Below are 72089 nucleotides of genomic sequence, written 5' to 3' on the forward strand. Positions count from 1 at the left end.
TGCTTGAGGTCCTTGCACCAGGAGTTTGATTACAACATGTTTGATTATGTAAAACAATTTAAAAATCCAACAAATGTATTTCACACTATTTTCCTGGTCTTGACCCAACAATTCTAGTTGCATCATAGTGTGAAATTCAGTGACCCATTTAAAGGCCATTTTCCCTTTGACTCTAGCACATTCAGAGGCCATGCTCTGTTACAGTGGTAAATCATTTTTTCTTGGTCACAGGCTCATATCTACCAGCAGAGCAGTCAGTGAAAATTCTTTCTGTGGAGATAGCATGGGCTTAGTGTTTCACACACTCACATTTATAACAGAGATGTCCCAAACTTTCTGGTTCCTCTGTGCACCTCACACCTCTTCTCATTATCTGGACCACAAGTCTGCCAATTTCAAATTTCCCCATCCAAGCAAATGGCCAAGGGTCAGAGAACTCCAAAGAGCTCAAGCAACAAGGAAACCAGAGAGCCGGGCCAGTCCTGTGTAGTAGTGAGGGACCTTAACAGAGAACCAAAGAAAATGACAGCCTCCTGCTACCCAGCTTGAGGACAAAGCTTACAGAAAGTGTGTGGGAAAGGGGTGCCAAGTCTGAGGCTCCAGTTTGCCCCAGGATCACAGAGGTCAGGGTGAGACCTGTGGAATGCGTCTAAACAGGACTGACACCAGGTCCCGTGAGGGAGAAGGTGAATGTTCTCAGGAAAACATTTATCTCTTGGACCCACAGGAGTGTGTCCTGTCCTGGAGGAGGACGGTCTGGTGGTTGGGCCAGCAGGCCTTGGGTGGATGAGCAAGGGGCCCTAAGTCCCAGCTCCTCTTCACTGTGCCCCATAAGCAGCAGAGCTGCCAGGGTGGGAGGCCACCCCTGATGTACCCTAGGTGCAGCCTTGCTTGTGGTGGTGCTGGTGGCCCCAGGGGAACTTGTGCATTTTGGCAGGGGTGGCCCTTTGGGAATGGCACTGTAAGGAGGGCCTTGGGTGATTCCAAACACACGGTTGCTCTTTGTCCTGTGTAACTTGGTCTCCATGGACATGCTCTGGCTGTTGGGGTCACAGATGTTCAGGCCCAAGCTTGCCTCATAGCTGTGTCTGGTGCTCGGTGTCCCTCTTTTTTAGATGCTCATTCCTCAAATGCAGGTATCAGATCTGGGGTCAAGTCTCTGTCCCCATGTTCCACTGAGGCCACTGCCAAGGGCACAGACATGCAGGTGCCATTTCTGTGGGTGGTGCTGGCCCCTGAGTTGAACTTGGGCATTTCCCTTGGGTGGGCCTTACTGACCAGCACTAAATGTAGGGGCACCAGTGGCTCTGTGCACAGGTTTGCTGTTTGTCTTTTGTCCCTTGGTCACTGGAGGTGCTGTGGTTAGAGGTGCTGCAGTTTTTCATGCTCCAGGCTTGCCACCTAACACTGTGGTGCTTGGGGACCCTCTCCTTTTGGAGCAGACACTCAGTGCTCCAAAGGCCAGTATCAGATCTGGAGGCAAGTCTGCACCCCCAGATCCCAGTGATGCCAGGGGAATGGACTGACATGTGCACATGGCCTTTCTGGAGTGATGTAGATTCCCTAAGTTGAACTTACTGATTTTTCTTTGGAGGACGAGGAGAGGGACCAAAGTTGGAATCACCCATAGTCAGGGTGTCATAGGCAGTTCTAAGCCAGACCCATGGTGCCCAAGGCCCAGAAAGACCTGCAGGGAAGAGAGAGAAAGCAAGTGCAGCCTCCTACCTGGGCCTAGAGTCACCATCTTTTGAGTCCAAAGTTGCTGGATCCAGCCTTTTCCACTTTGTATGTCATAGTTGTCATGTGCTTCACAGAAATTTTGCAGGAGCTTTGCTGGCAGAGGTAGACCTTGCATTAGATGAATGAAAACCAGGGTAGCAGGTTTTGAGCAGGATGTTGGGATGTTTAAAGCTGTTGACTTTCTAGAAGGAAACCTCAGTGCCATGGTCCCTGATGGGCATTGCAGAAGACACAGACCCATCTGGAGGACTGAAAATTTGATGAGTCATTTGTTTACTTTTGTATCAGAGATTGAACCCAGGGATTCTTCAGCACTCAGCCATGATCCCAGCCTTTTTAAGAATATGTTTATTTAGAGGCATGGTCGAGCTAAGTTGCTGAAGGCCTCACTAAATTGCTGAGGCTGTATTTGAATTCAAGATCCTCCTTCATTACCGTCCCCAGTGCTTGGATTGCAGGTGTGTTACTCCACCCACTGCTGGGCATTGCATTTTGGCAAGATATCTGCCGGCTAGTATTTTTGTTAGGGAATGGCCAGGAGGGAGAGTGGGTCATCAATGGATTGTTTGTTGTTGAAAAGGGCTGAGTGTTATAGTTTTAATTAATCTAAGAGCCGTTTTAAATAATAGTGACCTGAGCATTTAGTTTAACCACGTTGTCCATACCTCTCCCCACAGTGTTGCTATCGATCACTGAGGGTTTTCTATGGTCTGAGTTCTGCCACAAATTTTCTTGCTTACTGAGACTGGGATCAATCTTTCTATAATAACACACCCAGGACAGCAGGTCTTGACTGGTAACTAAAGCTTTTGTCAGTAGGGCTTTGAAATGTGATCCATAAATTTGTTATCAAGTGACTGGTTTTGTCTAGGAATTATTTTCTTCCAAATCATTCCAAAGAGGAATGCTATGGAAGAGGAACAGTCACTGGCCATACCTCTTCAGATATTCCAGCTCTTCAGCGCTTTTCCTCATTTCCTCTTCTTTGTAGAATCATCTGATAGAATGTGTTGGGAAAGTAGCAGGTTTAAAACTGAACCATGAGTACCATGAATGTATCAGCTGGAAGCTGTGGTGGGGTGCTCAGTGTTTCCCCAGCGACCTTGATTTTTTTATAGTAGGTACCCTGGGAATGGGGCGGCTCTCAATAACTGATAGGGATCAGTATTCGCATGAAGCAGCTGATGTGCTTCCTCAGCCTATTCTTTAAAAGAAGAAAGGATGTTCACAAGGTGCTAATGTCCCTAAAGCCAAAGGAGCACCTGCACTAGTCTTTGGGAAGCAATAGCCTTCTGGGGGAGGCTCCCTGTTACTCTAGTGGCCTGGTCCACATGGGCAGGATGGACGTCAACCTCAAGACGAGCTGGAAAACCCAGAGGTGATGACAAAAGAGAGCTGCTCCTTGACACTGCATTCCCTGCACCTATTGTGTTTAGCACTAGGGAGATTTTATTTTTCCCTGTGGAAGTGAGTTACTAGGTGGTGAATAAATACCTTAGTTCCTTCTCATGTGACTGAGGAGCAATTGTGAGTGTTTAAAAAGCAGATTCTGTGTATCAGTATATAATCAGTCACCACTCTAGGAAACCTTTTTCATAGGCTCTTTCTGGTTTGGTTGGGATGTTTTTCAGTCATGTGTTTAGTGATCAGTGGAGGAGGCCATGTTTTCTTCTTATAAAGGCTTCTGTGAAATGTTTTGGTTGGACTTCTTAATTTAAGACATTTCATTCACGTGTGAATAAATTCACATTTGAAGAAACTAATCAACCAGTCATTAAGGACATGGCATCTTTGTGATGGATAGAAGCAATTCAAGGACGAATAAGGATGGTGTCGTTTAGAAATGTGTTAGGATATGTTATTTGGGTCAATAAACACAATGCTAACATTTTAATAAATATTTTGTTAGGTCAGCTTAATTTCTACATTTTTGTGTTCTAGTAGACTTTATCTCATTTAAGTATTTGTTGATGAGGGGCCTATTTATCTTGAGAGACATCATATAGTGCTATGCTTCAAAATTTCCAGCTGTGTAAATCCAGATGCTTGGGTGAAGCTGCTGTGGTGTGAGGGAAGCCATTCCTGATAGGTCATGTACAAGTAAGGTAAAATCAGCACATGGGAAATCTAGGTTTGTCAGGGAGGCCATGTACGTATGGGCACATACACTGGATGACAACCTCAAAAGCAGATGCTGGAATGATCCCTGGTGAACGTGTTGGGAAGCTGTGGAGGCCCTGCAAGGCACAATGACTTCTTCAGGGTCACACACACAACCAGAAGGAGGGGATGGTTCTGAACCAAGCTCCGTGTCCCCAAACCAGGGAGCTGGCTATACCCAGGCCTGTCTGGGGATCTGATTCTGGGTGCGTTGGTGTAACCGTGTTCACTTGTGCGTGTGTCATGGGAAGAAGGAAATAGCTCACATCCCAGCATGCCTTGGGAACTATCTTGTGTGAGAAAGGGATGCAGGCTAGGAGTCCCCAAGGAAGTGACCTCAGAAAAGTGACCTTACTTCCTTGTGAGGTCACTTTCTTGGAAATGGATGACACTGACCTTGGGATCCTAGTAGTTAGGCAGCCTCTGTCCAGATACAGTACCAATCCGTTCACTGGTGTTGAGACAGCAAACCCAGAGGTATGAGTTCTTGTTGTCTATTGATCTGTGTAGGCTCAGATCTCAGCGAAGCGATTCAGTTATGAGAGCCTTGACACAGTCAGTGACTTAGTCCCCTGGCAGGGAGAAGAGGCAGCTGTCAAGGAAGGGGACGCCCTCCACCATCCGCAAGACTGAGGGTACAGGCGGCCCCTGCAGAGGCCTGTGGGGCAGGGGTGGAAGTGCATAGTGGCCACGGTCAGCAGTCCGCAGCAGTGTTTCACAGTGTTGATCCACATTGGAGGTGGCCAGCAAGCAGGGGCAGCGTCAGATGGGGGAGCAGAGGCCTGGATCTGCGGGGAAGACTAGATCACTGAGCCTCCTGGTCCGAAGGCAGTTTTGGAGTCAAGTTGTATGGTGGCAGCATGGAGACTCAGCCTCAGGCTCTAAGGACGGTCACAGGAAGTGGTGATGGGCAGTCCAGCCTTGGCCTTGGGCACCTGTGGAGGTGTGGGTGTTTGGAGTCCGGTTAGGGCAGTGGTGGCAAAGGCAACTGAGGAGTCTGGAGGTGGTGTGGAAGGCGAGGCGTCCAGGTAAGTGTCCTCATCCTTAGTGGTGGCGGGAGTCCAGTTACAGTGCAGTGGTGGTGGTGGCATTGCAGGTGGCCAAGTGGGGACTCCAGTGGCCACAGTGTGGAGCTCTGGTGGCAGTGACGGCAACGGCGTGGGGCAGCAGGGATCAGAGTCAGTGGCCAACTGGAGGCTGGGGTGGCCTCTGTGGTGGCTGCTCCAGGTCACTGGTCTTCCTGGTGGAGCCTGCCTGCTCAGGAAGCAGAACCCGGGAGGCTTCGGTACCCAGACAGCCTCTGAGGACCTTATGCTGCCCAGGCAGGCTGCGCCTGGCACTGGCCTTGAGCCCAGTGGGTGACTGCTCGCCCCACCCCTGGGTTCACCCTGCCCCGCCCTGGGTTGCGGCCTCTGCAGGGGGACTAGGCCAGCTTCCAGCTGGGGCAGCCTGGGGAGAGGACACCACCCTCCCCAGCCGCATCTCCTTGGGCTGTGGGGGCAGAGCGCGAGGTGGGGGCCTTGCAAATCCTCAGCCTCCAAGTGCTTCTCTGTGGCGGGAGGAGGGTGGAGGGGTGGGCGGCAGAGGGAGCCTGAAGGCGAGGAGCCTCGGTCTTGGTCTTCTGCCGCCCTCTGCTGCAGAAATGCGCTCTGAGGATGACGATTCCTAGGTCCTGCTCTCTGTCCCCACAGCCCCCGTAGGGTATGGCTAGGGAGGTGGACTTCCTCTCCCCAGGCCGCCCCACCTGGCGGATGGACTAGTGCCCCTGCAGAGGCCGTGTGGGGGATGGGGCGATCAGGCGCCCTCTGGGCCCAAGGCCACTACCAGGCGAGGCCCACGTGGGCAGCATAGGGTCCTGGGCAGCTGTCTGGGTACTGCTGCCTCCCGCGTCCTGCTTCCTGAGCCAGGGTGGCTCCGCCAGGAGCAAGACCGAGGGCCAGGAGCCCCCACCACGGAGGCCATCCCAGCTACTGGTCGCCACCTGGCTCTGAAGCCCCCTGCCCCACGCCCTCATCGCCGCAGCCAGACTGGGGCTCCTCGCCGCAGTCACCGGACTCCCACATGGCCGCCGGATGCCACCTTCGCTGCCACTGCAGCAGGACTCCCGTCACTGCTGCGGGATGAAGACGCTCTAGGGTGGACGCCTCTGTTGCCGCCACCCCTTTTCCGGACTCTACTGGTGCCACCGCCACTGCGGAGCAGCGGGACTCCCAAACCCCGGCTGGAGCAGACGCTGCCCACCCAGGCCCCAAGGTCAACCCGCTTCACCCCACACCTGGACCCTGACACCCTATTCCCGATGCCCGACGCCTATGCAGCTGTGCAGCTGAGTGTTCCTGCTGCCATGGCCAGACTCTGGGGCTCAGGGTGCTGTCACCAACTCCAACATGACCGCCAGATGAGACACTCAGTAGTAGATACCGACATTATTGCAACTGCATCGGGACTCCTGTCAGCACAGCAGGCTGAACACACTGGTGACTGGATGTCTCTGTTGCCACTACCACCACTTCAGGAATCTTCCACTGCCACCGTGACCATGCTGGAGCGTGTCCCAAACAGTGGCTGGACGGGACACTTCCACAGCCACCCCATGCTAATGCTCAACTCCCACCTCACAAGCCTGACGCCCTGCACCCAAAGCAGCTGCGCCTTGCTGCTGTTGCCACAAGAACCGGCCAGTCCATGATGCTGCTGCAGTGAGTCCACCTGAGGCTGCTGCTGAGCCACCCAAGACGGCCGGAGCTGGAAGTTGCGCATTCTCCATCAGAGTCGCCTCACCAGCGTCCACCCCCTGCCACCTGCCTTTCATCCCCCAGGACCAGCCACCAGCCCTTCTGGGCCCTGGAGGAGTTGTGGTGCTAACTCAGGGACCTCATCCAAGGAAAACAAGTGAGTAAATAAAGGCTGCAGTCCTCACCCCACGCAGGAGGCTGGGCTAAGTGGGTCCAGCCCCCTGGTAAGGGGGCCGGTCAGAGCCTGGGGGCTGCTGGCCTGGTCTGGATCTTGACCCTGTGGGCAAGCTGGAGAGGATCTCTGGCTGCTCTGGGAGCCCAGCCCTGGGAGCACCTTCTGATCCTTTCTCCTGAGCTTCCCACCCTGTCCCCTTCCCCCACACCCCCACTCCTCCCTGAATGGGCCTCTGGGATTAGTAGGGATTATGCTGTTAACTTGTTTCTGCTTCCAGAGACAGGGCTGTCTGGGCATTGGGCCTCTGGGCTCTGAGCTTCTGGGCAGCCATTGAGGCCCAGGTACACTGCAGCAATCTGGGGACAGTCAGACTGGCCAGATCCACCCACCTAGACTTGGGCAAAAGTCTTGAAACCTCTTGAAAAAATACCCTCCTAGATGTACCAAATTTAGCCTGACATTGACTTCTTCCAAGAGATTATCAAGAAAGGAAAAATATAAGTGAGCAAGTTTTTTCTTGCTAATGGGTAGAGTGAGAGGCAAAGGCTTCAGAGTTGGTAGAGCCGAATTCAAATCCCTCCCAACTGGGTGACCTTGACCAGGGTACAGAACTAGGTAGAATCTTGGTTTTGAATCTTGTAAAATAAGATGGTGAGCATGGTAAGCCAGGGTAATTTAAGGTGTTGAGCACCACCTCAATCTGGGAGCCAGGTAGGCATTTGGCATGATTTCCGTGAGAAATGTATGAGGATTAAAGTGACACACTTAGAAATGCACCTTTGGAACACAATTGACCTTTGAGGTAGGGAGTTGAAATTTACTGCATGTTTTCAGATGAAATGATAATATATGGAAGATCATCAGCCAAAGCATGAAATTATGGGTCAGGCTCATGAAATGATAAGCTGTTTTCAAATTTGTTTCAAGTTGCATTGAGATAAATCTGTGTAGTTTAAGCCTCCTGGGGTATCCCCCACACACACTCGGAACACTGTCCACAATTTTTTACTCCCTTTAACAGTGTCACCCAATATGTCAATATATGTATGTACACATACATAGATATACATTATGCAATAGTTTGTTCCTTTGGGCCTGTTTTGGGACCTTCTGAAAATAGAATCTCATATTCTCATGTACATTCTTTTGCAGATTACCCCTTAATTTTCACCACTTCTCCTGACCATGAGGAAGAAGGAAACACCAGAGAAATCTGAGGATCAGAAGGACACCAGCCATGGTCTACTGACTGGATGCTGACTACCCTGGGCATGTCCAAAGCTGGAGGAATCATCAGCCCTGCCTCAGCCACTTGGGGCCTGGCCAAGTAATGCAGAGTGAAAGATAAACTAACCAACAGGACAAATGGACTGTTCATCCTCTAAGATGAAGACTGTGATGTATTGCCACCCCTAACTTCTAGCCAATATCCATAGTCCTTTCCTTGGGACTGATAACAATCAAACACATAACTAATTATCTGAAAACTAGCACATGTACCAGTTCAAACCTGAAAGTGCATTAAGGGTTAGGATCCAAGCTCACCCTTCGGAGGATGGTTTTCTATTTCTAGAAGATTCAAAATCTTCGTTGACATAGTAGGGATGATGCTCTTAACTTGTTTATTGTTTTGATGTTTGTCTCCCTTTTACATTCAAACCATTGGGTCTACTCTAGAAGCAGCTGTTTCAAAAAAAGAGAGAGACAGCAACTAAGATTGTGACATTATATAAACTTTAAGCTAAGAAGATAATGATTTCTCTGATTTAAAGGATTAAATAATGAGCACCAAAGGGGTTCATGATGTAATCCCCAGAAGACCCCAAAATGATGCAGTCCCAAAAAGATCCCTACCTTAATTGTAACATATAAGATATTTTTTAAAAGCCTGCAGGATTTCTAGAGAGCTTATTGTGAGTTACTTTGTAAAGTGATTCTTCTTCCTATTATAGGTGTGAAAAATTATTTCAGGTAATGCAGCCGATGCCCGTCTACAGACCTCACTGTGAGTAAAAAGGGTCTAGAATAGTTCCTTTCTCCTAAAACTGGTTGGATCCCAAATCTGCTGCCTCAGAATCTGCAGTGCAACCACATCTCCTGTGACTGATATGCACTTCTGAGAAGTGCTGGCCAGGTGCTGCCTTGCTGGCTCCATCCTGTTAACCTGGTGTATTCCTGTGTGAAAGAAATATCTAAGTTGACACAATCAAAATGGAGTCACTGTGTCAACCCTAACAACAAAAACAATAAGTAAACCGAGCAGGGAGATTACAAAGGAAGCATTCTTCTGCATGTTTGCCTGGTAGTAACTGTCACAAAAGACTCTGCCAGAACTTAGGACATGCAAGAGGCCACCCCAACCTCATATGAAGAATACTTCTGCCGGGCATGTGCTCAGCAACCATCTGTCCAACCGCAGACTGATGCCATTCTTGTTATTAATCATTTGTGATCAAGGACTATTATTTCAAAGTGTTTGCTGTAATCCTCAGTTTTGTATTTAAAGACCGCCCTTCCCTCCACCTCTTTGAATCTGCCCATAGTTCACATGGCTCAAGAGTTCCCATTGCCAGGCTTTGCTGTTCTGAAATAAATAAATATCCTTATTCTTTGGACATTTTCTCTCTCTCTGAGTTTTTTAAAAAATATTTCTGCTGTAGATGGACATAATATCTTTATTTTTTTTATGTGGTGCTAAGAATGAGACCCAATTCTTCACACATTCTTGGCAATTTATCACTGAGCCATGACCCCTGCCTTCTCTCTCTGATTTATAAAAGTTTGATACCTGTTTTGAATGAAACTCTTCAATGTTCTCTAAAATTTAGGTGGAAGCTACTTTCCCAGAAGCCATCAGAGGCCCAGACAGAAGGGCATCATCTGGGGACACATCTGCATGGGGTCTCTCAGGGCAGCCTCACCCTCATGGGATGGCTGCAGGCACCATTCCAATGATACCGTCACAATGTGAACATAATTCAAGAGGTTTCTTTTTGTTTTTTCTTTTTCCTTTTGTTTTTTTTTTTACTTCTAGTCCTTCAAGCTGGGCAGGGTGACCACAGATGTGAACAGTAGTCCCTCATTCATTTCTCATGAACCAACAGCACCCCAGGGTACACAGGAGAGGACTTCCCCTATTTTAGGGTCTTTCAGATGTGGTTGCTCTCTGTTGCATACTCCAGTCACCTCTGGTGGCAAGGAAAGTGGAGCAGTTTAGCAAAGAGCTGGGATTAAAACAGGGCTCTGCAGAGGGACTAATGGGGCACTGTCACTGGCTCTTTGCGATACCAAATCCGTGGGTATTTGTCACCGCCTGCAGCAACAATTTGCGCGGGTCTTTATGGGTGGTGGACGGGAAATGAACTACTTTAGCTATCTTTCTTTAGTGGGTTGCTTTCTCACTTATTCGCTTGTTCCCTGGGCTATAGAGGAAGAAAGGCTTTTCTTAGGGAGAGAGAGAGAGAGACTTTTCATAGAGAGAAAGTTTTAGAGAAAGAGAGGCTTCTACGCTTATCAGAGATCTATTTCTTCTTAGGCTTCTGCAGCTTCTTCTTAAAGGTGCGTCCTGCATCCTGTGAACTAAAGGTGCGTGCTAGGAGTATGTGCTAAAGGTGCGCTGCTTCTCTCTGCTTGCCGCTGCCCCTACTCGGTGCTTCTCTTTCTGCTTGTCGCTTTTCTCACTTGCTGCTGCTCCTTACTGTCGCGCCCCACCTTCCGCCTACGGCCCGCTTATATCACCTCCAGGAGGCAGAGAGTAGGGCCACGCCTCTTATGCAAAGATTAGGCAAGAAGTTAGATGTCTGAGCAGGCACAATTAGGAGTGCTGGAGAACACATGCGCATGCATTGTGTGCGTGGACAATAAATCAACTGAGTGTGCTTACGTCAATTAACCTCCTCATTGCCGATGTGATCAGGCGCCGTTCTGGCACTGTCCGCATGGCACAGCCCCAACAGGGCCACCTAGGCAGTAATCAACTATTAACTTTCCATTACTCCTAAGACAATTGACAGAAGCCTAGGCGGTTGGCCAAGACCTAATCACTTGGACCAAGGAGATAATAAACCCACCAGGAAAGCCCATCCTACATATGGTAGTATTCATGTTAGGGTAACTAGGATCAAAATGCCAATGAACACATGGAAGAAATTTAGAACCTGGCTCTTGCTAGCCTCCCAGCCCAGCGAGTGTCCTTCTCACCAATCTATGTCTTAATCCTTTGGGAGTAGATGCATCCTCAGGGATTGCTCAGGGATTATGGCTAGTGGGTAGTCTCAAGGCAAGTAGCACCTAGTAGCCCCATTTCAGCATTCTCACTGAGTTTTGGGGTTCCTTCTTCTGGAATAATGCTTCTCAATTTTTTTTTTCTTTGCGGTGCTGGGGATTGAACCCAGGGCCTTGTGCTTGCAAGGCAAGCACTCTACGAACTGAGCTATCTCCCCAGCCCGCTTCTCAAAATTTAATGTGTAATGTGCCTGTGAATTAGATTGCAATCTTGCTAAAATTCTGATTCACAAGTTCTGGGTTGGGCCTTGAGATTCTGAAACTTAACTCCCAGTGAGGCAGCTTCTACTGGTCCTCTGGCCCCAGTATGAGTACTGAGGCTCTACCAAGTGCCAGGGAAGTTAGGGCTCTCAAATGTATTAACTATATAGTCTGAGCCTGAGTCAAGGCCTTAATTAGCCAAACCTAGACAGATGTTTACACTCCCAAGGCTACACACTGACTCCCCACTGAGTGTCAGTGATTTTAGCCAGATTAAGCTTGATTTAATGATCCCTCATTTCAGGTCTTTAGTGCACATTGTTGTGCTTGTTCCCCAGGCTCTGCCAGTGCACACTGATGAGGTGTGCAACTTTCTAATGTACAGACTACCTCCTGGTAGAATAGCCTTTGCTTCTGCATCTGGCCTATGTGGGGATCTAACTCTCTTTGTATGTGCTGGGGATTGAACCTGGGACCATGGGCATGCTACGTATGTACTCTATCTTGAAGCTATACCTCCAATCCCCAGGATCTAACTCTTAATATGAGAGAAGGCTCTGAAATCTGAGGAGGGTCAACATTTTTGATATTTTTGCCATCATGATTGGTGTCTCCATTTGTTCAGCAAGTATACTAAATTCCTTTTCTACCTGTCCCATTCTTTGCCCATTTTTCCTTCAGGATCTTAGAATTTTTCTCTTTGATTTGTACTTTGCTTGTTTTGGTTTGGTACTGGGGATGGAACCCTGAGGCACTCTCTACCACAGGGCTACGTCCCCAATCCTTTTAATTTTGACACAGGTTCTTACTAATTTTCTGGGGCTGGCCTTGAACTTGGGGTACTCCTGCCTCAGCTTTCTGAATCACTGGGACTGCAGGCATGTGCCACTGCCCCCAGCTTAGGAAGTTTAAAATAAACAAGGAATCATCTATTTGTGACACTTGCTGCTGATAGTTCCCCAGTGTGTTGTTCCTTGAACCTTTTCTGGTACTTTTTCCCTGCAAAGATAATTTCTTTTGAAATAGTCATTACTTCCTATCCTAGTTTCTGGTGGGAGCCAGAGACTTTTCCTACGCTGAAAATGTAGAGTAAGAGGTTTGTAATATATTCCAACATAGCCATAGATCATTTCATAATCAACTAAGTCCGTGCTTTCCTGTCAGTATGCCTGAAAAAATTGAAAAGTAAAGTTCTTACTATTGTAACTACCTGCCGTAAATGAACAATTCTAGCTTTAAGTTCATACTTCTTACAATGAGATGTGTAAGTTTCCTTATTCTTAGGAAATATAAAGGTCTTGCAGTTTTTCGTAGAGAATTATCTGAATCTTTTAGTTTCTGTCTCTTTAAGTAAACACAGTGTTTCCCGAGAGGATTGTGGCAATCGTGTTTAAAATTGATTCTTATTAAGTTATACATGACAAGAAAATTCATTTTGGTATATTTATACAAGCATGGAATATATCTTATTCTAGTTAGAATCCCATTGTAATGGATGTACATGGTGCTGGGATTCTCTGGGCTGTTTTCATGTATGTTCATGGGCAGTTATGTCAGATTCATTCCACTATCTTTCCTTTTCCTATCCCTCTACTCTTCCCTCCATTCCCCATTGTCTACTCCACTGAACTTCTATTCTTCCCCTAATCCCCACCTCTTATTGTGGGTTAGCTTCCATATACCAGAGATAACATTCAGCTTTTGATTTTTTGAGACTGGCTTATTACACTTAGCATGAGAGTCTCCAGATCAATCCATTTGCTGGCAAGTGTCCTCAAGCCATTCTTCATTATAGCTGAGTAGCATTCCATTGTGTATATATAACACATTTTCTTTTTCCATTCATCTACTGAAGGGCACCTGGGTTAATTTCATAGCTTAGCTGTTGGGAATTTACCTACTATAAACAGTGATGTGGCAATCTTATCTTACAAGATAACGCTCACCATAGGAATAATATTAAAGCAGAGGTAAAAGATCAGAGATTCCAATAACCAAAAGGAATTCATAACATACTTTAAAAGACAGAGATCAAAAAACACTAACTTGAGGCATCTGGGGTCCAGAAAACCAGGCAGGCAGCCTAAACTGGAGAATGAATCTGAACAGAGAGTCACTCAAGGTGCCAAGAAATGTGCAGAAAACCTAAAGACAGATAAGGACAGAGTATGCACCAAGAAAATAAGAAGCAGAAGTAGTCAGGATAGTGACAATATTTAGCAAAGAAATTTAAGAGGGTAAAATTATAATTAAGTTTAGTGATAAATTTTTAGTATAATTTTCAATACTAGCATAAAAGTAAATTCTGTAAATAATGATAGGAGTGTGCTTATGGGAAGAAAGCTCAGAATTTTCAGACTCTGATTTGTCTTTAGAACCCTGCATGGGATCCACAAGGGGCATTTCTGGCCAGTACCTGAGCCGTAACAATTTGCATCTGGTGCAGGTGGGCAAAGCATGTTTCCTCCATGTTGCAGAATAAAACCCTGCTTCCTGGAAAAAACAAAACACTAACACAAAGACAAAAGTGAAAATAATAAAGCACTAACATGCAGTCAAAATGATTCTTTGTGGCTTGTGATCTTACATGGGGAAACGCTCTGCCCATTCCCAGCCTCCACAATGCCAGACACATCGTCCCTCTCCATCCTTCACTTTCCTTGCACACCATACTTAAGCATTTCTGCACATGATTGTGCTAAAAATAATCCCCGACTCTGTCTGGGACATACGGATTAGAGGTCTTCCCATGATGGCTTCTTCTCTCACTGAGAACTTCCCGAACATGAATATCCAACCCCTCCCTCCACACACACAAATGCACAATCTCTGGGTCTCAGGGTCCTCTCTCTGATATCCCGTATTTCTGTCTGAAATTCCTTGTACCTGTATTTGTTTACTGCCTGCCCCAAGGAAGAATTTTATGGGTCTTATTTGCCACACAACCCCCAGCCTCCAATACCTACAAGGACACATGCCTGAATGAGTAAGAGCTTCTTAAATGTCTGACGCTTCCATGCTCAGATCAAGTAGTTTCACGGTCAACTAGCCGTGAGATCTACTAACTGAAGACTGACATCTTCCTGTCAGTTAAAAACCCTTAGAACATACAAATGCTTCCTCGCCCTGGAAGCCAGACAGAACAGAAGATTGTTGAAAATGGCTGGCTCAGTAGCCTGTGGAATGATCCCAAACACGATGTTTCTTTCCAGGCCTGAAAATCGATGGACGCTGTCCAACACAATGTCATCACTCAGAACACCCAATGCATCCCTGATCTGGACGAATGGATCCACTTCCCCGTTGAGCTGAGACATCTTTCTCTTCCTCATCGCCATTAGAATTTTATCTTTATTTTTTTCTACTTCGGTTGCTTTGGCGAAAAGCAGAGCAACATCCCTGGGAAAGTAACCATTCCTCCAGAGAAGCTGGCACTTCTCTGCCACGTAGACCACAGTCTCCTCCAAGCCCAAGTACTCAACAGTTTCTACATTGCCTGGAACACCCTGAGCCCAGGTAGGTTCGTGGAGCATCACCAGGGACTCAGCGGGGACATTAGGTGGAGGATTTTCTCTGACCTCGTGCATCACTGCTTGTAGGTATTGGGCTATTTCATCTGCATGGCGGACCACGCTGGTGAGCTCTGCTCTTGGAAACTGGTCTGAGAGAGCAGGGAGGCCACTGCAACTCAAGTGGTTGGTCTGAAAGTAGTCTAGAAAAATCCAGAGAATTCCTGGACCACCCTCTCTTCTCTGAGTGATGGTTTTGACCTTCCTATACCAGTCCCCATCTTCGGTGCGGAAATTCTGAGCTTCATCCACGATGATGTGTTGAATCTCTTCAAAGTCATGTTTCATGAAGGTTTTCCGGGTCACTGCCTTGCACATACTTTTATTGCTGAAAGTGTGAAAACAAAACAAAACAAAACAAAACAAAATCATCATATTTCTTCAATCAAACAAAGGAAGCCAACTCTATTCTTAGATTCTCATGGACTTGGCAAATGCAATAGAAACCTTACCACATAAACTTAAAGTCCCACCAAAGTGACCCAAGAAAAGAATGTGAATATAGTCAGACTGAGCACCTCACAAATTTCTTCAGGGGGTGGTTCTCACAGATGTAGAGAATGTCACCTGGTTGACAATCAAACACATTCCTGATCTTCTGCATGATCTTCAGAGCCACGATGGTCTTCCCTGACCCAGGTAAGCCGTGAACAAACAGCTCTCTGGTCTTGTGAAGGTTCTTTGAAAGCAACTCATACTGTTGATCCGTGAGCACGTTCCAAATCTCAGAGCCCAGCTCTTCACTTAAAGAGGATTTGAAGCCAAGCAGGACGATCACAAGGGACTGTAACAGAGATTCCAGGTGCTGGATGGTGGTAACATTGTAGGATTCAGGGTAAAATTGTGCTTCTGAATTCTGATGGCTCACTGACGTTCCAGCAGGATTCAGCAGGAAGAACAAGGGAGCAATGCCCACTCTGCCAGTGTAGCCCCCTGTGTCCACCAGCCTCTGCTTCAAGGAACGGGCAAGCTTCACAGAATAGCCCCTGCACCACACATCCCACCTCCTGAAGTCGGTGTAAAGGATGGGAGTGTTGTTCTGGGAAATCAGAAGGGCATCACAGACGACATTCTGATTCGCTTTCAGACCCAAATCCACAGCCCAGCTTTGAGAAAAAATCAAGATCCCTTGAGAGACAGGGCGCATTTCTCTATTAATTAGGTCTCTGAGTCCTTTATGTTGTGAGAAGAGTTCCTTGTAGATGCTTTCCGGAGTATACACCAGTCTGTCTGATAACACTGGACAAGGAAAGAACTCGAGTCAGTTAGAGAATCCCCAGACAAGGAATAATCACCAATGTGTGTACTAGATCCAGTTGACACTTGGGCCCCACCATGTGTCAATACTAGCTTATACATAGGGGACAAAAAAAATGATGTTGTCTCATTAGAGTCTCTCAATAGAGACTACAATATTTATGACCCAAAGTCATAAAAGCTACCGGAAAAGAGTCCACAAAATATTATGTGAGCACCAAGATTAGGGAGAGTTCAGGAAGGGGCACAATATGAAAGTCTTCATGAAGAGGATGACAGTTGAACAGACTCTCAAAGGGTGACTTGGAGGCAGCCAGCTGAAGGGTGGAGAGTGGTGAGATGGTCAAAATGGGGTGCATGAACAAAGCACAGGCCAAAGAAACAGCAAGGCCCACTGAAGTTCCCCTAAGGGGTTTGTAAGAGCCAAAGACGGGGAGGCAACGTGGGCAGGAAGGCCTTTGAGTGCCATCTTAACACCTGGCATAGGCCGGGTACTGTGTGGTTTCACTGAAGGACTTTCCACAAAGCAGAACTAGGCAAGAAGAGATCTGTGGTTGCCTGAGGTTGGGTTTGGGGAGAGTGTGACCACAAGGGGGAAGCATGGAGGAGCTTTATTTTGGGCGGAATGGAGCTGTTTTGTATCTGAGTGTGGTGGTGGTTACAAAAACCTACACATATTTTAAAACTTATAGAACTTTACAACAAACCATCTACTTCATGTATATAAACTTTTAAAAAATAACTTCTGAACAAGAGAGTCTACAGGGTGGGAGAAAATCTTTTCCACATGTACCTCAGATAAAACATTACTCCCTAGGACATACAAAGAACAACAACAAAAAGAAAAAAACACACCAAAAAACAAATAACCCAGTCAATAAATGGGCTAAGGAACTGAACAGACACTTCACAGAAGATGAACAATTGATCAACAAACGTATGAAAATATGTTCAACATCTCTAATAATTAGAGAAATGCGAGTCAAAACTATCCTGAGATTTTATCTGACTCCAATCAGAATGGCAATTATCAAGAATACAAGCACCAATAAATATTGGCGAGGATGTGGTGGAAAAAGGCACACTCAGACATTGCCAGTGGGAATGCAAATTGGTGCAGCCATCCTGGAAAGCAGTATGGAGATTCCTCAGAAAACCTGGAATGGAACCACCATTTGACTCAGTTATCCAACTCCTTGGTTTTTATCCAAAGGACTTAAAATCAACATAGAACAGTGATGCAGTCACATCAATGTTTATAACAGTTCAATTCACTATAGCTCAAACATGAAACCAACATGGGTACCCTTCAACTAATGAATGGATAGAGAAAATGTGGCATATATATGCACGATGGAATATTACTCAGCTTTAAAGAAGAATGAAATTCTGGCATTTGCTGGTAAATGGATGGAGTTAGAGACCATCATGCTAAGTGAAATAAGACATATCCAAAAAAACCAAAGGCCGAAAGTTTTCTCTGATGTGCGGGTGCTAATTCACAATAAGGGGGGCAGGGATAGGGAAGACTAGAGTTACTTTACATCAGGTAGAGAGGAGTGAAAGGAGGGGAAGGGGTATGGAGGAAGGAATGATAGTAGAGTGAAACGGACATTATTACCACATGTACATGTATGACTGCATGACAAATGTGATCATACAATATGTATAATCGGAAACATGAGAGATTATACTCCATTTATGTATGATCTATCAAAATGTATTAATCCATTCTAATTTTATGTACAACTAATAGAACAAACAAAAAATTTTAGAAGGCTTTTGGATATATATGTATGTATGTGTGTGTCTAAAATAATATATGTTATTACATATATAATTGGTAATTCTTAAAATTTGGGGTGGGGGTAACAGCCCTAATTTGAAATCTAACCAACATTATGAATCTTCTTTTTTTACTTCCAAGAAAAAAAAATCATTGCATATAAAATTTGAACTTCACATTTAAGGGAGAAAGAAGAGTCAAGGATGAGTCCAGATTTCTGCGGTTGGTGGTAGGAGGAGGACTTCCCTACCCATCATTTGGAACAATACTGTAAAAATCATATGTCATATATAATAATATGCATACTATACAGAAGAATTAGAGGATTGTCAGAATGAGAGAGATATTTTGTTACTGCTTAGTTGGGGATACCCACAGTACATCAAGCTGTCCAGAAAGCAAATGAAAACACCAGTAAAGTTTGTCTGGGCCCAGAGAAATGCTGTAGTTGTTTTCTGTGAAAGTGGATTAGCAGGGCCCTGGGGCACATGGCTGTAGTCCCAGCTACTCTGGAGGCTGAGGCAAGAAGATGGCTTGGGCCCAGCAGTTCAAGGTGAGCCTGGGTAACATATTGAGAACTTGCCTCAGAAAACAAACCAACAAAAACAAAAACAATCCAATTAAACTAAAGATATTGCTTACTACTGATGGGATTTAACATTGTTTTAGAATAATTAATCAATGTACGAAAGCAAGTTCAAAAAATGCATAAATATAGGAAGGTTAATTGAAAAATATCTTTGCTTTCTGCTTTTATCAGACTATTGAGTAAAATGTTTAGAAGTGGCATAGCAGAGACCTTATTTTTATCACAGAGTAATAGGCAGGAGTTCATCAGAGAAAATGAGATAAGTAACTTAAATGCATGCTACAGGCACCATATGGTCTGTCTCTGGAGAATGGAATAAGTCTTACAGAATCTGGGATTTTTAAGGCTTTGAGGCTCCTTATTGTTGTCTGAGTTTCATAATGTATACTTTAAAACTCAGAACATATCCTAGACATAAATAATTTACAATCATAAATTAGTATTAAAAAATCCTAGTCTAAACTGGGTACGGTTGTGCATGCCGTAATCCCAGTGCCTCAGGAGGCTGAGGCAGAAGCATCATGAGTTCAAAGCCAGCCTCAGCCACTTAGCCAGGCCCTGTGTGTAAATAAACTATCAAAAAGGCCTGGGGATGTGGCTCAGTCCATAAGAGCCCCTGCGTGCAATCCCTGATACAAAAAAAAAAAAAAAAAGAGAGAATCCTAGTCTAGGAATAAAATTTAATATGTAGTAACAATGTGCATACAACTTTGAAAACAATTGAGGGATATACCACATTTCATTCATTATAAATGTACTTCAATATCTCTGAAGTCAGGATACAACTTATTGTTTAATGGTCAATGTTTTCTTTCTCAGTGTTAAGTTTAAAAAAATACTGCAATGTTGTTTTAAATTTAATAGAACATGGAAAAGAAGATGAATAAATGATGAGATATTCCATGCTCAACTATGAGAAATTTTACTGTTGTGTAAACAACAATGCTTTCCAAATCAATGAACTGATTTCATATAATGACCATCAAAATAGTCTCATATTATCTTTTTCTCTTTGTGGTAGAACAAAATGATTCTAATCTACTAAAAGAGAAATACCCTGATGTGATAGTATGTTGCTGAAAGCTTAGTTGGAGCTACATTTTGGAGTCCAATTTGGCAATGTAAGTCTAAATTCATAAGCACTTGTTACCACTCGGAATCTATCCTACATTTGAGTTATCTGCAGAAAAGTGTATACTGCAGAGAGTGCTGTTTAAAACAGAAGAAAGGCCAGGAGTGCTGGCACTTGCCTATAATCCCAGAGACTCAGGAGGCTGAGGCTGGAAGATCATATTTTCAAGGATAGTCTCAGCAATTGAGTGAGACCCTTGGCAACTTAATGAGACCCTGATATTTGATCCTATGCACCACATAAAAATAAATAAATGTATTGTGTCCATCGACAACTTACTATATATATTTTTTAAAAAAGGACTGTTAAAATAGAACTTGCAAAGTTCTATTTTTAAATTTCACCTGGTGTATTCAGATAGGTTTCACTATATACTTATTAAGTTATACCTTTGCTCTTTGTTCTTTCTGTGTGCATAATATACTTAAAATTAAAACAGCTAAAATTAAGAAATTTGTGTGTGGGGGGGTGTTTACTGGGAATTGAACCCAGGGATACTTTGCTGTGAGCTACATCCCCAGCCCTTTTAATTTTTTTTATTTTGAGGCAAGGTGTCAATAAGTTGCTGAGGTTGGCCTCAAACTTGTGATCCTCTGCTTAAGTCTTCTGAGTTGTTGGGTACAATTAAGAAAATTTATGTTGAGGAATACTATGAAATATTTTATAATCAATGAAAGAATCAGGAAGATCCTTGAGTAAGGTCATGAGAAGATGAACATACACACTACTTGGAGGCAGCCGGGCTCCATGAGCTGACGTTCACCCATCCTCACTGATGAATAACACTCTGCTATGTGAATATGCTACAATATATTTATCCATTCTTGTGATCATAGATGTTTTGGTTGTTTCCTATTTAAAGCGATTAAAAATCGTGGATTTATGGGTATTCATGGGTAGATCTACAAATATATATATCCTCTGATGCACATGTATGGATTTTTCTCAATAAATTATTGAATTGTAGAATTTTATAAATAACTGAGTATACCAGGCAATGCTTGACTCATTTTCCAAAGACATCCGACCAACTTAAACTTCCAGCAGTGAAAAACAAATGATTGTTTCCTTACAAAATCTCCAATAGGTGATTTTACTTAAATAATGTAAATGGCATCTACTTGTGGTTTTAATTCACATTTTAGTCTTCATTAATGGATTGAGCATCTTTGTAAGTTTATTGTACATTTGTATTTCCTTTTCTTTCTTTCTTTCTTCTTTTTTTTTTTTTTTTTTTTTTGTGGTGCTGGGTATTGAACCCAGCGCCTTGTGCTTGCAAGGCAGGCGCTCTACCAACTGAGTTGTATCTCCTTTTCTAAGAAATGAATCTTTATATTTTCCATTTTTCTATTGGGTTGCTTTTTCTATTAAAATTTTATATAATTTCTCTATATATTCTTGATACCAATCCTTTGGCAGAGACTCAAAGGCAGGCAGGGACATGGGGAAGATTATAGTGGGGGGAAAAAGGAAGTATGCTCTGATCTGAGGTTGTGGTTATGGGTGAGCCAGAAGTGGGCTTGCTAGAAGCAGGATGTCTTCTGTGATTGGTCTGGAGAGCATTTTGACTTTCTCTAGTTGGCCCTGAGTTGGAAGTGGGGACAGAGACTAGGGAAGTCATTAGTTCTTGACCAAGTCCTAACTATTTGGGGCCAAATCATTGCAGAGGTTATGGGTCAGAGTTCTCTTTATACATGGTCTGGCCATTGTCCATGGGTATAATCAGTCTCTCAGTCCCTCTCCACTTCCCTTGATCATTTTCTTGCTTGCAAGATGATAACCAACTCATGAGCAGCTGGGAATTCAGAGGTTCACTCCTCAAGGATTGTTTGGTCATCTCCACAGCAAACTCTCTTACAAGATCTTGATCTTTGGTATCATGATCATCTGATGAGAGTGGCTGTGCAGAAGAATTTAAAATTCTGGAAAGAATCCAGTGGACCAGGAGGAAGAACTGGCGTGGCTGTAGAGGAGACTGGACTGAAGATGGATCATGCTGGAGAGAGGGTATCAGTTTGCTGGGCCTACAAAACAGTCTTCCTGGTCCACCAGATCCAGCTGTGGCATTTCACCCTGAGCTACTGCAGAAGGAAGAGTTCCACCGTGTCATCACCTGGCAGCAGGGAGCGTATGGGGAGTTTGTCATCAAGGATCCAGATACAGTGACCCACCTCTGGGGTCTCAGGAAATGCTAACCACAGATGAATTACGACAAGCTGAGCCAGGCCCTCAGATACTATTACAACAAGAGGATCCCTCATAAAACAAAAGGGAAAAGGTTTACTTACACATTTAATTTCAACAAATTGGTGATGCCCAACTACCCATTCATCAACATTCAATCAAGGGGTGTGGTTCCTCGCAGTGCAACAGCCTCTTCCACTTCCATTCCTCACCTCTGGACACCCACTCTGCACCTGGTGATGAGTGCCATGGCAGTTCTCTGCTAGCTCCCTAACTGCTGCTGGCCAGGAGTCAAGTAATGGCACTGTTAGAAAGGTGGAGCTGCAGGAGTTAGAGGATGTCTCAGCTGCGGACTGGCGCTGGGGCGTGGATCTCATGTCCTCCTGGAATGCTGTCAGTGGAGGAGGGATTGGCCACCAGAAACGCAAGCCTGGCATAATGCATCCTCTGTTCACTAGGCCAGGGATGTCCCCTGACCCTCACAGTCCCTTCGCTGTCTCTCCAGTCCCTGGCCAGGAGGTGTCCTCTATGTCCCCATTTCACCAGCGCTCTCCCTGGCTCCCACCATCTTTTCCCTCCCTGTGTCTGAACCCCTTCCCCAGCAGTAGTTGCTTCTCTTTCAACCCAGAAGAAACGAACCACTACCTTCATTCTCCAGTCTGTTGCGTGTTCAACTACCACCCGAGCCCTCGAATGTTCCTGGTTACCCAGGGCTCATGGTTCCGCCACTGCAATACTAAATACAGTTTGAGGAGTTCGCTCCATTTTCTACCAAGTCGCTGCCACGCCACTGGCAGGGCGGAAGAACAGGGGGAGAGTAGAGAGCAGCAGCAAGAAGTCCGCACCTGCACCTGTAGCTGCACCGTGGCTCCTATTCCCCGGAGAATTAAGGTGGAGCCCACAGCCGAGAAGGATCCCGAGAGCCTCAGGCAGTCAGCCAGGGAGAAGGAGGAGAACCCTTAAGAAGAGGGCACTGTGCCCAGCAGGAGCACGGAAGAAGGGAAAGGGGCCATCTTTGCTCGCCCTGCCGCCCCACCTGGCCCCCTGGCCCCACTAGCGCTGTGCGCGTCAAGAACCCCTAGAGGTGACTGAAGACGGTGAGGACAGGTCTGGCAAAGAGCCCAGTGCACCTTAGAAGAAAGAAGATGCCTTGATCCCCAGCAAGCTTGCATTACAGCGGCACTGAAATGATGACCCTGAAGCCCAGGAGCTAAGGAAGAAGGGCAAGTTCCTCTGGAATGGGTCAGGACCCGAGGCTTGGCAACAGTAGCCTCAGTTGCAGATGCATAGAACTCAAGTGGGCCGGGAGCTGCTTATATTATAATCAGACACATGCATGCATTTATGTAGCAAGATCTAGGGTGAGGGGGCACGAGTTAGGCTGGTGTGATCGTTGTGGGGCAAGACTTGTACTTTTCTGTTGGGGATGGAATGGGTGTCTTCTGTTGTAAACTGGGTCAGATGTGAACACAGTTTTTTTTTTTTTTTTTTTTTTTTTTTTTTTTTTTTTTTTTTTTTGCTGGTGAGTAGTAGGACACACAAAGGGTATGTGAATTGAAAGGGGAAGACTGTTTTGCATTTGAGGCTTACCCTTCCTGATAAGGGAACTCCTAAAGGGCCCAGGTTACTTTTTGGGCCCATGGTAGTTCAGGTTCCAGACTTCTTTCTTTTCTATTGTAATTATATATGAAAGCCATTAGTGAGTTTATTTTGCTCTGAGAGAGATAACTTAAAAGGGAAGTGTCATGACTGGGAGGTTGTGTAGTGAGAGACCATTGATACTAAGTATTTTGCCTGAAATGTTACTTTATAATTATTTCAAGGGAGGAATAAGATAATTTCAGTCTTAAGAGTGGGGAGGGATGTCCAGATGTCAGTCTTTCTTTTTTCCTTTTTTTCTCTCTCTTTTATCTAGTCGTTGTTTGCCATTTCTCCCTTCTTTTTAAAAAAATGCTTTCAGGACACATGAGCGTACTTGCAGTTAGGGTGGGGCTGAGGCGCAGGAGAGGGCCAGCTCTCAGGGGCAGGGTTGAGGCAGGAAACCTTGCTGCGAGCTCCTTGAACATTTTCCCTACTTCACACACTAAGAAGCCGTGAGGGCCTGGGATTGTGACTCAGTGGTAGAGTGCTTGCATGGCATGTGTGAGGCACTGGGTTTGATCCTTGGCACCACATAAAAATAAATAAAGGCATTGTGTCCATTGACAATAAATTTTTTTTTTTTTTTTTTTTTTTTTTTTCGGTACTGGGGTTCAAACTCAGGGCCTTGTGCTTGTGAGGCCAGCACTCTACCAACTGAGCTATCTCCCCAGCCTGACAATAAAAAAATTATTAAAAAAAAAAAAAAGAAGAAGAAGAAGCCATGAGGAGTTGCAAACTCTTGTTCAGGGAAGAAAGAAAAGGGCAGGAGGAAGTAACCCAATGTCTTTAAAAACAAAACTATGAAAACATGATCCTCATTGTTCTTTTCCATTGTGGGTTTGGGAAACTAAAGTGTGATTGTGAGCAAGTTCACTGAGAGGGCCTGACAACATTACTGAAGATGTCTTTCCATTGTGTCTGGTCCTCTCATCATTTTCTGAAGTCAAGCCTTAACCATGAACATGCTTCAAGAGTTATGGGTCTGTCCACATAAACCTGCAAAGGGCATGGACAACTTTTCAGATAATCCAGAAATGGAGACACACTTAAATTCCTAGCTGATATTTAGTCATTCCCTCTTGATGTTGTTGGAATGGGTAGCTTGTAGGCAGGATTGTGGGAGCTAAGGGCAGATCGTACCTGGAAACACAGAAAGTAGCTAGGGGAACAAGTGAATGTTTGTTATGAGCAAAGGAAGAGTTGGAAAAACACAGAAGGCAGCCCGAGACCACAAGGCCTGGCGTGAGTGAAGGTTGGTGTCTGTCCTGTGATGGTGCCATTCTTGCCATCCCATCTGCCTAGATTGTTCTCAATCTCCTGATCAACGATCTTGCTTGAGACTCCAGTTTACAGACTGGAATTGTCTCTTTGTGGGAAAGTCTATTCTGACAACTTCAAAGGAATGGGAAAGTATTGATCTTATGTGAAGCAAAAGACTAGGGCTGGGATGTGGCTCTTTAGTACTGCACTTGCCTAGCATGCACAGGGCTCTGGACTTGATTTCCAGCACCAAAATAAGAAGAAAAGAAAAAACTAGGGGCAGAGAGAAAGTAACAGCAGCCAACCATCTGTGTGTGTACACATACCTCCTTAGTGCACATGAACATAAACTGACTGTGGCTCAGATCTACCTAGCAGCCAAGCAGAGGGAACGAAATAATGCCACATCTATTGAGGGTAAGGGGTGGTGTCTAGGAATTGGAGAAAATTCTGACTCCATCTTGGTCTGAGAGACTTTACTAGGGAATCTTTGAGAGTTGTCTTTTAACAGTGGGATGTTTTTCCTTTCAAAAGCTGAAGTGTGTGCATGAGACAGGGACTCAGGAAAGGTTAGAACAGGTGAGAGAGACCTGAGATGGCCTGGGATGCCTTGAGTCTGGCATGGTATTTCTTGGCATGCACCTGAACTTGATCCAAATTCCATGAGTGACTCATCGTTGCCCAGGTAAGGAACTGAGAGAGTGGTCCCTAATGACTCAGGCTTTGTATGTATGTATGTAAGCATTATTCCTTGTTTTCAGGAAAGTTACAGAGATTAGGACATTAACGTAACTTTTTTTTTCAGAGATGCAAAGTGCAATGTTAGGAACTCCGTGTAGCTCTCAAGGAAGTCCACTGTCCAAAGTTACTGTAAGGTGGGCAGGAACAAGAGAAGGGAGCTGATGAAACCCTGGTTATCTAGCAAAAGAATTCCTCCCTGCCCAAGAACTGTGTGTCTGAGATCAATGCACACATACCTGTAGTGTGTCAGAATTAATTCCTAGATGTTGCTTCTACTTGAACAAAAAGTCACTGCTTTTACATTTGAAAAACCATACTCAAAAAATGTTGAACTCCATGAAAAATGTGTTTTGGCTATAAGAAGTTGTTTGGTGTTTAACTGTTTTTTTGATTGCCATTCCACCAGTAACTGTTGATTGATTTGCACTGCACACTGGGGTTGGGGGTTGAGGGGAGGGGTCTTACATAGAGCCGAACTTGGGCTTGCTCAGGAAGTGGACTAGGGAATGTGGAGATTGTTGATATTTCCTGGAGTAGAGGAGTGAGAGTTTTTCTCCTCCCCAACTCACTCCTAGCAGCATCTGTCACCAGTCTGGTACAAAGCCAGACCTTTCTCTTCCATGAGCATCTCATCACTGTCCAACGGCAGGTGGAAGAAAGGGAGACAAAAACAGGACCTACTTGGTCTCTTCTGTTTTTTACAAGTTTTGCCATGCCAAATTTTTAAAATTTTACAAACCTAAATCTTTTGTAATTTCATTTATCAAAAACTTATTTATATAAACAGATTGCTTTTATAGCTATAGAAAACAGTAGAGATCTCTTAAGGGCATCTGACTTGCTGAGTTCACCTTTTTTAACCTGAAGAATGGGTAGGGGTGAAATATAAACCATTCACCAAGTCCCTCCACCCTAATTATCAAGCTGCACTGCATTAAACCCAGCTCACTCACATAGGGAATTAGGCACCCTGGTGACCCATGGGCCAAGAAACTTTCAGAAGCATTAAAAAGTAGTTGAAGTTTATCATTCATCACCAAGTGGTTAGAGTCAGTTGGCTGTTTATCCCTCGTTATTTAGTTATTCCATAATTACATTTGTGCTTTTTTATTGTAAACATTAATGGAACATATATATTTCTGTGTTTTGAAAGAAAACTTTGATTCAGTCTTTCAATTTTTAGTCTCTTCTTGGGGCAGGAGAGAAGTTACCAGTTAATTTGTTTTGAAGTATTTAGGCATTCTCTGAGTTATAAAATTGCGATGCAGGGATTTGAGGATAAGACAATCACATGTGAAAGATGACTTCACTAGTTATCCACTTAAGCAGAATAAAGTGTGTATATGTACATAAAATGTAAGTAATCTTAACTCCACTGTGCTGTGCCTTTTAGATGTTTCACTTTCTATAGTCTTCAAATTTTTGCATATATATTTTATATATAATGTAATGATATAGAAATATATGTATAGTATACATTTTTTCCCAGGGGTATCTGATAACTCTGTATTTGTTATGGAATTTGAAAGAAAAAAGTATTTTTTTTACTTCAGAAATTAAAGTTAAATGTTAAAAAGTACTTAAAAAAAAGAATCCAGTGGACCAGCATCAAGAGTACTTTAACAGTGCTTCTAAGATACCCTGAAACTAAGTCCCTAGGGCCCAACCCAGACCAAAAGAACAAATCCCAAAAGCCATGAGGATCAATCTCACACAACCAAGATTCCCGTCCTGTGAGCTGATTACATAGCCTGCATTCATTGCTTGTTTCATTGCTTCAAGTTCATCAGGAAGTGCTAGTAATGACACAGATGCTGCCATGGCTAACCAAGAAAAACTCTAGATTAATGCCACTGTCCATCACTACTGTGCCAATGATTGCTCTCACTGCTTGTGCTAATTTGTATTCCATAGGGAAGAGATAGCACCATTAATGACTTCTGTCAGAGCTAAGGATAAGGTTTCTCACATACATTCTATTTGTATGACTCCCACTGATGAGATTCCTCTTCTGATTATTTATATAAACAAGGAGTCAGTAATTCCCCCTAGGCAGTATCCCCAGATAATCAAGGGTGGTTTTCTTCTGGGTATCACACTAGAGTTGAAATGTCCCACAGTGGTGATTTATAGAACAAGGGTTTCTTTATGTAAGTATGAACAGTTCTCACAATACTTTTCCTAAAGCACAGGGAATGTTAGTCCAAGGTTTAAATTTTCCAATTGATTTCATTCCTGGCTCAAGAGAAGGATAGAGCTTTAGAGACAATTGATATTTTGAAGTTTCAGGAGAGTTGTAGGTTAAAGGTCAAGAGTCCAGACAAGTGAAAGAGAAGGGAGGTGTCAACTGAGGAGAGATGAGAGGGATAAGATGGAGGCAGGGAGGCAACTGGAGGACGGAGGCGGGCGGGGGGGAAGGATTTACCAAAGATATGAGCCTTATTTGTTGTTGCTTAAGTGTGTGCGATTGCTTCCTATCTTTGGGAAAAGAATCTTGTAGTGAAGCAATTTTTGATTCAGAGTTTCATTTGAGGGCCTCCATATCAACCCCAAACTGCTGCCCAGTTGGCCTTACAAAATCTTACTTAACCTTTTACTTTTCTGAGGTGCTTCTCAAATGAGCAATTTTATTCAAATGCTCCCCCAAGTGGTCATTAAAGGACCAAACCACCCTTGAAGTTAAGCTATCACCAAGGTGCATGAAGTAGTAGTGGACATATAAGAGCAGTTTTTCCTAGTTGAGCAGAGGATCTAGACTTTGAACACCTTACAAGAGCCGACGGCCATCAGTGGGAATGTAATGCTTATGAGCTTTGTGTCTCATGTTATCAACCTCACGGTTGGCCATCTGAATCCAGACCTGACAATCTGTGACCCCAGCTGGCTGGATCAAAGCCAAGGCCTCAGGACAAAAACTGAAGATAGGAGGAGAACTTTAATCTGGTTTTATAAATGACCCACAGTCAAATTTATCCTAATGGACAGTTGAGGGAGAATTGCAAACTCACTGGTCTGCAAGGCCATCTTGAACATCCTTCTAGGGTCTATGCCTGTGTTCTGTCTTGTGATTCTTCTTATGACAAGCACTTTATTTTTATTTTGCAGACCTGGGTGTGGAACCCAGGGCCTTGCACATGCTAGGCAAGTGCTCTGTTGTTGAGCCATATCCCCATCCCATGACAAACGCTTCTAAATGGAGCATCACAAAAAGGCTAATTGCGCCGTGGATGCCAGGCAAATGGGAATCAGGAACAAAATCTGAGTGCCAATCTGAGGATAAACAGCCAAGTCGACACAAGGAGAGAAAAGTCCAGAACTCGTGCTGACTTACCACATCAGTGCAGACTCAACAAGCCACTTGTAGTAAGGTGCAAGAAGCCTCTGTAGGTGCCATCAGCAGACCTCGAGGAACTCAGAGCTTGTTTCTTCTCTGCTGGTTGAAAGCAGGACTGCCTTCAGGCCTCCTGTCTGCACCCTCCCCAGGCCTTCAGATGAAGGGACTAAGTGATTCTGGGTGACAGGTGCTGGAGCTCACCCAGCAAAAAGTCACTGTCCTGCCAAAAGTCACTGAGGGCACAAAATGTTTCATCATTTTGTCACAAGTAGGATGACTTAAAGTTTCCTGCAGGAAAACCCAGAATAACTCTGTAGACCCGGGTAATTGGCCATTTCCCAAGGTCATCAAAAAACTAAGAAAACCCCTGGTAGTCATTTCCACCTTAGCTCAGCTCTGGAAGGCCACGTTTAGGGTCCTCTGTTGGCATATTTAATGTAGGTAATATGCCCATCTGAACTTATAGCTTCCTGGGGCTATTTTGGAAATTCCTAAGCAATCCAAAAGTCTGGAAAAATATCCTCTTTGTATCTTTATTTAAACCTTGGAACATCACAGAGAAGATAAATAATCATTTTGGATTCCCTGAATTCATGGAACAATTTTCAGAAAGGCAATACCTTGATTAGAAGCATCATGTTTGATTCTTTCCTTTTTATTTTACCACATAATAACACAACCTTCCAAATCTTCCTTCAAAGTCTTGGAGGAGAAAGGATTCTTCAATTCTGTAAGTACTACATATTTCTGGCTGAAATTTAATTTGAATGTCTTACTTTTTTTTTTTTTTTTTTTCTTTTTTTAGTCCTAGGGATTGACCCTGTGGGATGGTTAACCACTGAGCCATGTGTCAGATGATTTATTATTTATTTTCATTTTTTATTAGAGATTTATGGTTATACATAGTAGTCAGTTTCCTCCCAACAAACTCATACACACTTGGAAATCAATTTCAGTTCCCTCTCTCTTTTCCCTCCTGAACTCCCTTCTCCTCTTCTATTTTTTATTTTGAGACAGGATCAGGGTGTCACTAAGTTGCCTAAGGCCTGGCTAAGTTGCTGAGGCCAGCTTTGAACTTGCAATCCTCCTGCCTCAGCCTCCTGGATGACTGGGATCACAGATTTGCACCACCACCAGGCTGGGAGCACACTCCCAAAAGCACATATTCCCTTTTGTCAACCCAAAACATTTTTAGAGACAGAAATGGCTTATATTTCAGAGATGAAATATTATTTACATCGTATTAATTTTCATGTCATTTTATTCTGATTTTTTTATTTACCTTTGAATAATGATTTTCTCAATTGTAATTTGTTTTTAACCAGAAAGCATCATGAGATTCAGAGGTCTGAAGAGACTCTTCAGACTAAACAATGCATTTCACATACTTGGGCAAGTTTTAGAGACTGGTTTCTTTTTCATGACCACTCAGCTTATATATTCTTATTTTCTCCATGCCTGGAATGTTTCTTAAAGAGTTAGCATATTTCAAGGATAAGGGGTATTGGGTTAATTTCTTATTTTTTCCCCTGGCAATCTTGGAAACCCTCACTGCTAGATTTATATAAGCACTTAGTAATATGTTGTAACTAGTCAATAGACACCCATAGGATTGGAGAAAAACTAAGACCCTCTAAAGATAGGATGCTTTTCAAAGGATGCTGCTTTTGTACTTCACCTTGGTATTCCCTACACTTCACAAGGAATAAACAACTTTTACAATTGTGTTACTTCACCAGCTTAGAAAGGCTGGGATCCCTACTGGGGGCACAGAATCGCCCGGGACTCTTCATTGAGCCTACCAGCTCGCTAGCAGTACAGAAGAGGAAATCAGTCCTTTGGGCCTCAAGTATCATAAGAAGACACCCCACCATCACTGTGATCAGATCAATCATATTCAGATGATCTACCCTTCCAACCTGGAGTACTTACTTAAGGGGAGAGAACTACACTCGTTCATCAGGGTTTAATTTCAACACTGTTGACATTTGGCTGGAAAATTCTTTGTTGTGGAGTGCTGTCCTATACTTTGGAGGGTGCTTAGCAATATGCTGGCCTTTACCCATTAGGTACCATGAACAGTCCCCTGAAGTTGTGACAACTAAAAATGACTCTAGACCTTATGTACCTTAAAGGGCAAAATGTCCTTCCCCTCCACCCTGTTGAGAACCTCTGCTCTAGCCAAACATTGAACACATGATATTATTATTATTATTATTATTTTTTTGTACCAGAGATTGAAACCAAGGGTGCTTATCTGCTTATCCACTGCTCATAGCCCCAGTACTTTTTAAATATTTTATTAGAGACAGTGTCTCCCTAATTTGCTTAGGGCCTCACTAAATTGTTGAACCTGGCTTTGAATTCCCAGTTCTCCTGCCTCACCCTCCCCGGCCTCTGGGATTACAGGCCTGTGCCACCACATCTGGCCATACTCATTTTAATAATGAGAACACCAGTGTTGCTCAACAGAAGTATAATGCAAGCACATACATGGTTTAAATTTTTCCAGTAACCATATTTTTTAAAGGTAGAAAATAAGCAGGCTCTTAATAATATTTTAAATTTAACCCAGCACTTCTAAAATATGATCATTTGAACATATAATCAGTATAAAAAGATGATGAAGGGGATATTTTCATTCTTCACACTAAATTTTTGAATCCAGTGTGTATGCGTACTTACACCACATCTCAATTTGCACTAGGCACACTGCAAGTGTGTTGAAATTCATAGGAGAGCTTGTCCTCAGTAAATGACATCTGAATGTGGATTTGTTTAACCATCTCTAATCATTACGTATGCCTATATATGTTCACTGTACTGAAATTGGAAGTGAGAAGGAAAGTTTCAAGGACACAATGGTCATATTAGAAGAAACCTCAGCCAGGTGCAGTGTTGCATGCTTGTAATCTCAGCAGCTTGGGAGGCTGAGGCAGGAGGACTCAAGTTCATAGCCAACCTTAGCAAAATCGAGACACTAAGTGACTCAGTGAGACCCTGTCTCTAAATAAAATACAAAACAGGGCTGGGGATGTGACTCAGTGGTAGAGTGTCCCTGAGTTCAATCCCCAGTACCTCCCCCCGCAAAAAAGAAGATACTTCAGATTATAATCTTTGCTACCTGTGCAATTTTAGTTACCAGTGCTGTGTGCATAGTGGACAAGTTCTTCTGTGAAATATCTTGTCCTTCTATATATTTAGAAGGAATTGATATATTTAAAAGTAGAAGTAGTAAAACAAAACCTTTTGCTGGGCGCAGTGGCGCACAACTGTGATTCCATCTTCTAGGGAAGCTGAGGCAAGAGAATCAAGATCAAAGGCAGCCTCAGCAACTTAGTGAGGCCCTAACTATTTGGTCCAAGACTTAACATCTGTGCAGCCACTTTAAATCCTTACTGTCATTTTGTAAAATAGGTTTCACTTTCTCTGTCCTAGAGAGATACTTGCAGAGAAAACAAAAGTTAAAAGATAGCTTCCCCTTCCTGTCACCTGTTAACCTATCTAACTGAAATATCTGTCCTGGCAGCCCACTGCAAGCTTTTACATAGGCAGCTTATGCGACCTTACGAAAGCAGTCCAAACCTGCCCTATCAAATACCCTAGAGTTAAGTTCTCCCTGCCTCTCTCACTTTTCTCTGAGTGATGGCCTTTGTCAGATCCTGACTGACAAATACAACTCCACGTGTGGATCACTTTGCCTGGTTTCTATGTTGCTCGTCTGCATCTCACTTCCCTTTCACTAACCAACTTAGCAAGGCCCTGTCTCAAAATAAAAAGATAAAATGGGCTTGGATGTGACTTAGTAGTTAAGGGCCTCTGGGTTCAATCCATCATACCAAAACAAACAAACAAAAAAACACAAAAAAATCTAAATAGCCTCTAAAAACTGACGGGAAATACTGTGTTTGGAATGGTTAAACCACCTCTAAACAATGTAAAAAAGATCTTTGAGTTTTCCGGTGGTGTCACTTAGTAGGTGCTTGCCTAGCATGCCCAGGGTCCTGGGTTAGACCCCTACACACACATCCCAAAAGAAACTAGAATGTAAGCTCCTTAGGTTACATGACAGATTCTCATCTGAGCTCCACTTACTGCTGTTTAATGTTTAACAGTCACTTCAGTGTGGACTCATTCCTGACCTGATTCTTCCCCTTCACTTTGACAGCTTAGTGAGCCATAGTTATGGGCTGAGGGTTTGAATGTCCTCACTCCCACCTTCACATGCAGAAGCCCTAATGCCCAGTGTGCAGATGGGGCCACTAAAGAGGTCAGCTGGGTTACACGAGGTCATAAGGGCAAGACCCTGATCTGACAGGGTGGTGTTCTTAGAAGAAGAGATGCCAGGGAACTTGCTCCCTCTTCCTGTGTGCACAGACAAAAGGGCCTGTGAACTCGCAAGGAGATGGTAGCAACCTGCAAACGAAGAGAAGCAGCTCAGGGAGAAACCCACCTTGATCTTGGGCTTCCCAGCCACCAGAAGTATGGGAAATGAATTTCTTTTTTTTTTTTTCTTTTTTTGCGATACTGGAGATTGAACCCAGGGTCTTGTGCTTGCGGGAAATGAATTTCTGAAGGTGAAGCCATGGTGTTTCCTTGCAGCCCGGAACACTAATACAGCTATTTAATTATTCTTCCAACTAGAAACACTGATACTTAGTGTTAACACAGGGCTGGGGGTGTAGCTTAGTGGCAGAGTGCATGCTTAGCCTTAGCCTTTGTGAAACCCAGTAAACCTCTCCTTGTAAGAAGTGTGAACTTAAAGCTAGAATTGGTTCATTTCTGGCAGCTAGTTACAATATCAAGAACTTGACTTTTAAATTTTTTTCAGGAAAGCTTAGACTTAGTTGATTATGAAGTGATTTACAGCTAGGTTGGAATATATTACAAATCTCTTACTCCAGAAGTTCAGCATAGGAAAATTCTCTGGCTCCCACCAGAATCTAGGGTTGGAAATAATGACTATTTCAAAAGAAATTATCTTATAGGGAAAAAAATACCAGAAAAAGTTCAAGAAACAACACACTGGTGAACTATCAGCAGCAAGTCTTATAAATAGTTAATTCCTTGTTTATTTCAGACTTCCTAAGCTGGGGGCAGTGGTGCATGCCTGCAGTCCCAGTGACTCAGAAAGCTGAGGCAGGAGTATCCTAAGTTCAAGGCCAGCCTGGGAAAATTAGTGAGACCCTGACTCAAAATGAAAAGGGCTGGGGATGTATCCCAGACGTAGAGTGCCTCAGGGTTCCATCCCCAGTACCAAAACAAAACAAATGAACAAACAAACAAAATGTTTCTTTAAAGGGAATAGAAAAATTCTAGGATCCTGAAAAGAAAAATGGGCAAAAAAATGGGACAGGTAAAAAGGTATTTAGAATAGTTCCTGAACAAATGGAGACACCAATCATGATGGCAGAAATATCAATTGACCAAATAATTATGATTAGTACTGTTTGACAGGGAGAACAGCACCTTCATATTTTGTTCAAGTTAGTACTGCTTCTGTGAAGAACAATCTAGCAGCAATTGTCAAAAATTTTAATGTACACATCCCTTTCCCTAGTAATTTCTCTTTTAGGAATTTATTCTGTATAGATACTTAAACATGGGCAAAATGACTTCTATAGAGAAGTATGGAATTTCACTTGATTTCTAGTAGCAGAAAACAGCAAGATAGTAACTATCTACCCAGAGGGTGTAATGGATTATTTATGGCATATCAATACTAAGAAGCCATAAAAGGGAGATCTCCCTATGTATTGATGTGAGATCATCTTTAAGATGTATTGTATAGTGAACAAAGCAATATACCCAATAATATGCATCTCATGCTTATAGAATTCATATAGGTTTGTGCTTATGAATGCATAAGTATCTTTGGAAGTATACCTAAGAGCTAGTAAGTGTTTGACTCTGGGAAAGTGTAATGGGTGCCAGAGGGAGAAAAAGACAGCTTTTGCTTTTCATGAGTTTGTGTTCTGTACCGTGTAGTGATATTTTTTTGTCCAGAGGGTGGATACTAGGGATTGAACTCAGGGCCAATTGGCCTCTGAGCTACATCCCCAGCCCTATTTTGTATTTTACTTAGAGACAGGGTCTCACTGAGTTGCTTAGTGCCTCACTTTCGCTGAGGCTGGCTTTGAACTCTCGATCCTCCTGCCTTAGCTTCCCAAGCTGATGGGATTTCAGGCAGGTGACACCATGCCCAGCCCATGTAGTGATTTTGCTGTGTGTGTTTTTACTTGTAATGGTTTTATGAATTCCTTTCTCAGTTTTCTATCAACCTGCATCCTGAGATAAACCCTTCAATATCATAATGTATAATGCCGTGTAGGGAATGAAGACTGGTAAAATTTGAAAAAAGTGGAAAATACAATAATATAATAATAAATATTTTCTCTATAAGATTTATAAATGCTCATTATTTTTCACATTTGCTTCAATTTTTTTTTAAAGAAAAGACATAAAATATTGCAGCTAAAAAGGAATTCCACTTTTTTCTTTCCCATCCAATTTCTTTCCTGTTCCCACAGGGGCAGTAACTAAAGACTTTGCTGGATTCCTTTCATATCATTTGTTAGCATTTTATGCACATATGTGTTGGCAACAGATCACACCAATACCATCAGAATGATCTGTAGATGGAGGATGAGTTTTTTGGAATTCAAGTGCCCGTGACATTTGGTTTCTAGGGTTACAATAAAAATTATAAAGATTGTTGGACTGCAAAGGCAGTGAAAAACAAATTGAGATCAAAAGTGAAACTATCCGGCTGAGAACATCCATGGAAGGAGAATGCCTTGGTGATGGTTTTGAAGGAGTCCCTCATCTCCTATAGTTGCAGGACAGATATGTCTGAGTACCAAGCCAAGGACCTAGTTGTAAATATTGATGAATTTAAGGTCAATTAAATGTAAAACCATACCAGGTCTCTAACTCCAAGAGAAGGACGCTGATGTGGAAGCAGTTGGACCTTGAGACATGGAATAAGGCAGTTGGGCAGATTCTGAGAACTTTAATTCCCTGAACATCTTTAGATAGGAAGCCACACTTGTGCCTAAAGGACTGGACTGCCATTGACTGAATGCCTCTATATTTAGGTCAGATATCTCATAACCTGATATTGATCCTCCTTAGAACTCAGAGCCTTTTATCATAATGAGTTATAGCCTGGAGATTGGGAGTATAGCTCAGTGGTAGAGTGCATGCATAGCATGCTCAAAGTTCCAGTTTCAATCCCCAAAACATACAAAGAAAGTTAGATCCCAGAATAGCCCAGATGCAGAAGCAAAGACCATTTAACAAGGAGGTAGTATACCTTAAAAAATTGCACACCTCACCATTGTGCACTAGCAGAGCCTGGGGAACAAGCATGGCAATGTGTATTAAAGACCTTAAATGAAGGGGGATTAAATCAAGCTTGAGCTGGCTAAAATCACTGTCATTCAGTTGGGAGTCAGTGTGTTGTCCTGGGAGTGTTAACATTTCCAGGTTTGGCTGAGGCCTGCACTCAGGCTCAGACTGTATAGTTAATGCATTTGAAAGCCCTAGCTTCCTTGGCACTTTGTAGATCCTCAGTACTCTAAATGTGGCCTGTGGACCCAAAGCAGCTGCGTCTCTGGGAGATATGTTAAATTTCAGAATCTCATGACCCAAACCAGAACTTGTGAATCAGAATTTTACAAGATTGCCATATAATTCACAGGCACATTACACATTAAAATTTGAGAAGCATTGTTCCAGAAGAAGGAACCCCAAACTCAGTGAGAATGCTGAAATGGGGCTACTAGGTGCTACTTACCTTGAGACTACCCACTAGCCATAATCCCTGAGCATTTTCAGAGGATGCATCTACTCCCAAAGGATTAAGACATGGATTGGTGAGAAGGACACTCGCTGGGCTGGGAGGCTAGCAAGAGCCAGGTTCTAAATTTCTTCCATGTGTTCATTGGCATTTTGATCCTAGTTACCCTAACATGAATACTACCATATGTAGGATGGGCTTTCCTGGTGGGTTTTGTTATCTCCTGGGTCCAAGTGATTGACCTTGGCCAACCGCCTAGTCTTCTTAGGATCAATTGTCTTAGGAGTAATGGAAAGTTAGTAGTTGATTTCTGCCTAGTGTGACCAAGATAGATAAGAAGTCCCTCTGCAGAGCCCTCTTTTAATCCCATCTTCATGCTAAACTGCTCCGCTTTCTTTGCACGAGAGCTGACTGGAGTATGCAACAGAGAGTAACCCCACCTGAAAGACCCTAAAATAGGGAAGTCCTTTCCTGTGTGCATGTGGGTGCTGTTACTACATGAGACCTGGAGGGAGGACCGTTTACCTCTCTCTGGTCACTCTGCTTAGATTGAGGATCTGGAAGTAAAAAAAAAATTAAAACCTCTCGAATTATGTTCACATTGTGACGGTGTCATTGGAACGGTGCCTGCAGCCAATCCATGATGGTGAGGCGGCCCTGAAAGGACCCATGAGGTGGGTCCCCAGACGGTGCCCTTCTGTCTGGGCCTCTGATGTTGCTGGGAAGTTGTTTAAGCTTCCACCTAAATTTGTACAGAACGTTGAAGAGTTTTATTCAAAATGGTATCAATCTTTTTAAAAAAAAATCAGAGGGCATGGGTTGTGACTCAGTGGTAGAGAAATTGCCTAGCATGTGTGAGGCAATGGGTTCAATCTTCAGCACCACATAAAAATATAAATAAAGGTATATGTCTATCTACAGCAAAAAATATATATATATATATTTTAAATCAGAGAAAGAGTCCCCAAAGAATAAGGATATGTATTTGGGAACAGCAAGTATGATCACCCACCGCCCGCGGGGACAATCACTACGCATACGCTCTTCTTGATCACAGGAACCAAAAGGAAGTTTATTCCGCAAGTCTCAGACTTATATCGAGAACATAAGCCTATCAGAGAGTAGACTACCAGGAAAGTCAGCCTATCAAGGAACAGTCTCCAGGCAGATACCAGGATCGCCTCATGTACAACAGCCAACCACAGTTACTTCCTAAGACTTGTTTATGAGTGCAGCTATGTCTGGCAAGCTGCCAGGCGCCATCCTAGAGATCAGGCCATGGTGCGGCTCTGGGGCCCTCAGAGCCCGCCCCTGACAAGCAAGGCACAGCAATAGGAACTTATGAGCCATGTGAACTATGGGCAGATTCAAAGAGGTGGAGGGAAGGAGGTCTTTAAATACAAAACTGAGGATTACAGCAAACACTTTGAAATAATAGTCCTTGATCACAAATGATTAATAACAAGAATGGCATCAGTCTGCGGTTGGACAGATGGTTGCTGAGCACATGTCCTGGCAGAAGTACTCTTCGTATGAGGTTGTGGTGGCCTCTTTCATGTCCTAGGTTCTGGCAGAGTCTTTTGTGGTAGTTACTACCAGGCAAACATGCAGAAGAATGCTTCCCTTGTAATCTCCCTGCTGGGTTTACTTTTTTTGTTGTTAGGGCTGACACAGTGACTCCATTTTGATTGTCAACTTAGATATTTCTTTCACACAGGAATACACCAGGTTAACAGGATGGAGCCAGCAAGGCAGCACCTGGCCAGCACTTCTCAGGAGTGCATATCAGTCACCTGGGAGATGTGGTTGCACTGCAGATTCTGAGGCAGCAGATTTGGGATCCAACCAGTTTTAGGAGAAAGGAACTATTCTAGACCCTTTTTACTCTCAGTGAGGTCTGCAGAACAGCAACTGCTGCATTACCTGAAGTAATTTCCACACCTATAATAGGAAGAAGAACTGCTTTACAAAATGACATTCATCAACCAATGGGGGACAAACTGCAGGAGGTCTAGTTCAGGTGTGCTGGAGGACGCAGGGCTGTGGGGGCTAGCAATGATGCTTTCTGTGTGTTCCAAGGCTGTCACTGAGGGCAGCCTAACATTCCAAGCCGCGGGCTTATGTTTCATCATCTGTAGCACAGCTCTGCCTCTCCTCTGAATGATGACTCTGAGTCCTCACACTGACCTTGCAAGCTTGTTCACAGCTGGTCCTGTGCACTGAAACCTTTCATGCCTCTGAACTATGGGGAGTACTATTGGGTTTGGGAAAGGATTTAGGCTGTGCCTGTGAATGATCTCAGGAAAGAGGATGGATGTATGAGGGTCCTCAGAGCTCAATGCAGGACTGGCAGTTGGGTGGGAACTCACAGAAGGGGACTGGTCAAAGAGGTCTGTGTGTGCTGCCACCTCATGGCATCTTGAATATGACTCTATCTGGGACTGTCTTCTCCTCCCATCCCTTTCTCCATAAATTCAGTCCAGTTCTCTTCTCTGGCTCCTACAGTTAGAATACACATCACAGTGTCTAGTGTTCATGCAGGAATCCAAGAGCCTAAGGAACCTGTGGAGACTCAGAACACAACCCCTAGCCTCAGGACTTCCCAAACAGAATTGTGGACTGCTCCTGCCTTGGACTCCCCTGATAAAGCCTAGTTCTGGATTCTGGTTACTGATAGCTGGTTCTGGTCCCTACAGTAGGACATCTGCCCCAACCCACCTTTCCAAGCATCCTAATCCACTCTGCCCCAGTTGTTCCCCAGGCCCTCACAGCTTGTAGTTTCAGGGAAGCTACTATTGTAATTGTGGCTAATACGTTCAGAGTCCTAACCTGGAGAGGAAAGCTCTGGAAGCTACTGACCTCATGAAAGACATTTTCCCCTCCTCCCATTCTCCCAGTTTCTGTCCAAATCAGAACCAGACCAGACCCTGGTGGATGGGGAGAAGCTGGAGCTTTGGGGAAGGTCAGGGAGCTGGGACAATCTCCTGAGCATTTAATCTTCTTTCTCCCAAATTCAACACACCCAACCATTGAAATCTTGGGAGCAAAAAGGCAATTTTATCCCTGGGACATTAGAGGGTGCTCCTAATGTTATTGGCAAAGGTTCACTACCTAGGGACACAGAGGTCAATACTATGGCATTAGTTTTGGCAAAAAGAGCAAGCTTTATTGGGAAGTCAATCAGCAAGAAGTCAGAGCAGTAAGCTCAGATCTGCCTCTGGGATCAATTGAGATCAGTGGAATTTATAGAAATGGAGAAGGTATTTGTTGATTGGATGGCAAGAAGGGGAAGTTTTAGGGTGCTTTGGCACAGGTGTAGATAGTCCTCATGGCTCTTCACAGGTTGTATGTTTCTTTTCCAGGTAGTTATCAAGTTCTGTGGGGTGGCAGGGAGGATAAACTTTAAATGTCAAAAAAGTTGTAGACTGCAGGAGCTGGCTTTTCTGCATATGCCCATTTTGAAAAGCTGGTTTTAAATTGTCTTTAAGTGGATTCTGGAAAAAATAATGTAAGCATGTTGTTACTTAAGAAATGTATGTTAGGGTTTGTTCTGCCCTTAGAAGATTTCACTTCCATCCTATGGCCCTGGTGACACCTGGGGCAAGATTCTACACAGTGCAGGCAACACCAAGCCAACAGTCTCACTGGACCCAATAGGACAGCCTCCCTGGTCCCCTCCAGGTACATAGAAGAGATTTTCCCTTTTTCAAGGAGTTAAATCAATTCAATAATCTAGTGTTAAGATAAATTGAGCAAAGATTCTGTGTAAAGAGCTCCATAGGGTCCCTGTCCTGCCTGGGACTTGTGACCTTGCAGGGACCCCAACTTTTCCTGGGGTGGCAGCAGGAACACCACCACCCCTCTGCAGGAAGTGGTGCCCATGGCCGTTCTGGGACCACAGGACTCATTCCTCAGCCCAGCTTGCATTCCACCTGGAATGAAGTCAGTTTGATTCCATTGGATTCAGCAGAGAGGACAGGATTCCAGTTAAGATTTGGCTGGGGCAAACCTAAAAAAGAGTGGGTGATGGGATTTGGGTTTGGAGAAGAAACTGTTAAGAAGAAACTGCCTTGGTTTCTCTTCTCCTCCTCAATCCTGGCCATGGAGACCTGTGACTAAATTCACCTTCCAGAAGAATCTTCTGACCACACTGTCCTCCTGATCTGTCCTTGCTCATCATCCCCTCTGATTCCCAAAGTGTCCAGGTCTCCCCAGTTGCTCTGCAAATGTCCTCAGCAGCCACCAGCTTCCAGGTCATAAGCTGGACAATACATCTGTTTCCTTCCCCACTCCTACTCTCCTGCACCCTCTTCCTTCTCTCAAACTTTCTAGAACTTTGTGAGAAGGGAAGTGCCTTGGAAACACGTTACCCTTCCAGGTGTTTCCACGTTTGTTTGGCATGTGAGGGGGAGTGAGGGAAGACATGATTTCTTTCTGAATATTAACTCAAGTCTAAAGGTAAAAATCCTTGGGTTGGTTCTGTCCAAGAAAAGAGTTGGACATGCTCAGAGCCACAGCTGATCACATAGCACACACACCCACACACCCACACCACTGTTGGTTAATGCAATGTTTATTTTATCTTATTTTTTCTGTTTAAATGGCTAAATAGGAAGTGATCCAATGAGAAGGCAGGAAGTAGGTTAAAGGGACATATGGCCTTTCTAGGGTCAGGTGGTTTCCCACAGGGAGAGAAGGATGGTATCAGTATCAGGACACTCATCTGCCAGGACCATTTTCCTCCTCCAGTGTGCACAGTGAGGCCAGAGGCTGCAGGCCCTGGTCAGGAGGTCCTGGTCTACAGAAATCTCCCTTCAGTGTCCTCCAGAAGCACCATGTGAGATGGAGACTGGGCCCTGTGGCATTGTGGTTGGCCAGACTCTCGTGCAAAAACTTTTACTAGAGGACTGAGAGTTATGGAAGCCAGGAGTCAGCACAGAGCCTTATCAGTGCTTCTTCACTTTCTTCTTCAAGCCCAAGCAACATCTTCACTTCTTAGGCCAAAACATTTGTGCCACTTTCCATTTTTTACCTTTTCCTCATAACAAGTTAAAAATTGTTCACATGAACAAGTTTATGATGTTTCTTAAGAACAATGCTCATCATTTGAGAAAGTGGAGTGCAACTCTTCAAAACAAGATTGTTTGCAGAAGGAATGAGACAGCCTTTAGCAACATGCCTAAGAACCTTCAGTATCCAGAGGGGGTGGTAGGAGAATCTTGTTCTTTGGCTCTCACAGTCCTCACACTGAGATCCGAGAGAGTCCTGATGTTTTTCTTGTCCTCTTGAGTGAGTCTCTTCTGCTGAAGGAAGTTAGTTAGCTCATATGATTGACTTGCTTTTGAAGATACAGGAAAAGGAAACTGATAGAACTTTCTCTCTGCACCCTCCCAGAGAATGAACGTGGTTAGTTAGAGAATTGGCCTCCCAAAGATATCCACATCCCTAATCCCCAGCACCTGTGAATATGGACTTAACAATTAAGATTGTTAATCAGCTGATTTCAAAATAAAAGGCTTATGCTGGTGGCCACTTTACCCACAAGGATGCTTTCCATGTGGAAGAGGGAGGCAGAGAGTTGGCATCAAAGGGAGCGAATGTGGGCAGGGGCCTCACTGGCAGGTGCTGGCTTTTAAATTGGAAGGGACTACAGTACAGTTCTTATGGATGAAAACATTTTTACAGCCTTTGTGTTGTTCCATGTAAATAAAGGGGTGGGTGTGCTTTAAGTTAGGACAACACCATCAATATTAAGAAGAAAGCTGTTTCTCACTTTATTTTTATTTTAAAAGTAATAAGTTACTTAGAACATTTGGGGTTCACTGCAAAATTGAGTTGAAAGTATAGAGAAGCTCCCCCATATTGACACCCTTCAACAGAGGGATATATTTCTTATAATTGATGAATCTGCACTGACACCTTGTTATTCAAGGTCCATAGTTCACACTAGGGTTCATTCTGGTGGTGTAGCCTATGAATTTTGTCAAATGTATAATGACACAGATTCACTATTCTACTATCATACAGAATAGTTTTTCACTGCTCCTAACAATCCTCTGAGCCATGTCTCTCCAAGATCATTGTTTTGGTATTTAATGGGTGTGACACACACAGGAAGTGCATTGGTTAAAGTCAGTTTCCTTACTGAGAATTCAAAACTTTCTTCAGTTGTTGCAGAGCCTATGTTTTGTTTTTGCGTGAGAACCTCAGAGTAAAAGGAAGCATGTGGAAGCAAAACAATGAGAAAACCAAGTAAAGGGAGAACCCATTTCCAGTCCAATTTCTTGTGCCTCTTGATAAGCTTCCCTTTCATTCATAGACTCCCAACCATTGTCATTTCAAATTTGATGCAATCTTGGAATCATTTTCTTCTCTCACAAGTAGTTCATAAATTAAAACCTTAGTCACCTTTAATTCAGTCATATCTAATTATGTTCAATTACTTTGACTTTATGAAACTTATTTTTAAAATGTGTACTTCACCGATGAGTGAATCTCTTAATACTTGGTGAAATACAAGTAGAATCACCTTATAAAGTATCTTCTATGAATGCTTATATTATATATTTTGGGTTTCTATTTTTATCTTACTAAAAAAGAGTTGCTTAAAGTTTAGTTCTATTTCAAAGTAAATATCCGTTAAGTCCCTACCATTGCTTCTGTGTTCACTGTTAGCTCACTAAACCTTTACAAGACTAACAGGTGGGTCTGTATTGTTTACAGTGAAAGAAAGTGAGTCTCAAAAAAAATCAAGTGAACAGATTACCAAGGTTTCACAGTGGCCAAAATAGTTTGATTCCAAAAACCAGGCTCTTTGGATTACACCGAAATGTTTGGAACTTACAGACCAAGAGTTCCCAGGGAAACCTCTAAGTTATGTATTAACTGAAGACACTTCCTGCTATGACTTGGACAGTATGCTTTTGTGCTTACAATGGGGTTACAACCTGATGAGCTCGTCCTATGTTGGAAACATTGTAAGTTGAAAATGCATTTACTACACCTAAACTTGCAGACATCCACAGCTGCACAGGACACTGTGCTTGGCTGTTTATTCTCCTGGCTGCATGGCCATGTGGGAGCTGCAGCTACAGCTCTTGCCTGGCATCACCAGGGAGTATGTACTGCTAGCCTGATTAAAACATCAAAATTCAAAATGCCAAGCAAGAACCAGGCACAGTGGCTCACGCCTATAATTCTAGCGGCTTGGGAGGCTGTAGGAGGAGTACTGAAAGTTCAAAGCCAGCCTCAGCAACTTAGCAATTCAGCAAGACTCTGTCTCTAAAATTTTTTAAAAATGTTTTAAAAGGACTGGGGATGTGGCACAGTGATAAAATGCCCCTGCGTTCAATCCCCGGTAACAAATAAGAGAAAAAAAAAAAAAAAAAAAAAGAGGAAAGGAAACTGTGATATACATTGTTTATGTTGATTGATTAATAAATAATGTTCTGAATTCACCTGCCAGTGAGGTCTCTGCCACATTCCCTCCCTTTGATGTCAACTCTCTGCCTCCCTCTTCCACATGGAAAGCATCCTTGTGGGTAAAGTGGCCACCAGCATAAGCTCTTTATTTTGAAATCAGCTGATTAACAATCTTAATTGTTAAGTCCATATTCCAGGTGCTGGGGATTAGGGATGTGGATATCTTTGGGAGGCCAATTCTCTAACTAACCACGTTCATTCTCTGGGAGGGTGCAGAGAGAAAGTTCTATCAGTTTCCTTTTCCTGTATCTTCAAAAGCAAATCAATCATATGAGCTAACTAACTTCCTTCAGCAGAAGAGACTCACTCAAGAGGCTCAAGAGGACAAGAAAAACATCAGGACTCTCTCGGATCTCAGTGTGAGGACTGTGAGAGCCAAAGAACAAGATTCTCCTACCACCCCCTCTGGATACTGAAGGTTCTTAGGCATGTTGCTAAAGGCTGTCTCATTCCTTCTGCAAACAATCTTGTTTTGAAGAGTTGCACTCCACTTTCTCAAATGATGAGCATTGTTCTTAAGAAACATCATAAACTTGTTCATGTGAACAATTTTTAACTTGTTATGAGGAAAAGGTAAAAAATGGAAAGTGGCACAAATGTTTTGGCCTAAGAAGTGAAGATGTTGCTTGGGCTTGAAGAAGAAAGTGAAGAAGCACTGATAAGGCTCTGTGCTGACTCCTGGCTTCCATAACTCTCAGTCCTCTAGTAAAAGTTTTTGCACGAGAGTCTGGCCAACCACAATGCCACAGGGCCCAGTCTCCATCTCACATGGTGCTTCTGGAGGACACTGAAGGGAGATTTCTGTAGACCAGGACCTCCTGACCAGGGCCTGCAGCCTCTGGCCTCACTGTGCACACTGGAGGAGGAAAATGGTCCTGGCAGATGAGTGTCCTGATACTGATACCATCCTTCTCTCCCTGTGGGAAACCACCTGACCCTAGAAAGGCCATATGTCCCTTTAACCTACTTCCTGCCTTCTCATTGGATCACTTCCTATTTAGCCATTTAAACAGAAAAATAAGATAAAGTAAACATTGCATTAACCAACAGTGGTGTGGGTGTGTGGGTGTGTGTGCTATGTGATCAGCTGTGGCTCTGAGCATGTCCAACTCTTTTCTTGGACAGAACCAACCCAAGGATTTTTACCTTTAGACTTGAGTTAATATTCAGAAAGAAATCATGTCTTCCCTCACTCTCCCTCACATGCCAAACAAACGTGGAAACACCTGGAAGGGTAACGTGTTTCCAAGGCACTTCCCTTCTCACAAAGTTCTAGAAAGTTTGAGAGAAGGAAGAGGGTGCAGGAGAGTAGGAGTGGGGAAGGAAACAGATGTATTGTCCAGCTTATGACCTGGAAGTTGGTGGCTGCTGAGGACATTTGCAGAGCAACTGGGGAGACCTGGACACTTTGGGAATCAGAGGGGATGATGAGCAGGAAGGACCTAGCTCATACAGCAGTGACAACGAAGGATCCAGATACATGGATAAATCTAAAAAGCAAAATGTTAAAGCACAGGATCACATTCTACAGAGTACATACATGGTACCATTAACATATGGTTTAAATGCATATAAATGTGTGAAATGAAGTTGTGTATTGATAAGGAACAGGTACACATATAATAAAAGCACATAGACTGCTTGAGAATAGAAACTTCAAATTCAGAATACTGTAATGATTATGGTGAACAGAGGACAGGAGAGATGAGGCTATGAGACCAGCTGGGTGTACACAGATGTATTGTTAAGATTTTCTTGTTTTAACTGAATAGGGAATACATGGGTCTACAAGCCGCACAGCACCCAACAGTCCTCTGAACACAGGCTGTGAACCGGCTGAGAAGTTAAAAGTCCAGAGAAATAAGAAATAATACCAAAGACACAAAAATAGATGAAAAGGCAGTGGCTGGTAGGTGACCAGTTCTGGTAGAAACTGGATCTAACAAAGGAAAGAAAGCCAGTGTGTTTATTTTATAGGTAGGAACATCAAAGGGTTTCAATGTGAAGAACTTCTAGAGATAAACAGACAAGTCTGGGGAGATAGCTTAGTTGGTAGAGTGCTAGGCTCTGGGTTCAATCCCCAGCACTGCAAAAAAAAAAAAAAAAAAAAAAAAACTGCAGCGATAAACAGACAAAAAGGGGCGAAACAACATGGTTGGGCCTTACCAGGTTATGTATGCCCATCTCTGGGCAGCTTGGATTTAAAATCATGGCTTTTTGAACTAGTAAATTTCAGTACAAGCACAAAATTTCCCCTATCAACAGGAGTCATCTTGCAAATGGGCGTTCCCTCGGTGCTCTGCACGGTTCCAGAAGGAACACATATCATGCAAGGTTTCCCATAGTTCAGAGCAACAATTTATAAACTACTCATGACACATAGGCGATTAATTTATTGTTTTTGTACTTTCTGTACACCTTGGCTATTTGATAATGCATTTAAAAGTTGAACCCCAGTCCCCTGGGATGATTATAGAAGGTTGGGGTTCAATTTTCAAATGTATCACTCCCCTCTGCCCTGAGTTTCTAGTAACTGGCCAGAACTCTTGACTCCACCAGATGTATGGAAGTGACTACCAGGGAAAGAAGCAGGGCTGCACTGCTTTGGGCAGGAATTTGCATGTGCTTGAGCAGCCAGGTATCCTCACCAGAGACCTGAAGGGTCCTACAAAGAGCCTTTTAAACACAACTCCCTTTCGATGAGTTCAAAGCTTCACATTCTCTTTAGCCCCACAAGATCTGGTTGAGCCTGATCCTTTGGAGGGTCTTTCTGGGCCAGGTTCCATAGACCACCTTTTCCTCAACCAGGTCCACTGGAACTCTAAGGGGTATAGGGGGAAAGAGTATCCCTGGGGATGGCTCCAGGGATCCTAGGAACTCTGGGCACTGGAGTTGGAGAGATAAGATGAAGAATCATCTACTAACCAGAATTTTAAGAAGGGCGAGGGAGGGCAAGAAGAGGAAAACTTGGAGTCAGAACTGGACTGAATGCTCCGGAAGTCACCAAGTGCTACTTAAATCTTCGCAAGCTCTGCTCGAATCAGCTCCCAGGTAGCCCACTCCAAGTTGCCTTGGCCCCCTGAGCTGTAGCAGTTCCCACTTTGGATCCTTGGTTCCCAGCATGAGCCACCACCTGGCAGTAGCGTTAGCCATATTCACCTGCAAGTCAGGCTTGGGGTAGCCAGATCCTTCAGGAGTACCCAATGAAGTAGGACCGAAGAGACTGAAGAGCTGAGGAATTTTCAGGAAGCAAGTTTATTGACTGCAGGGACCAGAGGGGCTCTCACCTAAAAATTCTCCCCTGGACCATGAGTATAGAAATTCTTTGAACTTTATATCCAGTGGGGGTGGGGGTGGGGGCCAGGAGGTTCACATGACAAGTGCTTTTCCTGCCATCCTCTAGACAGAAGTTTCACACGTTTGGTTTTTTGTTTTTGTTTTTCCTGCAAACCTAGCATTTACAAAAAGAGGAAACCACTAACCTGCAGATTTTTGCTGATAGCTGATTTCCTGTGTAAAAAGCTCTCTGATAAGAAGAGGTACTTAAATGCCAAAAATATGGTGGGGGTTTCTGCTTAATTATGGTAAACATCTTCTGGTGTTGGAGGGGTCTCTGGTCTGCTTCACCAGTACATGTTTGGAAATAGATGCAAGAGGAACAAATTGAACTGAGTTCTGCACAAGATTGTGTTTTCAAGTCTGTACTGGGCGACCCATTCAAATGACAGTTTCTCTTTCTGGTCACCAAATGCCATTGACCTAGCATGCTGGTGTTGACCCAAGCGGTCACACTTGCACCCAGGCAGGCCTCAGTTGGAGTCCTTAGTAGCAGGCATTGTCCTTTTGCAAATTATAAAGAACCTGCAAAAGAAAGGAGGCAGAATCAACCTTCTCTGGTTATCTGGGAAGCTGGTGTGAAAGAGAAGGCTCTATTTTTTGCTTTCTGATCTGTCCAGTGCCTCCAACTACCTGCTCTGTTGTTAACTCATTTGGCTGGGAGCTGAAGCCACTGGAGTGGCAATTCTTGCAGGAATTGGGGGTACTTGGAGGTGGTGAGGGGAAAGGCCTGTGGAGGGCACTTAAGCCTAGGGCCCCCGGGGAAGGGCTAGAGGGGGTCCAGGGAGGGCTGGAGGTCGTGGGGTGACACCTAGGTTTCCTTCTCTGTGTGGGGATAAGAACTGCAAATCTAAAGAAAAAGAAGAAAAGGCAACCCACTCTCTCCCTCCTTGCAATCCACCCCATTCACCCATAGTCATCCAATATCAGATCGTCTTTGCAGGAGTGGGTTTCCCAGTCTCAGTAAACGGAGCTGCTGGGGTGTCCTTCTGTCTGCCTCTTGCACGATGCCCCGCCCTGTAACACATCACCAAACACCATATCATCAAACTGGGCAGATATAAGCACCTGAGTCTGCAGGGTCAAGGTCTCTGCTCTAGACTTGGGGGGTTGTGTCGCTAACTCTGGGACAGAGTCGCGCTGCAGAGGAGAAACACTGGTGGTGAATCCTCCGCGATCCCTTACACAGGTACTTACAAGGCGCCAGGTCTGTACGCGTTGCCCAGCTGGGCTGTGGTGAAGGCAGGGCGCGGTGACTGCGGCTCCGCAGGTCTGGGCGCTACCCACAGAACTCTTTTCTGCTCGGGGAATTTAATTTGTTACCCACTTAGTGCCACCTTTCAGGGACAGCGGGCTGTGGAGGACGAGGGAGCTGGGAGGCTGGGAATGTGGGAGAGGCGTGAGCAGCACAGGCTAAGGCTTCCTAAAGCATGCCTGGTAAGTTTTCCCACAGTTCAGGAGCACCAAGGACTTGAAACAACCAAATCTTGTACCGAGGACCCTGCGGATGAAGTCAAGAGAGGTTGTGGCCTGAGGGACGAATAAGGTAGTGTTCAGTCTATGACAAGAGGCTGTGTTCCCCAGCCTTGCCCATAAGCCCCTGTCTTGGAGCACAGTAACAGCATCAGCCGGGATGGGCAGGTCCCAGGGTAGCCCACGAAGCCCTGGGTCCTCTATAAAGTAGCTGCTAGAGCTCTGCAGAGGTTGGCAGTGGAGAGTCCTTTTATTTCCCTTTTGCACCTGACTGTCTTAAGAGCCAGAAGAGAATTCTTCCAGACTAGTACAGTAGGGAGTTAGGGGTTGCTTGAACGCAGGGCTCGTCGGGGCAGTAGCTCGTCGGAGTTTTCCTGCGCAAGGGGTTGGGGTGGGGTGGAGGCTGAGTGTGGCTGTCCAGAGCCATGCCTCTAGGAGGAGATGGGGCGGGGCCAAAGCTTCCTGTACTTCGCCCTACCAGAAGGGGGCAAAGCTGGGAAGTCTTGGTGGGGAAAAAGAAACTGATCTCTCATCTGTCTGTCACGGGTAGAGGTAAGAATTCTTGCTGCCAGCTATCAGGTGAGCAACTTAGTGTGACAGCACCCTCAAGTCAGAGTATTCATTCCGGTGTATTCACAAGACTGGGGACTCTTCTATTTAAATAAGACGAGTCATCCTAAGTTTTACTAATTCCTTCTAAATCAAAGAAGAGGGAAATGTCATGATCCATTCCTGGCCTGATTATGAAAATCTACAGGTGTTTATACCTATCAGAAAATAGAAATTAATTTCAGTATTATTGCCATGGTAACAGGACATTAAGTAAGCAACCATTCATAATGAGTATCCCTTTGGTAGACTAATGGACACGTTCACAGAACAGAAGGATAGACTCTTGAGACCTGGTGTCTTAAAGGGGTAGATTGTTGGGGGACTGGGAATCTACCTGGGTAATTCCACAAAGCACAGTAATTCCTGCTTTTTTGTGTGGTAAAGGAAAATAGAACACCTCGTGTTGGGATCACTTTCTCTGGAGGTCAGGACAGCCTGTTCCAGGCCACACACAGGGTTTCCACTGAGAGGGGACTTGGCAGTTCTGAGAAATATAAGTTTAAAATGTGCCAGGGATAGAGCAGGAGGATCATTATCAAAAGAATAATGCCAAGGAAAAGGTCTGAACATATTTAATACAGATAAAACTCTTCCTCAAATATTTTCAACTTGAAGTTTGTTGAATCCAGAAACTAGAAATGGAGGGGCCTTGGTATTTGCTGTTCATATATCTTCCTTAGTGAAGTGTATGTTCCAATCTTTTATTCTTTTTTAAATTGCATTGTTTGCTTTATTATTACTTGTGGGGGGCAAGAAAATAGGGTTATTCAAAGCCAACTTTGTAGAAAGATAGAGACTTTTTGTCCCAAATCATTATCCTCAGAGAACTCAAGGTGAGGACAGCTTTTTATAAGACAGGGCAAAGTGAAAAAAAGGCATAAATATACATGTCCAGATTCAGTCAGCAGAGAACCTGTCAGTCTCAACTTCCTTGGCATCTGTCCCCAGCAGGAGGAAGATTTTATTCTCAGCATGAGAAAGTTCAGAAGTCAAAACAATGTGAAGCTTTAATTTCAAAAAGGGCTGTTTCGAATCCCTTAGAGAAACAAGTTATCACAAAGTTGCTCTTAATTTTAGAGGTAGTCCATTTCAAATCCCCCTGTTTAGTTCATCCCATGGTCTCCAGGGACCCCAGGCTACATGAAATGTGTCTGGCTGCCCATCATCAGATGTGTGTGCATACCCCTTCAAGGAACTGGAACACAGGAGTCAAATGCTTATTCTGGAAGGAGGCAGTCTGCAATATTTAATAGCTCCCCCTAGAGGAAGGGTTTTCATGTTAGTTCCTGTAAGAACACTCTTTCAGCACTCCCCACTCCCTGTGTTTATTTTTGGTGGAGTTTGACAAGTGACTTCCTGTGAATTTCCTGCCCCCTATCTTTGAATGATTTCCTCTGAAAACATTCCTGATTAGTTACCCTGCATGCTTCTGCCTCACTACAGGAGCTTTGACCTGTTTTTCAATCTGAGTGGTCCTGAATTGTTCTCTCCCAAGACAAGAGATGTCTCTCAAGAAGGATCCAAGTAGCTCCCAGAGAGAAAGAGGAACTTAACTCAGGACTAGCGGGAAAGAGAATTTCACATGTCCCAGTTAAAGGCATAGACAGATATATTTAGGAAAGTAGATGAATATTCAAGAGAGAATGGGGACAATCTAAGAGGGAGAGATAGCATGTTTTCTTATTTTACTTTTTGAGTGTTCTCTATATAATTTAGATGACAAGTTCTTTTTCTCCAATCAGGGGCTTGTTTTCATTATTTTAACAGAGTCTTTTAAAGAAAAAAAATTTTTTTCTGGTTTTGGGTATTGAACCCAGGGCTTCACTCATGCTAGTGAAGTACTCTACCACTGACCAACAATGACAGCCTTTGTTTTTTGTTTTGTTTTGTTTCGTTCTGTTTTAATTTTGATACTGGGTTTTGCAAAGTTGCCCGGGCTGACTTTGAACTTGTGCTCCCCCTGCCTCAGTCTCCCAAGTAGCTAGGATTGCAGGTGTGCCCTCTGTACCTGGATGAAAAAGAAGTTCTTAAAGTTCAACGTTTCTTTTTTTCTTCTATGCATTTAGTGTCATCTCTAAGAAATGTTTGCCTCACCCAAGGGTGTACTTTCCTCTAGAAGTGTTTTAGTTGAGGGACTGAATATACATCCAGACAGAACTCTGACCTACCACCTCTGCAGCCACCAACCCAGGAGGCTAAACCATAACTGCTGGAGCTGTTGGTCAAAAGTGTCAGGACTTGGCCAATAACTGACAGTTTCCCTAATTTCTGCCCTCCCTTCCAACTCAGGGTCAATCAAGGAAGCCAAATACATTTCTCAACCTAATCACAGAGGATGCTCCATCTCTAGTTCCCTTGCCTCAGCTTGCTCCTTAATGACACCTCAAATCAGACCACACCGAGCTTTCTTTTTGGTCCCTAAGAAGACTTCCCACTGCCCTCCCTGTCATCAACCCTCTGCCATATCCAAACAATGGTGACTCATTCCCTTCCTATAGTAAACCCTGAATAAACGTTCTTACCTTTTTTCATTTGGATGGTTTTCATTAATGTCCACAGTTTTTCTGGAGTTCCACCAAGACATCATCTACACTCCTTGTTGTCAATCCCAGGCTTCCACCAGGTATGGTACCTACACAGGTCTCTTGTATCTTGCTACAAGTGGCTTGTTGAGTCTGCACTGATGTGGTAAGTCAGCACGAGTTCTGGACTTTTCTCTCCTTGTGTTGACTTGGCTGTTTATCCTCAGATTGGCACTCAGATTTTGTTCCTGATTCCCATTTGCCTGGCATCCACGGAGCAATTGGCCTTTTTGTGATGCTCTATTTAGAAGCGTTTGTCATGGGATGGGGATATGGCTCAACCACAGAGCACTTGCCTAGCATGTGCAAGGCCCTGGGTTCCACACCCAGGCCTGCAAAATAAAAATAAAGCGCTTGTCATAAGAAGAATCACAAGACAGAACACAGGCATAGACCCTAGAAGGATGTTCAAGATGGCCTTGCAGACCAGTGAGTTTGCAATTCTCCCTCAACTGTCCATTAGGACAAATTTGGCAGTGGGTCATTTATAAAACCAGATTAAAGTTCTCCTCCTATCTTCAGTTTTTGTCCTGAGGCCTTGGCTTTGATCCAGCCAGCTGGGGTCACAGATTGTCAGGTCTGGATTCAGATGGCCAACCGTGAGGTCAATAACATGAGACACAAAGCTCATAAGCATTACATTCTCTCTGATGCTATCGGCTCTTGTAAGGTGTTCAAAGTCTAGATCCTCTGCTCAACTAGGAAAAACTGCTCTTATATGTCCACTACTACTTCATGCACCTTGGTAATAGCTTAACTTCAAGGGTGGTTTGGTCCTTTAATGACCACTTGGGGGAGCATTTGAATAAAATTGCTCATTTGAGAAGCACCTTAGAAAAGTAAAAGGTTAAGTAAGATTTTGTAAGGCCAACTGGGCAGCAGTTTGGGGTTGATATGGAGGCCCTCAAATGAAACTCTGAATCAAAAATTGCTTCACTACAAGATTCTTTTCCCAAAGACAGGAAGCATTCGCACACACTTAAGCAACAACAAATAAGGCTCATTTCTCTAGTAAATCTGCCCCTCCCCGCCGTCCTCCAGTTGCCTCCCTGCCTCCATCTTATCCCTCTCATCTCTCCTCAGTTGACACCTCCCTTCTCTTTCACTTGTCTGGACTCTTGACCTTTAACCTACAACTCTCCTGAAACTTCAAAATATCAGTTGTCTCTAAAGCTCTATCCTTCTCTTGAGCCAGGAATGAAATCAATTGCAAAATTTAAACCTTGGACTAACATTCCCTGTGCTTTAGGAAAAGTATTGTGAGAACTGTTCATACTTACATAAAGAAACCCCTGTTCTATAAATCACCACTGTGGGACATTTCAACTCTAGTGTGAGATCCAGAAGAAGACCACCCTTGATTATCTGGGGACACTGCCTAGGGGGAATTACTGACTCCTTGTTTATATAAATAATCAGAAGAGGAATCTCATCAGTGGGAGTCATACAAATAGAATGTATGTGAGAAACTTAATCCTTAGCTCTGACAGAAGTCATTAATGGTGCTATCTCTTCCCTATGGAATACAAATTAGCACAAGCAGTGAGAGCAATCATTGGCACAGTAGTGATGGACAGTGGCATTAATCTAGAGTTCTTCTTGGTTAGCCATGGCAGCATCTGTGTCATTACTAGCACTTCCTGATGAACTTGAAGCATTGAAACAAGCAAGGTGAAGCAGGCTATGTAATCAGCTCACAGGACGGGAATCTTGGTTGTGTGAGATTGATCCTCATGGCTTTTGGGATTTGTTCTTTTGGTCTGGGTTGGACTCTAGGGATTCCTAGTTGCAGGGCATCTTAGAAGCACTGTTAAAGTACTCTTGATGCTGGTCCACTGGATTCTTTCCAAAGTTTTAAATTCTTCTGCATAGCCCCTCTCATCAAATGATCATGATACCAAAGATCAAGATCTTGCAAGAGAGTTTGCTGTGGAGATGACCAAACAATCCTTGAGGAGTGAACATCTGGATTTCCAGTTGCCCATGAGTTGGTTATCATCTTGCAAGCAAGAAAATGACCAAGGGAAGTGGAGAGGGACTGAGAGACTGATTATACCCATGGACAATGGCCAGACCATGTATAAAAAGAGAACTCTGACCCATAACCTCTGCAATGATTGGCCCCAAATGATCAGGACTTGGTCAATAACTAATGGCTTCCCTAGTCCCTGCCCCCACTTCCAACTTAGGACCAACCAGAGAAAGTCAAAATGCTCTCCAGACCAGTCACAGAAGATGTCCTGCTTCTAGCAAGCCCACTTCTGGCTCACCCATAACCACAACCTCAGATCAGAGCATACTTCCTTTTCCCCACTATAAATCTTCCACTTCTAACTGGTATCATTTTCCTCTTGACTGAAACACTTTCTTTAACATTTCTTATATTAACAGTTCTCTGATAATGAATTCTTTCAGTTTTTTGACATCTAAGAAAGTTTTAAAAATTTCACCTTCATTGTAAATTGATTTTTAAAATGAAGTTGAAATTTACATAACATAAAATTAGTCATTTTAGAGTGATTAATTCAGTGGCACTGAGCACCCACAAGGTTGTGCAAGCACCACTTTTATCAAGCTTCAAAACATTTTCATCACTCTCCTGTGACTCCCCACTAAGCCATTCCTTCACATTCCCACATTTCCTTGGCTCCCGGAGACCTTCCAACCCCCCTTTGGTTTTAATGACTGTCCATTCTGGGCATTTCATATCAATGGAATCAGTGTGACCTTCTGTGACTGGTTTCTTTTGCTCAGCGTATTATTTTCCAGGATCATCCACATTAAATCGTGTATCAGCACTTCATTTCTTTCTACAGTTGACTAGTACTCTATTACATGGATATAGCACAGTCTGTTCATGTGTGCATCTGTGGGTAGACATCTGAGTCGTTTCCACCTTTTGGCTGTCATGAAGAAAGCTACTATGAACTTGTTGAGTCTCAAGGACTTGTCTGAGTACCATTTCAGCTTTGTTGGTTACATATTCACGGGTGGAATTGCTGGGTCATATAGTAATTCTGCTTGACATTTCAAAGAACCTCCAATCTGTTTTCCAAAGAGACTGCACATTTTTACACTACAACCATCAGTGTATGAGGGTTCTAATTTCTCTACATCCTCACTTGTTACTTTCAGATTTAAAAACAAATTATGCCCATCCAAGTGGATATAAAGTGGTATGTGACTATGGTTTCTGTTTTGCATTTCCCTGATGCTTAGTTGAGTAACATTTCATGTGCTTACTGTCTATTTGTGTATCTTCTTCAGAGAAATATGTGTTCAAGTACTTTGGTCTCTTAAGAAGCTGAGTTGTTTGTTTCTTTGCTATTGGGTCACATTCATTTTTGAAAGATATTTTTGATGGGCATAGAACTCTCCTCTCTCCATGGTCCTTTTTTACTGGTGCATGATTGAGGTACATACTGATGGTATTTGTTGTTACATATTTGTACATGGGTGTAGAACTCTTAGGTTGACAGGGTTTGTTTTTTTCTTTTTTTCTTTCTTTCTTTTTTTTTTTTTTTTTTTACTTTTAGTGGTTTAAAATGTTGATTCCCTATCTTCTTTCTTGCCTTCTTTTTGAACAAAACCCAATATGATCCAACACAATCACTCCCTAAATAAAAAAAAAACAACAACAAACTAATGTCAACTTTTGTTCCTCCATATGTAATGTGTCTTTTTCCTCTTGATGCTTTTAAGATTTTCTCTTTATCACCTGTTGTGAGCAATTGAATTACGATGTGTCTTGGTATAGTGTTCTTTATCTTTTTAGTACTTGGAGTTTGTGGAGCATCTTAGGATTTTTGTTTTTATTAATAGGTTATAGTTATACTTAACAGTGAGTTTCATTTTGACATATGCCTAAATGCATATAACACAATTTCCTTCCTCTCCACACGCCCAGCACTTCCCCATTTCCTCCCCTCCTCCCTCCCTCTGATGTCCTTTCTACACTCTGTTGGACCTCCTTCTATCTATTTATTTATTTTTAATTGGTACACTATAATTGTATCTAAAGTGGAATCATTGTGATGGTTCATATATGCACATAGCACAGTTGGGTCGACTTCACTCCCCAGTTCTCTCCTGGAACATCTGAGATCTTGATCTTGATTTTTCATTGTGTTCATCAAACTTGGAAGATTTCTGGCCACTATTTCATCAGCAATATTTTAGTCATTCGAGACAGGAGAGTAATCATCTCTGATACTCTTTTTTGACTGGGAGTGGAGGCTTCGCAAATGTAGTTGGGAAAGTCACAGTTCCTTAAGACAGCAAGAAGGAGTGGCCCCTGCCCTCACGGTGGCCTTCTTCTCTCTAACCAAACTCTTGCCTCCTTCCCTTCTTCTTTTGGCATTTGTTTCTTTATTTCTAAACAATGTGCTTATATTCTCTTTACCTCCTCCTCCCCACCCCCAGTTTTGAATATCATCTGAGTCCTTTTGGGCTCCTATCACAAGACACCATAAACTGGGTGGTTTATAAAAAGACAAAAGTTTATTTCTCACAATGCTGGAGGTTGGGAGGTCTAAGATGAAGGTATCTGTTAAGGGTCCTCTTTGGTTCAAAGATGGCACATTTTCACTGTTTCCTCATATGGCAGAAGGGGTGAACAAGCTCCCTTTGACCTATTTTTTTTTATAATGTTCAAACTTATTTTTTATTTATATATTTTTATTTGTTCTAATAAGTTATACACGATGGTGAAATGCATTTTGACACATCGTACATAAATGGAGTATAACTTCTCATTCATCTGCTTGTACATGATGGAGAGTTACACAGGTCATGTAATCATATATGCACATAGGGTAGTAATGTCCAATTCATTCTACTATCCTTCCTACCTCCATGATCCCTCCCTCCCTTCTCTCCCTTCAGTCTAGTTCAAAATACCTCTATTCTTCCCCTGCCCTTATTGTGAATTAGCTCTGCAAATCAGAGGAAATATTTGGCCTTTGGTTCTTTGGAATTGGTTTATTTTGCTTAGCATAATATTCTCCAGTTCCATCCATTTACTGGCAAATGCCATAATTTCCTTCTTCTTTAAACTGAGTAATGTTGCATCATGTATATGTACCACATTTTCTGTATCCATTCATCTGTTGAAGTGCATCCAGGTTGGTTTCATAGTTTATCTATTGTGAATTGAGCTGCTATCAGTATTGATGTGACTGTGTCACTGTAGTATGCAGATTTTAAGTCCTTTGGGTATGAACCTAGGAGTGGGATAACTGTGTCAAATGATGGTTCCATTCTAAGTTTTCCGAGGAATCTCCATACTGCTTTCCAGTGGTTGCACCGATTTGCAGTCCCACCAGCAATATATGTTGAACCTTTTTCCCCACATCTCACCAACATTTACTGTTGCTTGTATTCCTGATCATTGTCATTCTAACAATGAGTGAGATGGAATCTCAGGATAGTTTTGACTTGTAGTTGTTAGAGATATTGAACATTTTTTCATATATTTGTTCTGTGAAGTGTCTTTGACCTCTTTAAATTTTGTTGTCTATTTGTGTCAGAGGGGTCCAGAATGACATCAAGGTTGTCTTTCTCTCTCCCTTCTTTCCTTCCTTCCTGCCTTTCCTTTCCTTCCCTTCCCCTTTTCCTGATTTTCTTTCTTTCTTCCCTTTCCCTTTCCCTTTCCCCTTCCCCTTCCCCCTTTCCTTTCCTTTCTTTTCCTTTCCCTTTCCTTTCCCTTCCTTTCCCTTCCTTTCCCTTCCCTTCCTTTCCTTTCCTTCCTTCTTTCTTTATTTCTTTCTTTCATCTGTCCTTCCATCCTTCTTCTCTCTTTCCCTCTCTTTTCTCTCCCTTTCTTCCTTCCTCCTTTCTTTCCTTTCTCTCTCTCTCTCTCTCTCTCTCTCTCTCTCTCTCTCTCTCTCTCTCTCTCTCTCTCTCTCTCTCTTTCTCTCCCTCCCTCCCTCCCTGCCTCCTTCTCTCTCTTTCTTTCTTCTTTTATTTTCGGTACTACAGATTGAACTAAGGGATACTTGACCAGAAGCTGCATCCACAGTCCTTTTTTTTCTTTTTATTTTGAGATGGATCTTGCTATATTGCCCAGGCTGTCCTCAAACTTGTGATTCTCTGGCCTCAACCTCCCAAGTAACTGGGATTACAGGTATGTGCCACTGAGCCCAGAAGTCCAAAGGTTTTAAAATTTTCCTGATCCAAATTACTATCCCTTAGATCTCTTTTATAAGGTCCCTGCTCTCATGACCTAATCACCTCCAAAAATACCCACCTCCTAATACCATCACCCTGGGGGCTAACACTAAATTTTCAACACTGAATTTTAGAAGGAGATGAATATTCTGATGTGGCAGAGATTACCTATTTCTGGAAAAAAAGGATATAGCTGTCCAACACTTTGATTCCTCCGTTTTCTTTCCCCACTTCCTATCAATACAATTGCATCATCATTTCTCATTGGAACAGTATTCAGAGTTTATATTATTATGACTGTCATTTTGTTGACAGCTACACTATATAATACCTTATGGCTATGTTGTCTCCTTGATGACTTTGATTTTAACTTTAGACTTGTCTTATATTTGTGTTTGCATATTTTCCTAAGTCTAGATTGCTAATTCATCTCCAAACTCTCCACTTCCTCAGTTTAATCCATTCAGTATCCTGTCAACTGTAGTCTCTGGTGCTATCCATTGAAGCTGCTGCCCAGTTACTCCAGTTTTGACTGCTGATCCTCTAGGCCTGTCATTCTGGAATGGACCTTCACAAACATCTGGGAAATTGTGTTTGTTTTTCTTCTGGGTTGAATCCAGTTTCACTGCATCCAGGTTTTTGAGAGAGGAAATGTGGGAGCAGAGTCAAGACAGTGTCCAGAGAGACTGAGATCCAAAATCTCAGCTTACAGTGCTACCTCTTATGATAGAGGGTTTCATGATTAGGTGTGAGTGGCTTTAACTGTGCCTTTTTTCTCAGCTGCCACAGGCTGGTCCAAGCCTGGCAGTACTGCGTATCCCTCACACCGGCTCTTTAGCCCTGCTCTGTGGTTGTAAAGATGCATGCTCTCAGTCAGTGTGCCCTCTGCTGAGGTTCCTTGTTTTCAGGTCGGTTAGGCTATAGGAAACGTCTAAAGCCACTCAGACTGTGCCCTCATTGTTCCAAACAACCCCTGATTTTCTTCCAAATTCAGCCAGCATCTCTAAGTTGCAGGCATTGTGTTTTGGAGTTCTCCACCACCCTGGTCAGATTTGCACTGCACTCGGCAATTCTTCTGCCTGTCTATTGGTCTTTACATCGCTGGATGTTTCTTAATGAGTATCATTTTTCGATGGTTTGTGAGGAGAGAGGGAAGCACAGATATCTTTCTTGGGGTTCTTAAAATGAAGTCACCTAATCTAATAGGAAAAATAGCAATAGCAAGAAAAATAATTCTAATTTATTTATAGCTCTGCAAACCAACAACTTTTCTCTTTTAAAGAAAAGTCCAGATGAAAATTCATCAGAAAAGGTTAATCTTAACATGGTAACACAATGTGTGTCATTTTTCTTTAATTCCAGCTTTCAATTTTTATTTCGAGATTCAAAATTTCTTCTTTTTCCTTTTTCTTTTCTGTGTGTGTGTGTGTGTGTGTGTATGTGTAGCACTGGGTTTTGAACCCAGAAGTGATCTCTCACTGAGCTACATGTTCAGCCCTTTTTATTTTGAGTCAGAATCTTGCTAAGTTGCCAAGGCTGGCCTCAAATTTGGCAATCCTCCTGCCTCAACCCCCTGAGTAGCTGGGATTACAGGCATGTGCCACTGTGTCTGGCAAATTTCTTTTTATATTGAGTATATATCACTGCTGGGAAAAATATTAAAATAAAAGCAATATAGGGAACACTGAATGTGCTTTCAGAAAACAATTGTGTGTGCATGTAATCCCAGCTACTTGGAAGATTGAGGCAGGAGGATTGAAAGTTCAAGGCCACCCTGGGCATTTAAGCCTGGTCCTATTTCAAAAAAGGGGAGGTTGAGGATATAGCTCAATGGTAGAGCACACCTGGGTTCAATCCTCAGCATGATTAAAGAGAGAGGGGGAAGAATGTAATTGTACTTGCATAGTTAAAAATATATTACATGGAACACCCATGTGCCCATCTGGATTAAGAAATAGGTTTCTAGAACCTAAGAAGCTTCCTGTATGTTCTTTCTCTATTTCTCTGTCCCTCCTTAATTTCAGCCTTTCTCTTTCACTAGTGATGACCACTATTTTGAATGTTTATGCCTATTATTCCCTTACTTTTCTTTATAATATACTATCTATGTAGGTACCCTAAGTTACATTAATTTTGCATATTTTTGAACTTCATATAAACAGAAGCATGCTACATGTAGTCTGTGATTGCATACTTTTTCAACATTGTGTTCTTAGCGCTCATTCAAAACGGTGCCTGTAATAACAGTGCAGGGTCATGCAGTTTTCCAAACCTAGTTCAAATGTACTATGGTTTATTTCTAAATAGCAATGATCACTGCATTCTTGTTCACATCTCCAGGATATAGGCTATTTTGTTTTCTGTTTTAATGCCACAAAAAGTATCGGTTTAGTTTCCTCTTACAAATTTTTTTTTGTTTTAATTAGTTGTACATGACAGTAGAATGTACATACACATTTTGAGAGATCATACATAAATGGAATATAATCTTTCATTTTTCTGATTATACGTATCGTAGGATCACATGGGTCATGCAGTCATACGTGTACATGCAGTAACAACGTCTATTTTTTTTAAACCTCTATTTCAGAACATATAATAGGCCAGGAAGTTAATTTTCCCAGACACACAAAGCAAATGCTGGGAGAGGAGTGTAAACGCAGGTTTCTCCCTCCACAGCTCACGCGATTTACTACTATGTTGTACTACTTCTCTTTAGTGATTAGTTCGTAGCACAGCTGCATGAAGTTATTGGATATTGAAGCCAGTCAAGTCAGGAGATGCCCCTTTTGATCTGATTCCATGCATATCAAGCACCCTTCTGAACTCTGGCTTCAGGGGTCTGCTACCTCCAGGAAGAGGGCAGCGTATCAGGTTGAAATAGAGGCTCCGGCTGCCGATGCTGCATCTCTCCCCAGCAGAAACCAAGTACCTGCATGTCTCACATACTACAGTCTGTTTTGAATTTGGGGTAGTAAATCATCTTTCCTTAGATCCATTAGCTTTGGGGTTCTAAAAAGATACTTATGATCCTATAAAGCCAAGGCTGGAATTGGGACTCAGATAAAATCTTCAAGGATTCGCCATCCCTGTGGCAGTTGTCAGTGTGGACACCTGGTTTTTCTTGGCAACACCCTAACATCAAACTGAGCTCATTTGTTCAATGTTTGCATTGTGTACCCCTAAGTTACTATCTACTGGATCTCAGATCCTCTTCTTCCACTCTGGTCATGTACTCTTTTTATTTTGCTTGTATCAGTGCTTGTTGGTTTACAGACATACTACAGAGCAAGCTAAATACGGACCAAGGTGCATTTTGGTGCTGAGGTCCTGTTCTGGTCTTGCCTATACCTCTTCTAGTTGAAACTGCCTTTCAATGGTGCCTGCTGACAGAAACAGAAACAGAGACAGAGAAAGAGATAGTGAAAAAGAGAAAAAGAGAGAGAGACTCTACCTCATAGGAACAATGATAAATTCCCAATTTGATCAAATTTGATCCTTCCCCAAGTTGGATTTAAAAAATTGCCCAAGTCTCAATAAGAAGAGAAAGACAAAGAACCAAGAAAAAGGATACCCCTCAGCACACTCCAGAGATACTTTTTTAAAATTAGATCTTGCAGTTTACATAGTAGTTGGGTTCATCCCAACAGAATCATACATGCCTAGTTTGAGGCATGATCCTCCCACTTTTTCCTCCTTCCTCCCTCCCACTCACTCCTGTTCTCCTTTCTCAACTTTACTAGACTTCCTCTTGCTCATCTATTTATTTATTTATTTTTGATTGATTCTTGTTACTTACACATAAAGGTGAAATTGTGGTATATTCATATATGCACATAACATGATTTTTGAAGAATTCGTTCTGCATTGTCTCCCCCTTTCTGTCCCTCTGCTCTTCCTCTGGATCTCCTTCAATACAACTGATACTCCCTCTATCTTTATATTATCCTATCCTTCCCTCTTTTCCTTTATTTTACTCTCGCTTCCACATATGAGAGGAAATATTTGACCTTTGACTTCTGGGTCTATTTATTTTGCTTAGCATGATGGTATCCATTTCCATCTGCTTACCAGCAAATGCCATAATTTCATTCATCTTTATGTCTGAGTAGAACTCCATTGGCTATGTATACCACAGTTTCTTAATCCATTCATTTACTGATGGGCATCTGGGTTGATTCCATAATTTAGCACTAGTGAATGGTGCTGCTATAAACATTCAGGTAGCTGTATTGCTATACTACGCTGGTTTTAGTTCTTTTGGAAAATTACCAAGGTGCGTGATAGCTGGATCATATGGTGGCTCATTTCTAGTTTTTTGAGGAATCTCCATACTGCTTTCCAGAGTAGTTTTACTGGTCTGCAATCCCACTAACAATGTACAAGTGCACTTTTCCCCCACATACTCGCCAGCATTTAGTATTGTTTGTATTTTTGATAATTGCCATTCAGACTAGAGGGAATTGAAATCTTAGTGTGGTTTTGATTTGCATTTCCCCACATGCTAGAGATGTTAAACACTTTTTCACATTTTTGTTGGCCATTTGTGTTTCTTCTTTTGAGAAGTTTCCATTTAGTCCCTTTGTCTATTCATTGACTGGGTTATTTGTTTTTATGGTGTTAGGTTTTCCGAGTTCTTGCTATATGCTGGAGATGAATCCCCTATTGGAGGAGTCACTGCCAAGATTTTCTCCCGTTCTGTAGCCTCTCACCCCAGAGATACTTCTGACCAGGGGAGCTTTCTAGTTACATCGTAACTGCAATCCATTAGCCTTGTTGTAAATTGTTCTATTTTTCTCAGGTAACCGGACAGAGAGCCCCTGCCACTCAGAGAAATTGGCAAAAATCATTACTCACAGCATTTCTGTGGTGGCAATGGCAACCAGCAGACTTAGCTCCTCCATCTGCCCTCCATCCTTCATTCATGAGTGAATGTGGCCTCAAGCTATGTGGGAATAAGTGACATGACCAACCTCAGCAGGGTAGACTTACCCCACTGATTTTCCTGCTTTTTCTGTCCTTGTCCTGTTCTAATGGGTCTATCTTTTAGGAGAACATTTCAGGGTTGTCATTCAAGGGCTGAGAAGATGAGTCTCCAGATTGATTTGGAAACAAACTTTGCTGAGTTTGTTATAGATGCAGGAAAAGTCATCCTTGGGACTAGGCAAAGAATGGAAATGAACCCTCTACTACGGAAAAAACAGAATGAAGACATCTTGCAAGCAGTATGTGCTCTGCTGAATTCCGGAGGGGGAGTGATCAAGGCTAAGATTGAGAATGAAGACTACAATCACGAGGATGATGGAGTGGGGTTGGACCTGCCACCGATTTTTCAAAGCTATTTAGATGAGATGCAACAGGGAAACCTCTTTTTAATATTTGTGAAATCATGGAACACAGAAGTTTCAGATGTACGAGTTGCCACCTTGTGCTTTAATTTGTGCTACAGATACGAAACATCTACTGATGTCATGGATCCTCAGGAAGCACTGGTATTCCTCAAAGAGAAAACTCAGCCTCTCGTGACTATTTTTTTTTTTTTTTTGGGTGCTGGGGAATCGAACCCAGGGCCTTGTGCTTGCAAGGCAAGCACTCTACTGACTGAGCTATCTCCCCAGCCCCATCTCGTGACTATTTTTGATTCCAATTTGTTAAGTCCACAGGAATCTCAGGTTGGTGTACACTCTGAAGACAACATAGAGGACTCGGCTGCTGCTTTGTTTGATAGAGTGCAGCTGCAGTACCTGGAAAAACTCAACTTGACAGAGTCCATGCATGTCGAATTTCAAATGTTCCCAGCTGATCTGTCCCAGTGTGTTAAGGAGAGACTCCCCATATGTGTTTCTGCATTTGCCAATGCTGAAGGAGGCTATGTATTTTTGGGTGTGCATGATGAGACCCATCAAGTCATTGGATGTGAAAAAGAGAAAATAAATCTCTCCATCTTCAAGAATTCTGTGGAAGGCTGCATTAGGAAGTTACCTGTCCATCATTTCTGCACACAGAGGCATACAACGCAATATGCCATCAGGTTCCTTGAAGTCCATGATAAGGGGGCCCTCCGTGGATATGTCTGTGCTGTCAAGGTGGAGCGATTCTGCTGTGTGGTGTTTGCCAAAGGCCCTAGTTCCTGGCAGGTGAAAGACAACACTGTGAAACAGCTGACCACAAAGGAATGGGTAGAGTGGATGATGCAAGTCAACCCAGGTGAGGGAGCAAGTCTGAAAGTGATCCTCAGGTTGCTGCAGGGGAGTGGGGCAGAGAGGAAAGGGCAGCGTGGTGTTCTTCAGAAGCTGAGAAGGTAGATTTCCCCCTGAATTGCAGCTGCCTGACATTGATTCCTATGGAGGCAGCTCGTAGGTCATTGTTCTTCTCTCCCTCTGCCCATCTTGAACATGCTGCATTGGACAGATGTCCCAGGCTGGTAGCCCCACTAGAGATTGGTTGGGACTTGGATTAATTAGTATTAGTTATTTCTATTTTCACAATCTTTGTAATGTTCATATTAAACTCTCTTCCTTTTCTTCTTAATTATGAACTTGTATTTAGTTATTCAGGAAATTCCTTTTTCACATGTATAGATGTTTCCTTTTTAAGTAGCTTCCACTTTCTTCTGACTTCTCATTCTTGTCTGGTAAATATACTCCCTTTCTGGTGGTCTTACTTCCATTATATTTTATCTCGCTTTTTATTCATAGATAAATATCGTGCATAAGTTTATGGGGTATCAAGTGATGTTTACATATATGTGTACATTGTGTAATGTTCCAATCCAGGTAAGCATGTCTACATCCTCAAACATTTATCGTTACTTTGTAGTAAAAACATTCAAACTCCTTTCTTCTAGATGTCTTCACACTTTACAGTATATGCCACTTCAATTTTTGAACCTGAGCAGACCATGGCTTTCTCTTGCCTTGCATATTTCTTCTTTTTGTGCCTCAACATGTGCTACTCTCCATAACTGCTCAGCTTAAGAGTAGGGTTGTGTTGATGCATCTACCTTGGGAAAGAAAAGCTGAGATGAAATTAGAAAAAAGAAAATCAGTGCTAACTTCTTCAGAAGTCCAGAAAAAATAAAGTTCATTTCAGAATCTGCTTAGAAGTCTATATCCATTGACCTTCATATCTTCTAATTATGTCTTTAGAAATAGCCTTCTAAAAATATACAGATGCTTTAAATATAACAAAATTAAAACTTACAAACTATTGCTCCCTACTATGTTTCCCCCGCCAAAACCTTCAGAAGTCTTTTCTGAATGGACCTGGGATACACTGGGGTTATGACTCAGTTCAGCAGTATGTTGGATTCTTTCCTTTTGCATATCAAACTCATGGTGCTTGTATCCTAAGATCTTTCCAGGTTGCCTGAGATGCGCCTTGAGTTGAGTTTGTCACCCTCCATACCCCACAGCAGGACTGTGTACACGCATAAGAATTTGGAACGTCTGAAAGAACTGCAGAAACGTTACTTTCCAGGTAATTTGTCGTCTCTGGTTTCTTGGGAACATGTTGAGTGTTCCTTCATATAGGACAATGTTTTTTGACTCCAATGTTATATTACATACAAAGACAACTCCTGGAGGTTTAAGGACTTAAATGTCACAAACCTTCAAAACTTTCAGTAGAAACTATATGTGGATAATTTCCTAAACCATATTGAAATATATTAAACAAAAAGATCAATGAATTTCATTATATTAAATTAAGAACATCTGTTCCTCAAAAGATACCTTAAAGAAAGTGAAAGATATAACTAAAACCTTGAGGAAGACATTTGTAATCTGTGTAACAGGCAAAGGATTGGTATCGAGAATATAGAGAGAAAATATACAAAATTTTAAAAGAAAAAAAACAGTCCAGCAGAAAAATGGGAAATATAAAGATTCATATCTCAGAAAAGGAGATACAAATGTGTAATAAACTTACAAAGATGCTCAATCCATTGATAAAGACTAAAATGCAAATTAAAACCACAAGTAGATACCATTTACATTGTTTAATTTAAAAAATCACATATTGGAGATTTTGTAAGGAAACAATCTTTTGTTCATCACTGCTGGAAGTTTATGTTGGTCTAATCTCTTTGGGAAATGAGTTGAGCACTTCCGGGTATATTCAGTTATAGGCAAAATTCTACCATTCAACAATTTCTCTAGTTTTCTAGAGAAAAATGCATACATGTGCATCAGAGGATGTGTATACTTGTACATCTGCCCACGATTCCTCCTGAATTCACTATTTATAATTGCTTTAAACAGGATACAACCAGAATGTCTGGGCTCACAACAATGGATAAATATATTGCAGCATATTCACATAGCAGAGTGTTACTTATCAGTGAGGATGGATGAACGTCAACTCCCGCAGGCCCAGGTTGCGTCCAAGTAGTGTGTATGTTCATCTTCTCATGACCTTACTCACTGATTTACCTGATTCTTTCTTTGATAATATTTCATAGTATTCTTCAACATAGCTTTTCGTAATTATACCCAGCAACTCAGAAGGCTGAGGCAGAGGATCACAAGGTTGAGGCCAGCCTCATCAACTTAGTGAGACCTTGTCTCAAAATAAAAAAAAGGACTGAAAGTGTAGCTCAGATACAAAGCATCTCAGTACTCCCCCAAATTTCTTAATTTTAGCTGTTTTGATTATGAGTATATTATGCACACAGAAAGAAAAAAGCAAAGGTATAATGAATAAGTATATAATGAAACCATTTGAATAAACCCATCCCTATTTAAATTTTTTTTTTTTTTTTTTTTAGTTTTAGATAGACACAATACCTTTACTTTATTTATTTTTATGTGGTGCAGAGGATCAATATCAGGGACTCACTTAGTTGCTGAAGGTCTCACTCGATTGTCTCAGCCTCCTGAGTCTCTGGGATTTCAGGCAAGTGCCAGCACTCCTGGCCTTTCTTCTGTTTTAAACAGCACTCTCTGCAGTATACACTTTTCTGAAGATAACTCAAATGTAGGAGAGATTCCGAGTGGTAACAAGTGCTTATGAATTTAGACTTACATTGCCAAATTGAACTCCAAAAGGTAGCTCCAACTAAGCTTTCAGCAACATACTATCACATCAGGGTATTTCTCTTTTAGAAGAAGATCAGAATCATTTTGTTCTACCACAAAGAGAAAAAGATAATATAAGACTATTTTGATGGTCATTATATGAAATCAGTTCATTGATTTGGAAAGCATTGTTGTTTACACAACAGTAAAATTTCTCATAGTTGAGCATGAAATATCTCATCATTAATTCATCTTCTTTTCCATGTTCTATTAAATTTAAAACAACATTGCAGTATTTTTTAAACTTAACACTGAGAAAGAAAACATTGGCCATTAAACAATATGTTGTATCCTGACTTCAGAGATATTGAAGTACATTTATAATGAATGAAATGTATTATATCCCTCAATTGTTTTCAAAGTTGTATGCACATTGTTAGTACATATTAAATTTTATTCCTAGACTAGGATTCTTTTTTTTTTTTTTTTTTTTTTTTTTTGGTATCAGGGATTGCACCCAGGGGCTCTTATGGACTGAGCCACATCCCCAGGCCTTTTTGATAGTTTATTTACACACAGGGCCTGGCTAAGTGGCTGAGGCTGGCTTTGAACTCATGATGCTTCTGCCTCAGCCTCCTGAGGCACTGGGATTACGGCATGCACAACCGTACCCAGTTTAGACTAGGATTTTTTAATACTAATTTCTGATTGTTAATTATTTACGTGTAGGATATGTTCTGAGTTTTAAAGTATACATTATGAAACTCAGACAACAATAAGGAGACTCAAAGCCTTAAAAACCCCAGATTCTGTAAGACTTATTCCATTCTCCAGAGACAGACCATATGGTGCCTGTAGCATGCATTTAAGTTACTTATCTCATTTTCTCTGATGAACTCCTGCCTGTTACTCTGTGATAAAAATAAGGTCGCTGCTATGCCACTTCTAAACATTTTACTCAATAGTCTGATAAATGCAGAAAGCAAAGATATTTTTCAATTAACCTTCCTATATTTATGCATTTTTTGTACTTGCTTTTGTACATTGATTAATTATTCTAAAACAATGTTAAATCCCATCAGTAGTAAGCAATATCTTTAGTTTAATTGGATTGTTTTTGTTTTTTGTTTGTTTGTTTTCTGAGGCAAGTTCTCAATATGTTACCCAGGCTCACCTTGAACTGCTGGGCCCAAGCCATCTTCCTGCCTCAGCCTCCAGAGTAGCTGGGACTATAGGCATGTGCCCCAGGGCCCTGCTAATCCACTTTTACAGAAAACAACTACAGCATTTCTCTGGGCCCAGACAAACTTTACTGGTGTTTTCATTTGCTTTCTGGACAGCTTGATGTACTGTGGGTATCCGCAACTAAGCAGTAACAAAATATCTCTCTCATTCTGACAATCCTCTAATTCTTCTGTATAGTGTGCATATTATTATATATGACATATGATTTTTATAGCATTTGTTCCAAATGATGGGTAGGGAAGTCCTCCTCCTACCACCAACCGCAGAAATCTGGACTCATCCTTGACTCTTCTTTCTCCCTTAAATGTGAAGTTCAAATTTTATGTGCAATGATTTTTTTTCTTGGAAGAAAAAAAAAGAAGATTCATAATGTTGGTTAGATTTCAAATTAGGGCTGTTACCCCCACCCCAAATTTTAAGAATTACCAATTATATATGTAATAACATTTTTTAAACACACCCATAAATACATGTATATCCCAAAACCTTTTAAAATTTTTGTTTGTTCTAATTAGTTGTACATGAAATTAGAATGGATTAATACATTTTGATAGATCATACATAAATGGAGTATAATCTCTCATGTTTCTGATTATACATATTGTAGGATCACATCTGTCATGCAGTCATATATGTACATGCGATAATAATTTCACTCTACTATCATTCCTTCCTCCATATCCCTTCCCCTCCTTTCACTCCTCTCTACCTAATGCAAAGTAACTCTATTCTTCCCTATCCCCGCCCCCCTTATTGTGAATTAGCACCCGCACATCAGAGAAAACATTTGGCCTTTGGTTTTTTTGGTTTGGCTTATTACACTTAGCATGGTGGTCTCTAACTCCATCCATTTACCAGCAAATGCCAGAATTTCATTCTTCTTTAAAGCTGAGTAATATTCCATCGTGCATATATATATATATATACCACATTTTCTTTATCTATTCATTTGATGAAGGGTACCCATGTTGGTTTCATGTTTGAGCTATAGTAAATTGAACTGTTATAAACATTGATGTGACTGCATCACTGTAATATGTTGATTTTTAAGTCCTTTGGATGAAAACCGAGGAGTTGGATAACTGGGTCAAATGGTGGTTCCATTCCAGGTTTTCTGAGGAATCTCCATACTGCTTTCCAGGATGGCTACACCAATTTGCATTCCCACCAGCAATGTCTGAGTGTGCCTTTTTCCACCACATCCTCGCCAATATTTATTGGTGCTTGTATTCTTGAAAATTGCCATTCTGATTGGAGTCAGATGAAATCTCAGGATAGTTTTGACTCACATTTCTCTAATTGCTAGAGATGTTGAACATATTTTCATACGTTTGTTGATCAATTGTACATCTTCTGTGAAGTGTCTGTTCAGTTCCTTAGCCCATTTATTGACTGGGTTATTCATTTTTTGGTGTTTTTTTCTTTTTGTTGTTGTTCTTTATATGTCCTAGAGAGTAATGCTTTATCTGAGGTGCATGTGGAAAAGATTTTCTCCCACCCTGTAGACTTTCTTGTTCAGAAGTTATTTTTTAAAAGTTTATATACATGAAGTAGATGGTTTGTTGTAAAGTTCTATAAGTTTTAAAATACGTGTAGGTTTTTGTAACCACCACCACACTCAGATACAAAACAGCTCCATTCCGCCCAAAATAAAGCTCTTCCATGCTTCCCCCCTTGTGGTCACACTCTCCCCAAACCCAACCTCAGGCAACCACAGGTCTCTTCTTCTTGCCTAGTTCTGCTTTGTGGAAAGTCCTTCATTGAAACCACACAGTACCCGGCCTGTGCCAGGTGTTAAGATGGCACTCAAAGGCCTTCCTGCCCACGTTGCCTCCCCCTCTTTGGCCCTCACAAACCCCTTAGGGGAACTTCGGTGGGCCTTGCTGTTTCTTTGGCCTGTGCTTTGTTCATGCACCCCATTTTGACCATCTCACCACTCTCCACCCTTCAGCTGGCTGACTCCAAGTCACCCTTTGAGAGTCTGTTCAACTGTCATCCTCTTCATGAAGACTTTCATATTGTGTCCCTTCCTGAACTCTCCCTGTCCTTGATCCTCACACAATATTTTATGGACTCTTTTCCAGTAGCTTTTATGACTTTGGGTCATAAATATTGTAGTCTCTATTGAAACAACATCATTTTTTTTGTCCCCTGTGTATAAGCTAGTATTGACACGTGGCGGGGCCCAAGTGTCAACTGGATCTAGTACACACATTGGTGATTATTCCTTGTCTGGGGATTCTCTAACTTACTCAAGTTCTTTCCTTGTCCAGTGTTATCAGACAGACTGGTGTATACTCCAGAAAGCATCTACAAGGAACTCTTCTCACAACATAAAGGACTCAGAGACCTAATCAATAGAGAAATGCGCCCTGTCTCTCAAGGGATCTTGATTTTTTCTCAAAGCTGGGCTGTGGATTTGGGTCTGAAAGCGAATCAGAATGTCGTCTGTGATGCCCTTCTGATTTCCCAGAACAACACCCCCATCCTTTACACCGTCTTCAGGAGGTGGGATGTGTGGTGCAGGGGCTATTCTGTGAAGCTTGCCCATTCCTTGAAGCAGAGGCTGGTGGACACAGGGGGCTACACTGGCAGAGTGGGCATCGTTCCCTTGTTCTTCCTGCTGAATCCTGCTGGAACGTCAGTGAGCCATCAGAATTCAGAAGCACAATTTTACCCTGAATCCTACAATGTTACCACCATCCAGTACGTAGAATCTCTGTTACAGTCCCTTGTGATCGTCCTGCTTGGCTTCAAATCCTTTTTAAGTGAAGAGCTGGGCTCTGAGATTTGGAACCTGCTCACGGATCAACAGTATGAGTTGCTTTCAAAGAACCTTCACAAGACCAGAGAGCTGTTTGTTCACGGCTTACCTGGGTCAGGGAAGACCATCGTGGCTCTGAAGATCATGCAGAAGATCAGGAATGTGTTTGATTGTCAACCAGGTGACATTCTCTACATCTGTGAGAACCACCCCCTGAAGAAATTTGTGAGGTGCTCAGTCTGACTATATTCACATTCTTTTCTTGGGTCACTTTGGTGGGACTTTAAGTTTATGTGGTAAGGTTTCTATTGCATTTACCAAGTCCATGAGAATCTAAGAATAGAGTTGGCTTCCTTTGTTTGATTGAAGAAATCTAACGGTGTTTTTTTTTTTTTTTATTTTTTTTTCTCACACTTTCAGCAATAAAAACATGTGCAAGGCAGTGACCCGGAAAACCTTCATGAAACATGACTTTGAAGAGATTCAACACATCATCGTGGATGAAGCTCAGAATTTCCGCACCGAAGATGGGGACTGGTATAGGAAGGTCAAAACCATCACTCAGAGAAGAGAGGGTGGTCCAGGAATTCTCTGGATTTTTCTAGACTACTTTCAGACCAACCACTTGAGTTGCAGTGGCCTCCCTGCTCTCTCAGACCAGTTTCCAAGAGCAGAGCTCACCAGCGTGGTCCGCCATGCAGATGAAATAGCCCAATACCTACAAGCAGTGATGCACGAGGTCAGAGAAAATCCTCCACCTAATGTCCCCGCTGAGTCCCTGGTGATGCTCCACGAACCTACCTGGGCTCAGGGTGTTCCAG

At 42.7% G+C, this 72089-nt stretch overlaps 2 protein-coding genes and 1 pseudogene across 4 annotated transcripts in view; 2 read left to right on the forward strand and 1 right to left on the reverse strand.

Moving 5' to 3' along the window:
• Positions 1-13842: 13842 nt before the first annotated feature.
• Positions 13843-18976, reverse strand: LOC124979296 (schlafen family member 5-like). The gene is made up of 3 exons (XM_047543801.1): positions 18967-18976; positions 15383-16103; positions 13843-15192 (listed from the first exon to the last, which is right to left on the reverse strand). The coding sequence occupies exons 1-3, from the start codon at positions 18974-18976 to the stop codon at positions 14382-14384; spliced, it is 1542 nt and encodes a 513-aa protein (XP_047399757.1). The 3' UTR covers positions 13843-14381.
• A 2638-nt stretch (positions 18977-21614) lies between these two features.
• LOC124979297 (ETS translocation variant 3-like) lies at positions 21615-23102 on the forward strand (annotated as a pseudogene).
• A 25363-nt stretch (positions 23103-48465) lies between these two features.
• Positions 48466-72089, forward strand: part of LOC124980439 (schlafen family member 5-like) — a 24306-nt gene continuing 682 nt past the window's right edge. Inside the window, exons 1-7 of one of the 3 annotated variants that reach the window (XM_047545991.1) lie at positions 48466-48596; positions 52052-52180; positions 63293-63760; positions 63866-64449; positions 65596-65721; positions 70778-71498; positions 71689-72089. The exon at positions 71689-72089 is cut by the window's right edge and continues 682 nt beyond it. In XM_047545991.1, the coding sequence (XP_047401947.1) occupies positions 52176-52180; positions 63293-63760; positions 63866-64449; positions 65596-65721; positions 70778-71498; positions 71689-72089 (2305 nt within the window). In that variant the 5' untranslated portion in view covers positions 48466-48596; positions 52052-52175. Of the gene's footprint in view, positions 48597-52051; positions 52181-58059; positions 58199-63292; positions 63761-63865; positions 64450-65595; positions 65722-70777; positions 71499-71688 lie in introns of those variants that run through there. The other 2 variants (XM_047545992.1, XM_047545993.1) reach the window with 2 other exon arrangements.

The sequence above is a fragment of the Sciurus carolinensis genome, chromosome 3 (assembly GCF_902686445.1).
Source record: "Sciurus carolinensis chromosome 3, mSciCar1.2, whole genome shotgun sequence".
NCBI classification, from domain to species: Eukaryota; Metazoa; Chordata; class Mammalia; order Rodentia; family Sciuridae; genus Sciurus; species Sciurus carolinensis.

Excerpts from the sequence above, each read along its gene's own strand:
- LOC124979296 (XM_047543801.1), bottom strand. Across the intron at positions 15,193-15,382 it reads CCCCTGAAGAAATTTGTGAG|CAATAAAAGTATGTGCAAGG; the intron begins GTGCTCAGTCTG and ends TCACACTTTCAG.